At 46.7% G+C, this 72089-nt stretch overlaps 1 protein-coding gene and 1 pseudogene across 1 annotated transcript; one reads left to right on the top strand and one right to left on the bottom strand.

Moving 5' to 3' along the window:
• Positions 1-12305: 12305 nt before the first annotated feature.
• Positions 12306-30882, top strand: LOC146204775 (uncharacterized). The gene is made up of 4 exons (XM_084586559.1): positions 12306-12371; positions 19301-19468; positions 30109-30192; positions 30765-30882. The coding sequence occupies exons 1-4, from the start codon at positions 12306-12308 to the stop codon at positions 30828-30830; spliced, it is 384 nt and encodes a 127-aa protein (XP_084442685.1). The 3' UTR covers positions 30831-30882.
• A 1531-nt stretch (positions 30883-32413) lies between these two features.
• On the bottom strand, positions 32414-43053 carry LOC146204776 (uncharacterized; annotated as a pseudogene).
• Positions 43054-72089: the final 29036 nt, after the last annotated feature.

Raw genomic sequence — 72089 nt, forward strand, 5'->3', positions numbered from 1 at the left:
TCACCGACGGCTCGGTCCTGCCTTCCACGGGCCAGGCTGCAGCGGCTATGACGGCCCCACAGGTGGGGGTGTCCAGCTCCTGCAGGCTCTCCTTTCCAGGTAGCTCTACTGCAGACGAGCTGGCGGGATTCCATCTGGCGGCGGACTTCCTGGAGACTGGTCAGACCTCAGGCCTCTATGTCATCCTGTGTGACTCGAGGCCGGCACTGCAGCTCCTGCTCAAGCCGTCCTGCTCCCAGCTATCGGCTTGCCACCTACGAGCGCGCCTCCAGGCCCTGAAGGATGCCAGCTTCGTTCTTTCACTGCACTGGATCCCGGGCCGTGCGGGCATCCAGGGCAACGATGAGGCCAACACACTTGCCAAAGCGGTCCACTCCAATCAAGTAAGTATGACTAACCATGTATCTGTCTTTGACTTTTCCAGGCTCCCCCTCAATAAGACATTGAGGGCCCTGCACTCTGATCGGCGCATCGCCGAGGGGAGGACGTTCCACCGCCTGTCTGACAAGCTCGCCCGCAGGGATCGAGATCTTCTCCTACGCCTCCGCACCGGAGGCTTCTGGACGCTCTCTGAGCTGTACGTCCGTGGCCGGGTCCCTCCCCTGCATGCCCCTCCTGTAGCGACGCAGGAACGCTGGGGCATCTCCTCTGTGTGTGCCCAACACACGCCCACCACCTCGCAAGATGGAGGCAGGCTACCGGGCCCTCGGACTCCCTGCTGCCACGGAGGATCAGGTGCTCTTCCCGGCCAGGAGTCCCCTGGCAGCCCACCGGCTACCGCTGGCCTTCCTGGAGTAGTCCGGCCTGGCTGCCCATCTGTAGCCTTCCACCGGGCCTGCTGACCTGCTGACCACGGCGCTGGCGATGAAGCTGATGACGTAGAGAGCGGCTGCTAGACGATGACCCCCCTCCCCCTCCTAACATCCAATCTCCCCTTCCCCCGGACACCAAGAGTGCCGCCGCAACATAAGGCCGGCATAACTCGTGTCCGGTTTCCCCCCCCCCCCCCCAAGAATATCCCACAGAACTAGTAGTAGTAGTAGTATTCATGCCAAGAGATGACAGACAGCTTCTGTATCCAGCTGGAAACGAGAGCGGTCTTCTCCCGCGGCCTCTCCCGCGGCCTCTCCCGGCAAATGCTGGGGGATAGTGGGGACGGAGTACGCAGCGCACACGGGAGGACCTGTCGTGCACGACCACCCGTCTTCTGGTTCCCAACAGCGAAGCGACCGGTAAATATCGCACGCTCTTGCCGCCTTCCGCGGCAAACGCCGTGGATGGCTTTGTCCGAAGAATGCGGCGGGCGCGCGCGCAAGATCCCGGCCGCCATATTCACGGCGCGTGCAAATGTCCGCCGGCGAAATCGCACCCCCATTCCCCAGCCGGTGAGTCAAAAGTACTTCTTACGAAGCCTTGCCCTTCCAAGGAAAACCTTGTTGATGTATAGCTAGCCGGCATGCTCTATATTATTTGCAAGTGCAATGAATAGCATTGGAGTATTAACGATGTGTCTTCCCCGTCCTTTGTCCCTTTGTTCATCCCGCGGGTCGCTAGCGAGGACGCTGCATCCGCGGAGTGGCGACGGGGCGGAATACCGTCCCCCTCGCGTATACCCCCCCCAAGCCCGGGAAGTAACTGCTCTTGCAGGGTGTCAAATGTGAATGTTAATCTCAGTTTAAACATTCGACTGGCTCTCGCGGTTTCTACGAGGCTTCAAACCTCCAGCAGCGCGTGATAACACAAAACCGACCGAACAGCTTAAGGACGGCGTGTACTCGCTGATAGTTAATGCCACCCAAGCGTGAAAACCAAACACCTAAGGTCTTGTATTTCTGTGCTTCGTTTATAGCTTTTAGTATTTTAGGTTGTATTTTAAGACTTCTGTTATATGACGCATGACGCTTTCGAAAGACGATATCATCGACTTACTTATGATGTTTGGAGTTATATTTCTTACAATAAAAAAATGAAAAAGCGTATACGTACCTCCCTTCTGGTATAACACTGAATATAAAACTCAGAAATCAATTATTACACCTTTCAACTTGTGACTTAACATGATACAACAGAGAGCTAGAGTGGCCTACATCTTCTATATGTTTTCAGCTCTTAAAGCTTATCTAGGGCCTAGAGCACGTTACACGGGACTCATTTGAGTGATGTAAATAAGTATTCGGCTATATAAACCGTGTTCCTCTTCCACTTAAAATACGCATTCAAATGCAGCCAAGCGCTGAGAAGAAAGCTGCTGTTACAGCATCAACAAGGTTGTCACTTATGCTTCCTCACGTCGAAATATAGCTTTGGAAGAGGTCATGGCTGTAAAGAGACGCCCCATCAACAATAAAAAAAAGCTGTTTTAAGCAACCGAACGTAATAATATGCGTCGACCTCAAGCGCCTGTGTCAGGCGCGTCCATAGAGGCTCCACCAAAGCGAGTGATCAGGAATGTCCCCAATACCGGGGCTAGCCCTGGTGGCTGCTCCCTGTGTAACAGTAACAGTCACACTAAGTGGCCGCTCCTCGCAGTACCTTCGGTTCATCTCTCTTCCACCTTGCTTGTATCCATTACAACTCCGCAAATGCCCTACATCGCAGAACCCCATCAAGACTTGCTTACCTGCGCACGCGGACAGCGAGCACGTTCCTATTGGCCTCGAGATCGAGCAGAGTCGCCCCCTTGCGGCGCAGCGGTAAGCCCTACTCAGTGTGGATGCGTGTACACGTCGTGTGCCAGTCTGGAGCGTTTTACGTGCACGCATGCGGCGTGTGCATTCGTGTTTTTTTTTTGTTTCGCGGTTCCGGTGTGCTTTTTCTTACTTATTTGCCTCTTGCAAAAGAAATGTGAACAGGCTATCATCCCACGCCCCATTAAAAACATAATTGTCCATATCGAGTATGTCATGCTGATTATTTGCAGCACGGCGTCTCAAACGAAACGATGCTGTCGTTAGGCGCCATGCCAAAGCAAAACAAACAGGTCGCTGCCGCCAATACAATTTAATGCAAATGCTCAGAAATCGTATATTCTTGTTTTTGCTTGCAATGTCACAGCTACTGAAGCATGGGATCGCAGTCTGCTGCATAGCAGAATGCAATTTGATACCGGCCACTTCGCGCCTTCTGTATGCACGGTCGGGTTGTTTGAGTAGCTTATTTTTTCTTGTTGTTAAACTTCCTCAGCGGGGTCTCACTGGTAGTGCCCTCGACTGCTTAGTTCGTGAAGGGGTGTTCAATCGAGGCCCTTTCGGAAGGCGCTCCTGTGCTGTGGGATTTGACTGTCCCTTAAGCAACCCAAGTGTTCAACGAATCCGAAGCCCGTCACTACATCATCCGTCATAGCCGATGTCGCTTTGGTGCGTTAAACCCCCATATGCAATTATTTTTCTTTCTTCTTTTTGCTGCTGAAGGCTTCTGCGCATTGCTGACAGGAACAATGAGCAAATTTTGCTTTAGGGAAACATATGTTCCCAGAAACTGACTGTTGCATTAAATAGTACATAATGCACCTAGGGTAATGTACTGCAATAGTAGCCCATTGAAATCCCTTTTCGTCTGATTGCTACTGCTATCTCCCGAGCAAACTCGTTCTTCGTTTTGACAAGGGGAGTAAAATAGCTTCATATGGACTTAGCTGTTGGTGTTTAGTTCGGGAATAAATACATTCTTATAGTCGCATGATATTATGAACTCCATTTCTTTCGGGACAGTTTTATATCCGGCACCTGTTTTGCAAGTGATCCTAATATTTTGCTTTGTATAGCATTGAGTCACTGCTCAGTAATTACAATAATAAAGAAATCTTCAATCTCAAAATTCTTTGCGAGAACATGAGAGCGCCCATGCGCAGCTTATTTCCATGTCTTCGCAGCGACTGATTCGTATAACTTGCACTTAACGTTATTGAAAATTAATTGCTGGTAGTCCTAAATTTTTTCAAGTGTATAAAACTTCTCTTATATAGTGAAATTCATTGGCATTGTAAAAAATAATTACACTACTAACTTACCATTTATCAAATAACACACATCAGAAATCCCTTATACTTTCGTCGGTTTCAGGAAATCTCTTCGTCATTGGCGAAGTGCTACACTATCAGATTCTCTGACATTGGCCGCAAGAACCATTCGCCTCGTTGTGAGCTCGGCAGACTCAATCCACTCAGCTACATGCGAACAGTCAGCTTTATTGTGCGGCGAGGTTTCCTGTACAGTGTCAGCGTAATTTCATTTTTGGGGAAGTACTTGTGCCTTGTTGCCTAACCAGAGTTTACGTGCACTGAGTCTACGGCAACCCTCCAGGCAGTACGCTGTCAGAGCTACTTTGACCAGCTTAATCCTTGAGTCAAGTGCGGTATAATTAGTCAAGGTGTGTTTCGATTCATTCTAAACTACTCCAGGTCAGAGCACTGAACCTTGCTTCTGCGTGGGCGTGGAACTAAATTTGCCTGTCTGACACTAGTATAACGCATGCGCACACTGTTGAAAAGGCGATAAGAAACATAAAGTTGTTATTAGTGTGAGTGATAAACAACAAAAATAACAGGTTCATGAGAGTGGTACTATGCAAAACGCATGCAAAACGATGCCAGTAAATCTAAACGACGGGTGATTGCGCGTCTTGTTTTCCTTAAATCCGAACTTCTTTTCCGCACCATTGACCAAATCCACGATTTTTTTTTATTTTACAATACTGGAGTACTATAAACAGGAAATCGCTAATGCATTGCAGAGGGCACATTTTCTTCTCCAACAAACCCGCCGTAAACTTGGGAGCGGACCTACGCCGCATGCGCTTCAGCGAGCGCCGCCGTCTGCCGACTCACATTGTCGGAGCGACGGTGGCTTCATCTCTAGGTCGATGTCGCGGCAAATACTCTCGACACCATGATGCTATCCTCAGGCGCGTACGCACTCGCGGACTACTGGTCGTTCTATCGGCGCGCGTGCCATGTTCACTGTACCAGAGAACATTACAGTTCTTTGACACGCATTACTCCTGGTTGCCCGAGAGTAGTCGATCAGGCAGGCAGCGAAACGGAAATTGGCATTTATAAGCAGATTGATGCGTTGGCGTTTCGTTTGCTGCTACCCTTTACGCACGCTGCCGTCTATGATAGATATGCGTCTGGTTTCTTTTCACGTGTTGTCAGTTTTATGCACCAGAACGCAGATTTAATGATTTGAATGTAATGATGCTCAAGGGTTACCAGAATAGGCGAGCTGATGATCAAAGGTTGTTCAGGCGAAAAATTACGATTGCTGCCCATTTAAACTGCCAGTGATCTAGATCAGAGGGAAGGCGACGGGAAAATGGCTGACTGCGGTATTTTTCTGCTGCTGATACCTAGGTACCTGAGTCGCATCGAAATGCGCACTCACTATTCCCAGACACTGTCCCAAAAGGCTACGCGATACTCTAAAATGCGTCGAGAAGTTCCGAGAAAAAAAAATATATATACTCCTATTCTGGCCCCAAAAGTCTTGAAAGGTCGCTTCTTCGCTGTTTTTAATAATTTTTAAAAATATCTTCTTATGCGCCAGCTTGTATTATTTTGGTGCCCTTTTCTTTGTTAACGTATTTTAAGCATTTGAAAAGGTGCATAATATCTCATGGTAACATGCAAAGGCCGCAGATTCAGAGGCGCGACATTTCCCAAGCAGAAAAAGGGGGGATCTCCACGAAGCACAGTTTAAGTAAAATGCGCCAAAACATGCTTTCTGTTAGCTCTGCGGCTGAGCTGAGCTAAAAAAAAATAACTTGTTGAAGGGGCCGCCCCACCATCACGCAATCGACCAGACAGCCATTTTTAAAAAGTGATTTTTGGCTGGTAGGAAGCGAGCACACGGAACTGCATCCGAGCGGTACACCTAGTGGTTCTAATTTTCCAGAAAAAAGTCTTCACCGCAGTGACGTACAGGAAAAGCAACGTTAGCATGAGCTGAACGTCAGCATATGTAATTAACGCAAATGTGAAACGAGATCGCATGTCTGATTCATTTACCTCTATGACAACCCAAAAATCTTGCTGCAGTACAACCGTTCTGGGAAAACGTGCTCGACAATGTTTTCAAGCGCTCGAAAGACAGTAAATGGCGACTACCACACAGGCGCGCCGCCAAGAAACACGGCAACAAAAGTGAGTTTTAGCGAAGTGCCCTTTTAGCTCAGTGCCCAAGAAAACGCCCGCAAGGCGCGCGCCAGTCGATAGAAAATGGTCGCGCTCGAGAATGGCTGTGAATTTTATTCTATACATCAGCGCTGAAAACTCTATAAATAATCACAGTAATGGCTGATATTTTAACCTTTTTGCCTTCTGAAATCAGTTCGAACCTCTAAAAGCCTGAAGCGAGGTACACACTTTAAAAGGATTTGCCTTAGGATGACATCATTATGGATGTTCTTAATACTATCCTTAAAATTACATTAGTGCTTTTGATTGTTTATAACGACAGCGTACACGCTTTAAAGGTAAGGTGTCTCAAGTTTCTGACGTCCTTTTTTTTTCTCTCATGCACGAGTGTACTGCTAATGAATGCGTCTGAACTACCACGTGGATCAAAAGCTCCCAGTTTTAGGCATTTAAGCATTTGACTCAGTTGAAACCTCGGCGGTGATGCAGGCATTGCGAAATCAGGGGGTAGACGAGCCATACGTGAAAGTGCTGGAAGATATATATAGCTGCTGCACAGCAACCATAGTTCTGCATAAAGAAAGTAACAAAATTCCCATAAAGAAAGGTGTTAGGCAAGGAGACACAATCTCCCCAGTACTATTCACAGCTTGTTTAGAGGAAGTATTCAGAGACTTGGAATGGGAGCAGTTAGGGATAAGGGTAGATGGAGAATACCTCAGTAATCTGCGATTTGCTGATGACATTGCCTTGCTAAGCAACTCGGGGGATGAACTGCAAATAATGATTGATGACCTAGACAGGAAAAGTAGAAAGGTAGGCTTGAAAATCAATATGCAGAAGACTAAGGTAATGTTCAACAGCCTCGGAAAGGAACAGCAGTTTACATTACGTAGCGAAATACTGGAAGTAGTAGGCGAATATGTCTACTTAGGACAGGTAGTAACCGCAGATCCGGACCACGAAAAGGAAATAACAAGAAGAATACGATTGGGATGGAGCGCATTTGGCAAGCACTCGCAGATTATGACTAGCAGCTTACCGGTATCGCTCAAGAGGAAAGTATACAACAGTTGCATCTTGCCTGTACTCACCTATGGGGCTGAAACTTGGAGGCTAACCAAGAGAGTTCTACTTAGGTTGAGGACAACCCAGAGGGCTATGGAACGAAAAATGGTAGGGGTAACATTAAGAGATAGAAAGCGTGCAGAGTGGGTCAGAGAAATAACTCAAGTTACCGACATTCTAGTAGAAATTAAGAAGAAGAAATGGACATGGGCAGGACATGTAGTGCGAAGAGAGGATAACCGATGGTCGCTGAGGGTAACAAACTGGATTCCAAGGGAAGGAAAGCGTAGCAGGGGGCGGCAGAAAGTTAGGTGGGCAGATGAGATTAAGAAGTTCGCAGGGGTCAAGTGGATGCAGCTAGCACAGAACCGGGTTAAGTGGAGAAATATGGGAGAGGCCTTCGCCCTGCAGTGGGTATAATCAGGCTGATGATGATGATGATGATGATGATGATTTAAGCGTTCTTCTTAGCCGTGCCTCAAACGTTGGTATGGTAAATGTTATGGCATGTAAGGTTTAACATGTTTAAACTGCATGTGGGCTATGAAACTAGCCACGTTGGAGGACTGCAAGTTAATTCCGTCCACCTATAGAGTATTTTAACAGACACTGACATTGCACAGCCGGCGGGTGTAATACATTCACCCTCCGCAGAGATGCGACCGCGACCACCGCGGTCTGAATTCAGTCCAAAGCTCTTTAACCCAGCGTCCAGGTGCTACAACGGCTAATCCACTGCAGCTATTCCGTTGTCTGCTAGCACGCTCTGTACAAATGAAACCACGCTGTGGATCGGAGCGGTGACGCGCACATGACCCGCCGCGGTAATTCCTCGAGCACTGTTTATAGTGCGAGGTTTTGAGACCTAATCCCGGCTGCGGATGCCCCAGTCCTATGGTGGCAAAACGTAAGCCTCCATTTGCGCTGTGTGGTGCCAGTGCGCGTTAAAAGGCCCCAGTTGGTGTAAATGAATCCGCAGTCCTCCACTGCGACGCGCATTTTGCCCCCTTTCGTGCCTCCCGTTCTTCACAGTGTAGTTAAGGAATTCCTTGAGAGCGCTGTAATTGCAGTATGTTTCTTTTATAATCGCTGTTCGAAAGTCTCAGGTACTGACGCTAGAAAGTCGTTTTTTGCTTCAACGTCTAAACAGGCATTACTCCCGATTCAACTTGCGGCTTCGGGCAAGTGCATGAAAAAAAAAAAAAATCCTCACTAGTGGGATTAGCGTAACGTCTTAATTTTAAATGGCCACGGAAGTTTATACATTTGTTTTTTGGTCCATCCAGCCTCCCTACGGCAGCACCGTCGTTTCACGATTTAAGACTTTTCATACGCCTTAACGTTTTGAGAGAACTCTGAAAGGCTTATTTTGTATGAACCGTCGCGAAGTAGGCTCCCTCTTCAGGACACCAGCAGATGAATTGCACGTTATTAAACAAAATAAATAGAATGTGAACCCACTGTACAAGAGAGAAGACGACGCCGAAGCAAAGCAAGTGCACGTGAGAAATTTTTGCAAATTATTTCAACATTAATCCCAATTAACAAGTTATATATCATACAGTCTAAGTCAAAATCATGCATTGAATTCTTGCACATGCACTGAACGCTAGCCAATTCCCCACTGTGGGTATGCGCCATATCTACACAGGCGAGAAGAAGAAGACGGCAGCCCTAGACCACGCCGCTGTTTCCCATCAGGAGACGCTGTTAATCCGTGCTTGGTAAAAAACAGTCAGTCCCGCCGCGCAAGCCACGGAGGCCTCTCGGAAAGCTCACCGCCTGCCAAACCTTCGCCTCCTTCATCCGTGTGGCGGTCAAAATTTTCGTAAGTGCACCATTTTTTTTTCATAGCGAGTTTTTGACTGAATCGTTTCTGGCTGGCCATTTATTTCCTTTTTTATTTATGTTCTTAGACCTTACTCATGTACTGAGTGCACGGTGCGCAGTACTGTATGTCATCTTTCATTTTTCGAGCTATCTGGTAACAACTAGACCACAGACAAAAATAGGTGTTGCGCGCAGTATTCAGCAGTGAGGAAATGAAAGAAAATATTGAAGCTGCAAAAAAAAAAAAAAAAAAAAAGAGAGAAACCTCACAGGATTCCGCGTAACCCTAGAACGTCTGTAGATCGCGACAGCGTCGGCTGTAGAACGTGCGCTCTTGGAGCGTTTTCTAAGGAGCCAGGCTTCACATTTTCACTCTACTGCAAAAGAATTTGCGGTCTGTGTAGACGACACGTCGCGAGGCCTTCATTCTCCTCACAGCAACGTAGAGGTCAGAAACGGGCCAACATATGTTCTGGTGGATTCGTGGCGTGCCGTGCATATCATGTGCACATCTCGCGTTCGCCTCCGTGTTGCGGTATGAACGGCGTCGTCCCCTCGCGCATCGAGGTTATCTTGGTGCTCGAGTCGCGACAGGGGCCCTGGCGGTCTGCAGTCAGCTTCATTTGTATCTTGCTAACGTGTATGCTTGGGCGAGTTGGTGTTCCATAGTTCACGATACAGCGCAACGGATGCGGACGAGAAGAAAATATCTCGGGTTTACGCGTTCTGGGGAAGTTGGTTCACAGAGCCGTAAACAGTCGCTTAAATGATTTCGCGTGCTACGGCCATCCCTTTCATATCACACTCACAGCTTTTAGTGGCACTTCCGTAGTACGATCACCAGTGGCTTCCCGCACAATGACTCACCGGCACCCGTAGATTTCGTAGACAACCTGCAGCACAGCTCTCTATGGTAACAGAAGTGCCATAACGCATAGTTAACCGATAGGCTTCCATATTTATTTCTGAGAAAAATCGACAGATGCCTTTCCACACGTATTTCGTTTTGGAAGATCCGTTTACTTTCGCGGGGGGGGGGGGGGGGGGGGGTCAACTTGTTTAGCAAAAATTCTAACAGTAGTGATTATCGGCGAAACAAAATTGCCAGATGTTGTGGTGAAGCTCGCAGAGAAGGAACACTTTTTTTTGTCGTATTGATAGCTCTGGTAGGCACACTTGATTTCAGTATTTACTAATTGCTGGTCTTATCACTAGACTGTATGAGCAGGCCTCTGTTGACAGCGCGCGATTTCATAGATGCTCGTTAAGTATTTCCGCTTCAGCTCATAATGCGTTCGGGTCAAAAGGGGTTATTTGTACGCAAGAAGTTTTCTAAGCAATGGAACGATGATAATGCTGCCCTTAAACGGCGGAAAACTGGGTTCTCCTGCTGAAGCTTCTTCACGCTACAGTCATGCCAGTTTACGAATCTGTGGATCTGTTCGTAGTGTGCAAGTTACTTTGTAAACAATTTAGAAGTTTGTCAAGGCACCTGTGAACTGAACGTTGTATGGGGCGGAGTTCCGCTGCAACTTGTGGGAGCACCTTGTAGAACGATGCATTCCAGTTACACCCTTAGGTCGCCAACTGCCACGTTCAATACTTAGGCTGTCCACTACTCTTCAGTGTGTTGCTGCTAATGCCTTTGCTCATGTATTTTGCTGGGGTGACTGGTTTCCAACCAAGGAGAGGACACATCTCGTATGGGGGGGTTCTTCTCTGGCTGTCACTGAAGCGTCTTCACAAAGCCGAGTATTGAGGCAAATGTCTAGTACAGAGAGGGCATTCTGAAAAGTCAGTCAGAATATTATATAACGATTAGACAAATGCTTCAAGCTTTTCTCTCTGATGACGTCATTGTACTCAATAAAAGGTCAGTATATATATATATATATATATATATATATATATATATATATATATATATATATATATATATGTATATATATATAGGTTGCGAGAACATAACGTACTAGACTGCTAAAAGAGTATATAGCGAAGTATACGCTTCATTAAAGGAAACATTTTTTATTTTTCATTTCACTCGATGTTTCGATCGGAGACCGATCTTTCTCTCGGTCTCCGATCGAAACGTCGAGTGAAATGAAAAATAAAAAATGTTTCCTTTAATGAAGCGTATACTTCGCTATATATATATATATATATATTTATTTATTCATTTATTTATATATCGGGTGTCCCAGCTAACTTGAACCAAGGTGTAAAAAAATAATATATTTAAAGTATGCCAGGGAAACTAGTTGCATACAACCTTCAAGTCGTCTTGCGCACCACAGGCAATTGTTGTTTTGAAATTGCTTAATTGACTAATTAGGTTAAGTTTTCTAATTGAATAAATATTGACTTTAGACCAAAAATGTAAATTGTGAAATTCGGAGACCGCCTTCAGAAACCTCCATTCCAGTAATTGCGATAACGAAAGCATCACGTATATCTTTTTTTCTGGGCTCAGAAGTAAGCCAGCGAAATACAAATAAAACCACGTGACTAGCCCATTCGCGCGCCACTATTGTGGTGCTCTCATTCGTGGTTTGGGTGAACGAAATCAGCTGCGGCCGTGTCTCTTCGGCCTCGTTGTGATGCACCTGCATGATGATATGTTTTCAAGAAAAATAAACTTCCCATCCCCGCTTAGATTGCATTGATGTTTTTCGTCCTCGCTTTTATTTTTATTTATGTCAGTTAGACCGGCGAATGTCTAGCTATAGCGTACGATATATATATATATATATCAATTGGACCCTATTTAAATATGTAGATCAAGTCCGACGTTTTTGGGCATGACTTTTAAATGCAAGACATCTTCATAATATTGTAAAACATCGTTGTAAACATATTGATAGGGATTATCCAGCCTTGCGATGCGTAGCGAAAGCTTGCTTTAAAGCGCTCACCTAAGATCGTCATAAAGAAAAAGCAGTGGCGCGCGTTTTCGTCAATGAATAACAGAAAACCACGAGCGTCCCAAGAGTGAATCTGAGAGTTGATGACTATGATCACTGAATCTTACGATTTGCGAAAAACATTTGTTCATAAACAACCTCCCGTTGGAATAATGTCTGGACATGTTTGTACACTAGAAAAAAAAAAAGCGTTCTTCTAATCAAATATTTGAAAGACTACTGCGCCTTTCTGTATGTTCGGTAGATGTTAAGATAGTTACACTTGAAGACTTCGGTATATCGTTGGTACTAACAGCGGTGCTGTTCATTGCGTGCGCAGGATTTAGAAGCTCAACTGCGTTGACGTTACCATGGTGCGCCTCTACATCCGCGAGTACACCCTGACCACTGACGGATGGCTCAACGTTCTCGAGGTGGTGAGTTGTAACCAACATGGTTGATGACACCATGACTTCTGCCTGCAGATTCTCAGTAGTGATGTCCTCAGAACACTAGGCGCAATTATGTGGAATTGGTTGAAGCACTAGGTGAAGACGTCGTTGCATATGTGTGCCATATGCAACGCAGCGTGCACTCCTCACGCACCGGATAGATGGTTTCACGCCAACAAAAAACTGTTATGCACGACCGAAGCGCACACTGTCAGCAACTTTGTAGAGCAGATATAAATGCCTGCAATGGAAATCCGTTGGTTTCTAACGAGGGTGACACGTAATTTAACACATACCACATGACAACATGATCCCAGTAATTCCGATACGATTCAGCTACGCTGCACAAGCCATTTCAACATGCTGAGTTCGAAGCAGCCTGCTTCAAGTACTGTGAGAAAAACGGACTGGCATAAGCTACAACAACGCGACCAGGTGACGCAGTTCGACCAGGAGACAAGGCAAAACGCAAGTCAGAAGGCCAAGATATTGTGAAAGAATTGGCTAGGTTGAGACGACAAGGTCGTGATGGCAAGGCCAGCGATGCCTTGCCTAGCGTTTTAATCCGATCACGAACCCAGGCGTGCGCCGGAACCGGCACGCGGAACGATGATGTAGGTATGTACAAATGAAAGAAGGTCCACGGAAGGCTCACACAATCTGCCCGGGGGGTCGGAAGCAGCCAGCCTCGCCGCACCTAACTAACCGTTGCACCGCGGCGCACAAACGGTTTCAAGCGAGAAACATGAACAATTTCAGTTCCACGGTGGCGTCGATCGGCTGGAGGATCAACAGGCGTGACTTCGTAGTTAACTGGAGAAGTTTGGCTGATGACCTCGTAGGGACCATGGTAGCGGTGGTGGAATTTGTCACTAAGGCCAGGGGTGCGCAGCGGTGCATAAAGCAGTGCTCCGTCACCAGGATTAAAAGAGACCACGCGATGCGTAGAATCGTAGCAACTCTTGCGGTCTTCCTGGCACGCTGCTGTGTTGAGGCGGGCAAGATGACGGCATCTGGCCACACGAGATAAGAACTGGGTAGGTACTGATGTGGAGTAGTCGGGCGTAGAGAAGGAAGTGTCAAAAACTGTAGTGGGAGGACGGCCATAAACGAGGAAAAATGCAGAGTAACCGGTAGTCCGCTGTACTGCTGTATTATAGGCGAATGTGACGAATGATAGAATAGTGTCCCAATTTCGATGATCCGGTGTGATGTACATGGATATCATATCCGATAGGGTGCGATGAAATCGCTCAGTCAGACCGTTAGTCTGGGGAATGTAGCTTGAGGTTGTTTTACGAAGGGTGGATGACGCGTGAAGAACTTGGGCAACGACTGTCGATAAGAAGGCCGTCCCGCGATCACTTAGGAGGACCCGAGGAACGCCATGACGCAATATAATTGATCGCAAAAAGAAATATGCTACTTCTTGAGCGGAACCGGTCGGTACATGTGCTGTCTCAGCGTAGCGTGTAAGGTGGTCGACAGCTGTTACAATCCAATAGTTACCCCCATCGGAGAGAGGTAGGGGACCATATAAGTCGATGCCGGCTACGTAGAATGGCGTGGCAGGACAGGGAAGATGTTGTAGAAGGCCAGCGGGCGAAGAAGTCGGCCGTTTGCGACGTTGGCACACAGGGCAGGATGCAATGTATTTGGCAACGCTGGAAGATAGGCCAGGTCAAAAGAATCGTTTTTTTCACGCGGTCGTAGGTTTTGTCAAAACCAAGGTGACCTGCAGGAGCGTCATCGTGGAGAGCCGCCAGTATACGTTGGTGAAGCGCACGCGGCACGACTGGGATCCTGCGAGTTCCATCAGGGATACACGTAGCGGAGTTGGATGCCATCTTCGAGCTTGAAATTACGAAGCTGTTGGCGAGGCCGAGCATAGGGTGGGTCCGAAGCGCCGCTAAGGCGGTCAGTGATGGGACGGCAGTAGGCATCGGCTAATTGCTGTGAGCGGAGAGGGTGTTTGTTCTCAGAGTCGTAAAAAGAAACTGTTGTGGTATACGTCGGGGAAAGAGATGGTCGGCTGTGGTCATAGGTGGAAATGCATTGGGAAGAAAAACAGCAAGCTGATTCCGAATGTGGACAGCGAGAAAGAGCGTCGGCGTCTTGGTGTTGGCGACCCGATTTAAAAGTGACGTCGAAATGGTATTCTTGCAGACGTAGAATGCAACGGCCAAGTCGGCTTGTCAAAGTTTTGAGTGAAGACAACCAGCAAAGAGCATGGTGATCGGTCACAACTCCCAGTCCGTGCCAGTGGTGGGAAGTAGTATCAAAAATGGCTTGGTGGTGTCGAAGCAATGTCAGCAGTTCTTGGCGTTGGTTCGGCTTGAGGTTAGGATAAATAGTCTTTGTGAAAACAGAAAGAGGGACGTCTTACGAAACACGGTGCTGAGGCAGAGGGGCGGTGAGCCCCATCAGGAAAAAGGGTTGAACATCCACCATGCAAGGGAGAGAAGTTCCTTTTGGGAGCACGAGGGACTCACGTGAAGTGTTAGTGGCCGCTACTGTCGGTGAGCCTTTGCAGATCCAGACAAGACTAGACGGGAAGGCGATGCTGCGTGCAAGATGACGATAAGATGGTGCGATGAGGAGATGAGGATGTCCCCATCAGTGATGTGGTCAGGATTAATGGTAAGTAGTTTTTCGCACTGAGGAGGCAAAACAGTATCAGCGGCGGCAACGAGGGGATGATGTCGTTCAGAAACTTCTGATGAAAAATCGCTGTCTGTCATATGATAACATGGTCGCCACAAAAAATTAACGCGGAAGCGGTTGAGAAAAAATCCCATCAAAAAATCATCACATGCGCACAAGGTGAAAGCAGAGCAAACTGCACGTGATGGCGGACGCCGTCAATAACAGCTCGTACGGTGCACTTCGCCAAAGGGCGCAAAAGGACGTCATTAGCTCCACGGAGCTCAGGCCCATCATATGGTGTCGTAACTTTTCGCAAACGGTAGCACAAATCGGCGTGAATTACAGAAATTGCAGCCCCTGTATCAATCAATGCTTTGACCGGCAATCCTTTAGCGAAAACAGAAATCACATTATACGCGCGATCAGGAGGACATTTAGTAAGTTCGCAGAGTGCAGTTTGACCTCCGGAAACTGCAACGCTTAGTTTTCCGGATGGCGGATAGGGAGAGTTGTTGCGGGTCAGATAGGACAAACTGAGCGGCGGTATGGGGATGGGGACCGGCGTCGGGATACATGGGTCCCACGAGGCTCAGACGAGGATTCTGGAGGAGGGGAGGATCGTCGAGATGGGTTGGTATAAACCGGCGTTGATAATATGACGTTGAAGCTATGCCACATTCGAAGGTGTCGTAACCACTGCGCTCGTTCTGAAGGCGGCGACGACAGAAGCGGGATATATGTCCTCTAATGCCACGGTAATAGCAAACTGGTCGGGAGGGGTACCAAGGTGCGTAATAGGGTGGTGCAGGTTGAGCCGTCGCTATTGCATTGACGTGACTGTAGGTTGGTGCTGGTCGAGGCGGGGGAACCAAAGTAGGGGGGATGCAGCGACGTGCGCATAGGTAGGCGCTGGGCAGGAGGTTCGGATGTCACAGGGTGGGTGATGGTTTCTAACTCTTCTTTAATGATGGTGCGGAGAACGGCATCATTAGAAGGTGCGGAAGAATGATCGTACCCGTGTCAACAGAAAGGCTTGGAGCTCCTCGCGGATGATGGCTCGAATCAGTGTCCGCAGATCGAGGTCAGCAGAGGCCGGGCCAGTAGCGATGCCGGGCTGCAATTGGGAGGACTGCAGCTGGTTGAGGCGTTGGCAGGTCGTAATAACGGAATCAACAGTTGAAGAATTCTGGGCAACTAAGGTGGAATAAGCCATAGAATCGATTCCTTTCGAGACGTGGTGTACTCGTTCAGGTTCCGGCATGGTGGGACTAATGCGTCGGCAAAGTGCAAGTATGGCCTCTATGTAAGACGCATATGACTCATCGGGACCTTGAAGGCGGGAAGCGAGCTTTGTCTTCGCGATCTCAGTCCGAACTGCCGGGTTGGCGAAGTATTGGCGGAACTGCTGTTTGAATGTGGCCCAGTTAGTGGTGTGAGATTCGCGATTAATAAACAAGTTTTTGGCTACCTAAATGAGGTAGAAAGAAACATTGAAACATTTCAGAGCATCGTCACACCGGTTGTAGGCACTGCAGCGTTCATAGGTGTCGATCCAGTCATCGACGTCTTCATCACAACGACCAATGAACAGCGGCGGGTCGCGCTGTCGTGTGGGCACAGCCGGAGGGGGTGGTGCAGCCGAGGTATAGAGGGTCTGGCCGGTTCGTGGGTACTGTCGGTACACATAGCGATGGTGGCAGTTGCCAAACGGCGACCGGAACGTAGCTCCAGCGAGAGGCAGGGCCCAAGGCAGCAAGGGGATCGAATGTCACCTCCACCACTTGTAAAAGAAGGCTAGGTCGAGACGGCAAGGTCGTGACGGCACGGCCAGCGATGCCTTGTCTAGCGTTTTAATCCGATCACGAACCCAGGCGCGCGCCGGAGCCGTCGCGCGGTACGATGAGCATGGTATGTACAAATGAAAGAAGGTCCACGCAAGGCTCAAAATATTAACAGACGAGGAGCTGCTTCTGGCCTCAAAAACACATAAGCCAAGCCCCCTTCATATTGTGATTTCCTGCCACACTGGCTCAGTGATTAAGGGATCTTGACTACTGATCGGGGGTCCCGTGTTCGCTCCCGACCGCGACAGCCTCATTTCGATAGAGGCGAATGGAAATATGAGCGATGTTAGTGCGCCTTGAATAGTGCTAGGTGGTCGCAAATATCAGGAGCCCTTCACTACGCTGCCCCTCATAACCTGTGCTAATATGGGATGTTAAATCCCATGAAATTAAACCTGATAATTCACAAAAAGGCCGAGAGGAGCATCATCTTTCCCTTCGGAATGAAAGCTGTATTCATTAATTCATTGTTCCGCTGTTCAATAAGTTTGTGCACGTATACTAAAGGCTAATGATCAGTACGCAGAAAGAAGAAACAAAAGAATACAACAAAAAAAGTTTTGGGTTGATTAACGAGATAGCATTAAGGATCCTGCGTTAGAAAAGCCGGGTGTCGGCGTATACTTGGCGGTGAGCAAAACGTGCTTGTTTGTTTTGGTTTGGTTTATGGGATTTAACGTCGCAAAGCTACTTATAAGGCTATGAGAGACGTCGTAGTGGAAGGCTCCGGAAATTTTCACGACCTGGTGTTCTTCAACCTGCGCTTACATAGCACAGTACATGGGTGCCTTGCTTTTCACCTCCATCAAAAAGCGGCCGTCGCGGCCAGGATTTGATCCCGTATCTTTGGGGTAGAGCAGCCGAGTGCCCTAACCCCCGCGCCACTATACGATGAGGCCAAAACTGCAAACGTATGTACACGCATGTGGTAATGTTTCCATGGAGGTGTGCAGGCTCCTTTAATTTATCAAATTCAGGTTTAGGCGGCCGTGAACTAATGACGCCTAATAACATCGTGATTACGTTACACACTAGACTAACATATTATATAGCAATATGTAATCGTGGTTGTCTCGCCTTCGATGCGTGACTTGCATCCGTCAAGCTGTTTAAGTTGCATGTTACCCCGTTCGTAAGTTAAAAGTAAACCTTTTGTTATTTATGCATTGTTCAGGTTTCTCCAAACAATCAAGACTACTTCCTTCTGAGGTCACATGCCTTGTTTCTTACGGCAGCGCTTCAAATTAATGAGGTCCGTATTTCACCACCAGGCTAATTATGAATTCCCCTTTCCAAAACTATCATGCTGGATCTTCGGACTATTATAGTTTTTATCTTTTCATTTTTCTTATTTTCACATTCAATCCATCTAGCTAGCACCCGGAAAGCTTATATTATGTGGCAATGCTCAGCCAGACAGCAAACAATTGATGAAGGATTCATAGGAAACTTTGCTCCAGTATAAAATTAGTGATATATTATTATTCTAGACAGATCATTTCAATGGATGTTTCTTTATGCTCTCTTTTAGACTACCCGAAGAAATACTGACAGGAATTCAGCCAGCTAAAATACTGGACGAGCAAACTGTCGTTACTTTAGTACTGTCAGGAATACAGCAAAGCTGCTCTGCGTCGATGCACTTCTAACACGGTAGTAATTCGCCAATAAGAGGATGAAGAAGGTCCGAAAGCATAAATGAAAGGGGAGTTTCTTGGACGCGTCGATCCCGTTTGCCAGCACAAGATGGGATCTTCGTGGTACTGTGAAATTTCTCCATTCACTGCAATAAAAAATTTATCCAGCGACTCTAAAAAAAATTGTGCTGAACGCTTCAGGTACGATGCGCCGTAACAAATATTCCCTTTGCTGTGTGCGCGTTCACGTACGCGCACGAGAAGCTGTGAGCTTGCACTGCCTAGAAATCCGAAATCTAGAGCATGTCGATGCAGTGAGAATGTATTATGCACGGAAGCCTTTACCTTTGTTGTACGCACCCTCTATTCTGTAAACAGCGTTTTGCGAATACTGCCGACCACATTTCCGTGACAGAAAAAAAAAAAGAACAGGGTTTCGATGCCCATGCAGAGGTGCATCAGTGCATACACAACAATAGAGGCAATTTAATTAGAACGGAACAATCAACAGAGGAAGCAAAATAAGAGCACGGTAGTTCATTGTTGAATGAAGCGAGTAACGAAAGAGGACAATATTAGCAGGGAGGATGTGGGAAAAAATACCATTAATATTGTCAGGTAGTGCTTGCCGAAGCGTATAGACCTTCTGGGTTCTTACGAGCGCACACTGTTGACGGCTTGTGATCACTTTCAATTACCCACGTTAAACATGGTCGCAATAAAACCTTTGATTTATCGCTGCTTGTTTTTTCAATATGTCGTGTGAATGTAATGTGTTTGGACGCAGATTGTGGGCACCTTCCTGTGGGTGACGTACAGCACCTTAGGCGCGACGACGGCCAGCGAGCAGTTCCTGTACGGCTGCGCATGCGCGTTTACTACCAATGGATGCGTGTTCTTGTGTTCGTCTATGCTGAGCCTCCACACGGCGCTAATGCTGCCGAAGTTGTTTTACGTGAGTGCTTCCATCGCAATCTTTTTCCACAGCCTCTGCGTCTCTACTCGGAACCTGCTCGTTGTCTTACAGTTCCCATTAGTATACTGCACCGTAGGTTGCACCGACGCACATCCATAGGCAAAATTTAAAGTGAAGGGCTTTTGTTTTCTACTAATTGATGCGTTTATCTGTTACTCATTGTGGTCTGAGCAAATTGTGTGTGAAGTTCAGATAACCAGTTGAAATCGCTTCCCTCACAACTAGGGGGAGTTAAACTCTTGGCGCATTCGGTTGGGGGGAAGAGAGCAGAGGAGCCGAGCATTGCAGAGCAGTACAGGAGCACGCCGAGCGAGGGTGTAACTGCCCTCCAACGGGAACGCTCTGTCGAGAGCAGCACGCTACGACCACGTGACCGCAATTCTCTTCCCTGCATTCTCCGCCTGCCAGCAGTGGCGGCAGTTGCAACCCGAGGATAGGCCAACGCTCCATGAAGAACCGCTTGTTTTGTGTGCCTTTGTTCTGGCGATTTGCTTCCTTTGTCCCTTTCGATGCCAGTATATAGCGCCTCTCAAACATGCATACAGCACCTGAACAATGCTTTCCGCTTCTTGATTCCGAAGAGTTCGCCGAGCGCAGACGCTTTGCAGCCGCCCCTTTGAGCGTCGCCGGCTCAAGAGAGAGAGAAAAAAAAAGATGGCGCGGATATGACGCTTTATGCCATGTTGCTTCCTCTACACTCGCTTTAGACGAGATAGCAGCCGAGTGTACTCTCGGCTGCTCTCATTGGAGGAAAAGCCCTCCTCCTCTACCATTGAAAGCCAGTGATTCGACTCCTGCCATCCCACTGGAGGGCGCCCGCTTGTTTGAAAGCACTTTCGAAGTGCTCTCGAGTGCACTTGCTCTCCCACTCGAATTGGCCATAAGACAGAATTACAACTACGTGACTCGTTTGTGTCACGAATGTGCGCGTCCGCAAACTTTTGCCTGCGTTGCCTCATCTCATCTGCACTGAACTTCTAAAGAGTGCAGTTTCGCCTTCTACATACTTACAAAGCCCTTGATCTTGGGTGCACCATAGTCGAACCCGAATACCCATATTGAACTCGAAGGGGACCATGAAATTATTTATTATGTCCACAGTTCTATTCATAAAACATGGAAATAATCATGATCATTATCATCAGCCTGACTATACCCACTGCAGGGCGAAGGCCTCTCCCATATTTCTCCAATTATCCCGGTTCTGCGCTAGCGGCATCCACTTGACACCTGCGAACTTCTTAATCTCATCCGCCCACCTAACTTTCTGCCGCCCCTTGCTACGCTGTCCTTCCCCTGGAATCCAGTTTGTTACCCTAAGCGACCATCGGTTATCCTCTCTTCGCACTACATGTCCTGCCCATGCCCATTTCTTCTTTTTGATTTCCACTAGAATGTCAGTAACTTGAGTTATTTCTCTGACCCAATCGGCACGCTTTCTATCTCTTAATGTTACCCCTACCATTTTTCGTTCCATAGCCCTCTGGATTTTCCTCAACTTAAGTAGAACCCTCTTGGTTAGCCTCCACGTTTCAGCCCCATAGGTGAGTACAGGTAAGATGAAACTGTTGTATACTTTCCTCTTGAGCGATACCGGTAAGCTGCTAGTCATAATCCGCGAGTGCTTGCCAAATGTGTTCCATCCCAACCTTATTCTTCTTGTTATTTTCTTTTCATGGTCCGGATCTGCCGTTACTACCTGTCCTAAGTAGACATATTCGCCTACTACTTCCAGTGCTTCGCTACCTAACCTAAACTGCTGTTCCTTCCCGAGGCTGTTGAACAGTACCTTAGTCTTCTGCATATTGATTTTCAAGCCTACCTTTCTACTTTTCCTGTCTAGGTCATCAATCATTATTTGCAGTTCCTCCCCCTAGTTACTTAGCAAGGCAAGGTCATCAGCAAATCGCAGATTACTTAGGTATTCTTCATCTAACCTTATCCCTAACTGCTCCCATTCCAGGTCTCTGAATACTTCCTCTAAGCAAGTTGTGAATAGTACTGGGGAGATTGTGTCTCCTTGTCTAACACCTTTCTTTATGGGAATTTTGTTACTTTCTTGTGCAGCTGTGCAGCCACTATATATATCTTCCAGCACTTTCACGTACGGCTCGTCTACCCCCTGATTTCGCAATGCCTGCATCACCGCCGAGGTTTCAACTGAGTCAAATGCTTTTTCGTAATCAATGAATGCTATGTATAAGGGCTGGTTATATTTAGAGCATTTTTCTATTACCTGGTTGATGGCATGGATATGATCTATAGTAGAGTACCGTTTCAGAAAACCTGCTTGATCCTTTGCTTGATTGCAGTCTAAGGTTGTCCTGATTCTATTAGTGATTACCTTAATAAATACCTTATACGTAACAGACAGTAAGCTGATTGGTCTGTAATTTTTAGGATCCTTAGTGTCCCCTTTCTTATGCATGAGGATAATGTTCGCGTTCTTCCATAGTTCCGGTACCGTCGATGACACCAGGCACTGCGTATACAGGGCAGCCAGTTTTTCTAGCACGATATGTCCCCCGTCCTTCAACAAATCTATAGTTGATTGATCCTCTCCAGTTGCTTTCCCCCTTTTGATAGTTTCTATTGCTTTCTTAACCTCGTCCTCCGTCACTTGTGGAACGTCTGACTGTTTTTCCCTACTGCCAATCTCATTACAGTCCTGATTACTTTGGCTACTGTAGAGATCAGTGTAGAACTCTTCGACTACTTTGACTATCTTGTATATATTCGTGATGACGTTACCCGCCTTGTCCTTTAGCGCATACATCTGTTTTTTGCTTATGCCTAATTTCTTCTTCACCGCTTAAGGCTTCCCTCGTTCTTTACAGCAAGCTCTATTTTTTCCATCTTATAATTACTTATATCGGCCACTTTGCGCTTATTGATTAGCTTTGATATTTCAACCAATTCTATCTGGTCTTTTGGATTGGAAGCTCTTATACTCTGGCGTTTCTTAATCAAATCTTTTGTCTCCTTAGACAGCTTACCGGTATCCTCTCTAACTATCCTACCGCCTACTTATAAGCGCACTCAGTAATGATATCTCTGAAATTATTGTTTTTCGCTTCTAGGGTAATGTCGCCATCCTCGGTTAGAGCTGAATATCCATTCTGTAGCGAGATCCTGAACTCTTCTGCCCTCCCCCTCACCGCTAATTCGTTGATGGACTTCTTTCTTACTAACCTGTTGCATTCCTTCTTCAGATATAGGCTAATTCGGGGCCTCACCATCCTGTGGTCACTGCATCGCCCTTTCCCGATTACCTCTACATCTTGCACAATGGCGGGGGTTGAACACATTATGAAGTCAATTTCATTTTTAGTCTCCCCGTTAGGATTGTTCCATGTCAATTTCCGGTTCTTCCGTTTGCTGAAGAAGGTATTCATGATTCTTAAGTTATTGCGCTCTGCAAACTCAACTATAGTGACTCCCCCCTGCTATTCCTAGAACCAATGCCATAGTCACCTACTGCCTGGACCTTGGCATTAAAGTCACCCATTAGTACAGTATACTGCGTTTTTACTTTCCGCATTGCCGATTCTACATTTTCGTAGAAGCTTTCAGCTGCCTGGTCATGACAACTACATGTAGGTGCATAGGCCTGTACAAGCTTTAGTTTACATGGAAATACATAATACATCACTTTATCTGCATCTTAAAAGCAAGAACACAATGCACCCACTCGCTCGTTAGAATTAAGTTACAGTTGGTTTCCGCGACACCTTTGGCAGTGAAGCTATTCAAGAATGCCAGGTGAGGGTCGTTGCTGAACATTTTCTAGGATTGCTTCGCCGCATTACACTAATGTGGTGTGAAAACTGAATGCCGCGGACCGCAAGACTACCATCAATAACGCTAATAGAAGCTGCTAGCAGGTGCCCAAAGCACCGTGGCTGAGCTGCCGCCGGGCGCGAAAAACGATCGTACAGGGCCGTTAGGAGAAGCGCTACTTGCAGGTTTTGGTTTGGTTTGGGGGGTATACCGTCCCATAGCAAATCAGGCTATGAGAGACACCGTAGTGGAGCACTCCAGAAATTTCGACCACCTGGGATTCTTTAACGTGCACCGACATCGCACAGTGCAGGGGCGCCTTGCTTTTCGCCTCCATCTAAAAGCGGCTGCCGCGGCCGGGATTCGATCCCGAATCCTCAGGCATAGTAGAGAAGCGCCCTAACCACTGCACCACCACGGCGGGGCTCACATGCAAGAATTCGGTTTGTGGTTCGCTGTATCGAATAAAATTTTGTCGTGCGGATCAAGCTGAACGATAAGGAATACGCAATTCGAGACGATTTCAGTCCAGCTATCGGACATGCACGTTCAGAACTGGTTGAATATGCTCAGGCCACAAACCTCTCATTTAAACTACGTTTTGATGAACTGCACATGGGAAACAAAATCTTTGGCTATGACCACGGAAAAAATGTGGTAACCGAAGTAAAACGATAGCTAAAGGTCAAGCATTCTGCAGAACCTAAAACCTTGCGTACTGGCGCTAAAAATAACACTTCTTGTTACTGCCGAAGCATGAAAAACAAGGTCGACGAGTTTGCTGCTTCACTTTCCGCTTTCCAACCACACATAGTGATCGGAACTGAATTGTGACTTCTTTAAACCGTTGCCAATTCAGAAGTATTTCCGTGTGGTTATGATGTTTACCGGTGTGACAGAAATACACATGGTGGCGGCGTTTTTCTTCTCCATCAATGAATTCCTTCAAAGATGAACTACCTAATTCTTTAAATTATTCTGAATCCGTATGGTGCAGGGTTAGAACGAACAATGGCAATTACCTCGCTGTTGGGTCTTTTTACCGACCTCATAGTTCTGGTAATCCGGAAACATTTACCGAGCTATCAAGCTTTTTAACAACCGCAAATTGTGAGCATATACTTGGTGAAGGCTAACATGCCTGCTGTTGACTAGGATAATGGCAAACCTGTGTTCACAGATTCCACTGCCCTATCTCTAGCCTTTTCACAGTTGATTACAACTAATGACCTAACCTAATTCGTGTCTGAATGCACGCAACGAGATCATTCTTCTGCCAGCACTTCGGATTTATTTTTCGCTAGCTCTGAGTAGTTGTATAGTGCCTAGAATATACTGACTAGTGTGCTGAGCGCGGGCGGCGCGGTGGCACCAGAGTTGATGCCTGCCGGCGGCGGCCGCATAGCGGCGCTGTGGTGCGAGAGGGTGCGAGCCGGTTTCTCGCGCACATTGCGCCGCGCTGCTGAGAGTTGGAAAGGGAGCTGCGCGTTGCTTTGGCTCACGTTTAATACTTTGTTTTAGAGCTCTTTCAGGAGCTTAGGATTGATATAACGTTTTAACATGCTAATGATAATATCGAATTGCTTTGTGCAGATTGCTCGAACTTGAAAGCTCGATCGGTACGTGAGCCACACGCTAACCCGGTAAACGCACATGAGAGCTTTCTTGTTTGGAGGATTTCAAACTCAAAGAATGCAAGTCACGAAACACAGATTCGGTTTAATAGAACGAAGGCAGCATGTTTAATCAAAGGTGACAATGCGAGTGGAAGGCAATGCTTTTTGGCGAACAGAAGCTATGAAAAGTGCGTTCAATTGCAGTGGCGCAACTTCAACAGTTTCAGTCGCTCTCGCTGTCCGTCTCGTTCCTTGTTAGGTCCCTTGACAAAGAATCTAAATCTCAACAGAACATAAAACTTTAGCACAGCTGACAGTGTCTGCTTCTGATGCTCGGGGCACCCATGAGTTGGAAACGTTAGGGAATGTAAAAGGCTGGCCAACTCAAGTAAGCTTTCCATATGCAACTTGTTCTTGCTGAAAAATGATGTAAAGCTATCTTCCATGAGCTTTACAGCATTTGATAAGGCTTGACTTGGGTAAATGAGCCCGCCATTATCATTAGCAGCAAGAAAACAGTTCTTCACAGCCAGCTGCTGCTTGCGAGGGAGTGCCTGGATTCTTTTCTCAAATTCCTGTTCACTTAGTGCTTCGTTTCGTTCTTTCATTTGGGAAATTTGTGCCTGTGCACTGGTAAGCCTCCTTCTTGTTCTGGCCAAATTGCGAATGATGTTCTTAGACTTTTTCTTTTCATTGCACGCACTTTTTTTCTTTGTTCTGCGCATTTGGTTTTGGGCAAGCTTGCGTTGATATTTGCATCGCGCACAAGTTTCTCCTCTGGACTCAGTTGTGAGGAGGCACCTCTCGGCAAAATACATTTCCCGGTATGAAGCATACTTTGTTGAAGTAGGCTTCATACCGCAGCCGCCGCACAGGTATTTCATATTAACATCTCCAATCAAAGATTCCGCCTCATTCCGTGACCTGACAGCTTTCTTGCCATCCTCTCGGCCTCTAAAATAAACAGTGGCCACGACCGAGCCTTCATCAGCTGAAGGCTTTCCAAAGCTGACCACTCTTTCCATGAACAAATTTGAAAAATTATTTGCTCGTGCTTCGCAGCAAGCATAAGCTAGGCTGTCATCCACGGAAGGTATCCGCATCCATGTAACCGGAATGAGAATGTCCTCAAACGGATGACGGCCTCCGTGGAGGTTAGGTGTCTGCAGTGTAGCCTGGCTGCCACTCTGTTCACCCACAATGCCCGCTTCACTGGAGCCGGAGGAGTTGTTGCAGTCTTGAAAGCCAGCTTCGAGAAAACAGGAGCCCTCGTTGATTTCCGAGCCCGAATCGCCGGGTCCAGTCCCTGCGTCCCGCTTAAGGCGTTTACGAGCTGGTTGCTGCTCGCATATGTTTCTTTCCTTCCTTTTTGGTGCCGTCTTGGGCATAAGGTGTGGAGGGTAGTTCTCAAAAACAGTCGGGACAGCATCGGGCGTTAGACGGGGTTTCTCTCGGAGAAAATCATTAACAACGCCGTTGACTGTTACCTTGAACGAGCGCTCGATGCAGATGTCTTCAAAGTGTTTTTCGCACACCACAGCTGATGGCGTCAACTTTCTGTCCCCTCTCTTGATTTTCCTTTCCCAATCCGCGAGCCGCACAGGGTCGGTTGGAGCAGTAAACTTCGAGACACGCTATTTGCTAGACTTGTAACCACTCCGACAAAGCGGCACAAAACACTTCGTTTCCTTGCACTGCCGCTTTGCTTTTGACATCGTCCTGCGCCACTGGCATTTGTTTCGCGAACTTCCGAAACAATTCTCGAAACTTCACGCCCAATGACAGAGCAGCCACAAGACACGCACAAAAGTAGCAAAGCTACAAAACAGTCACTGAAGAAGCACGTGGAAAGCTGCAACACACGTCAAAACCGGCGGCGACCAGTCTGCGCAGCCAGCGCAGCTGCGACTGTGGCACCTTCCCGACGAGCAGCGCCCTCTATTGACAGTAGCGGGCAGGGATCACAGAAGGAGCCACCCTCTCGCATAGCGCGGGGCGCGCGCTCAGCACACTAGCCAGTATATTCTAGGCACTATAGTCATTGATCTAAACTGCAGGTGTCATCCCTGGTATCAGTGATGATGATTACGGTGTTGCCACGTGTTGTGCCGCTTCAGTTAGATCAACCCATAAGTACCGTTTTTTTCTACAACCATGGGAATTACACGTCTTTATCACAAGAACTTTCTTATCTTTTTCCTATTTCTGTTATGAGGTCAGCCACTCAGTGGACATAGATGAAGCTTGGATTCTTTTTAGAGATAATGTAAACTGAAAAACTGAAAACTACATACCTTTAACTGAAAAATACATACCTTCCAAAGTTTTGACAACTAGGCGCCGGAAGGATAAACCTTGGGTGGATAAAAAAAAATTGGCTCACTAATTTACAAGAAACGAAGCCTGTATGCTTCGTATTTAAAGACTCGAAATCAGTCTGTTTTCCAGGAAATGCGTTACGTGAACTACAAAAATAAAAATAAATATAAACAAACTTATATTTCGTCGCTTGGCGCAAAGTTGAGGGTTAATGCAAAAACATTTCGGAAATTTGTTAAAATCAATAGGAAAGAGGCCACCACCGTCCCTAGTTTATCCGTTGGCGAAAACACACTGTTGATGATTATGAGAAGGCTTGCTGCTTAAATTCCTATTTTAAAAGTGTCTTTTATGAGACATACTTTGGTGAACTGCCTGAAATACAAGAAATAGTCTACGAGAATATGCCTATGGTTACTGTCACATATAACGGTGTTCTCAAGCTACTTTCTAATCTGAACAACAAATCGGCTGGCGATCCTGATGGCCTTCCATTGCAGGTATTAAAATCCTACTCACAAGAAACTGCGCATTTTTAGTAGCTCTGTTTTATATATTATTAAGTATCATTTTATTACCTGCAGACTGGAAGGTAGTCCCCGTCGTTTCTATTCATAAAAACAGTCTCAGAAGTGTACTAGAAAACTACGGCCTATTTCTCCAACATGCGTATATTGGAAAACAATCGAACACATTATCTACAGTGCTGTGATGAAACACCTTCAAAGCAATAATTTCTTTTCGAATACTCAACATGGATTCAGGCCTGGCTTGTCATGTATGACTCAACTGGTAGAGTTCTCTAACGATCTCTTTTACTCTTTTGACCTTGGATTTCAGCTAGAATGCATATATCTGGATTGCCGGAAAGCTTTTGATACCGTTTCTCATGCATTGCTATTACATCAATTATCTTGTCTCAGTATATACCCTACAATAGTGGATTGAATTATAAATTGCTTGTCTGGGCGAACGAAGCATGTTTTAATAAACGGCACTAAATCAACACATGTCACCGTAACCTCTGGCCTTCCGGGTCGGTTCTTTTCTTATTTTTAGTCTCTATAAATGATATTGTGCAAAATATAGAATGTAAAGCGAGGTTATATGCTGATGATAGTGCCAATACAGAAATGTAGAGATTGATTATGATGTTAACAGCTTGTAGAATGATCTCAACAAAATTCATGCTTGGTGCACTAAGTGGCGAATGTCTTTGAACAGTGCTAAATGTCAACTTGTGTCGTTCACCCGTAAATGTTCTCCTTTGAGATCAGTCTATAATTTGGACGGACTACTTGAAAAGGTCTAACATTACAAATATCTCGGGGTCTTTGTTTCAGAAAATTTAACATGGAATAGACTTATTGAATACTTACCGTTGAAGTAATCTCGTATGCTAAACTTCGTTCGACCTAATTTATATAAAGCCCCCTTGAAGGTAGAAGAACTGCTTTACATAACAAGTGTTGGTCCGGTACTCGAATACGCTTGCGTGGTATGGGACCCCCAGAGCTCGAATCTTATAGAAAAGCGTGAAACCATCCAAAACCGTGCAGCAAGATTTGTTTCTGGTAATTATAACATCCTTAGCAGTACTACACTAATTAAAGAGAACCTTGGTTGGAAAAAACTAGTACACCGCCGATTAACTGCAAAATTAGAATTTGTTTCCCTAATTAGCTCTGGTCCCACAGGAATAAATATCAACTTGTATATTTCCCCTGCCCACTTCATCTCTAAACGATGTGATCACGAGCTGAAAGCTCTTGAAATGCGCTGTCGAACTGGTGTCTACCATAATTCGTTTTTCCGCATGCTTCTGCACACTGGAATAGGCTTCCCAAGAGCATTGGTGAAGGTAAAACGTGTTCAGAGTTTTAGCCTTTATTTTCACGCCGTCTGCCGTAGATGCATATCATCCCGTTTACTTCATATCTTTTGGCTCGCATCGCGCTTCATGTGATAGTGCAGTTTCCATTTACTGTGTTGTGAATTTTGCTCCATGGTGCCCTGAAGACCGTTTGCCGTCGAGATGACTTATCGATGTTGCGTATTTTGTTACTGTCTTGCTTTTCCCACTGTGCTTAGTTGCTTTTAAAGGTTTTGTCACATATTCATTTAGGACATATGATGTCTTCCAATCCCCCCCCCCCTCCGCAATAATGCCCTTGAGGTGCTGCAGGTACTTGTATAACTAACTAACTAACTAACTAACTAACTAACTAACTAACTAACTAACTAACTAACTAACTAACTAACTAACTAACTAACTAACTAACTAACTAACTAACTAACTAACTAACTAACTAACTAACTAACTAACTAACTAACTAACTAACTAACTAACTAACTAACTAACTAACTAACTAACTAACTAACTAACTAACTAACTAACTAACTAACTAACTAACTAACTAACTAACTAACTAACTAACTAACTAACTAACTAACTAACTAACTAACTAACTAACTAACTAACTAACTAACTAACTAACTAACTAACTAACTAACTAACTAACTAACTAACTAACTAACTAACTAACTAACTAACTAACTAAATAAATAAACGGTGAGATTATAGTTCAATATACTGCGTGATTCTTATACCTTTAGGCAGCTTTTTCTAGGGGCTAATTCTATGTGTTCGATGTAGCTTGTAATTCAAAACATCTGGGTGCGATATATCCGGGCCCTATTACATTGTTTATCTGCAACTTCTAGATACCACCTGATTAGGGAAAAATGTCGGAAGCTGAAATGCTGGTCCACTTTTTCATTGGCCACGAGTTTTGTTACTCGCTAGCGTTCAGCTTTTATAGTTTTGTTCAGTGGATAAAACACATTTGCTGTTCACATGTTAAGGCGCGAGTGTTTTTTTTTTTTTTTTTTTTTTTTTTTCAGTACAGCGTCTTCCAGCTTATAGCAGCCGCTTGTTATATTGCCGGTGGGATCGGAAGCGTCAACAACGCTTCGGTCATCGACGGGGTGAGTGGCAGTTCCTCGCGGTAAAGAGTATGAGTGTCCGATAATCATACGGTGACCGATAGTTGTGCAACTACTTTGTGCTAAGTTGAGTACTGCATAGGTATAGACAGGTTGCTTAATGTGCGGAAATCTAGTCATTTGAACTCTAGCTGCTTGTGGTGCATCGCGGTTTGTGGTGTGATGTGGCGTGGTGTGGCGATGTCAGGTGTAAGGTGTAGGATGTTGTGAGGTGTGTGGTGTGTCATGTGCTATATGTAGCGTGGAGTAATGAGGTAAGGTGTCGTGTACTGTGGTATGGCGTAGTGTATTGCCTACTACCTACAATGCTAAATTTGAGCAACATTTAGCTGCTTGCACATAAACATAAGGAAACACTTATTCAAGTGTTGTAGTTGGGCAGAAATTTGTTTTAAGAGGCAGATTCAGTGGTCACTTATCTTAAATGGTTTAGCACCTGCATTCCTGTGAAGGGCTATCAGCCGTTAATTTGGCTTGGCAAAGTTCAGCTTGCCTATATAATGTATACGTGTTCAAGATGCCCTCTTACGCCATTCTTTCCCTTTTCTATGCAGGTCACCGCTATTGTCTGCGGAGGGTTCCATTTTGTACATTTTGTGTACTCGCTCTTAAAGAACTGACAGCTGGCCACGATGACGACTGCTTGCCCACGGGTCTACTTTCTGCATTTTTTGTTTAATCTGGACGTCAATACACCAGAAATTACCTTCGTGCGCTCTACGCGCCCGAAGCACATTTTCAAGTGAAACGATCAAATGTCGCTGTCGTAATGACTTTAGCCGTAATAGTAGTAGTAGTAGTAGGATGGAATACGTCAACCTCTAAAAGAACTCTCACAGTCCACTGAAGTAAGCAGCAGCTTCAGCAACTATATCTGCAGATTTTCGAGAAGTAGTGCCATATGGTTCGAATGCTTATGCCCACTCTCAAAATGCTGCAAGGTGGCACTAAGAGCCCGCTCGATTTGAGTGTCTTTGTTCCGTACAACGTTCAATAAAAATTTCAACTGTATTGTGTAGTGTGGGCGTGTATCTATATATATATGCACTCATCTCGGGGGGTGGTCTGAGGTCTCGATTAAAGTGCTCGTATACGCTGCCCTTCGCAACGAGCAATTCTACCACTCAGACGTCTGAACTTATTTTGTGACCTCCAGTCTGTTTCTGCTTCAGCAGGTAATGCCGTGCTGCTTACGTGGCTATGTTCTGGTCCACACGCGTGCAACGTGATGTGTTGTGCAGATATTCAGCTCTTCTCCGTGCCCGAACTTCTGCTCCAAGTTATCGTCACTATGCGCAAGCGTAGGCACGATGGCCTTTGTAACCCAGGATCGTACAATGGGCTTTCATGTAAAATATTGTAATATAATATATATAGAAATTATCTTCGATTTCATTTCCAAAAAGTAGTACACAAGTTTAAGCTTGTCACCCGGTCGACCTGCGTACTGAATATTTTACTTTATTATAAATGGTCCGTTCATGCTCACACTAGCAACATAAAATGTGTACGACAAATATGAGTGTGTGACATGCAGGGTAATATTACAGAAATACAAGGGATTTGAAGACACTCACCAAAGGCTGCTTTAATAACCCGATAACTTTTCTAACGTTGTAACGGTGTCTTCGAGGGCGCTGAGTGGCCGTGCTGTATAGTAAATTTACACAAGTAATGTTTTTCTAGTGAAAACCTATCTGCTGCTACATGGCTCTAGCGTAGGCTCCGAAGCGCGGCCGGCTCCATCAGGGACGCAATAGGTTTTAATAATTCTTCTGCTTCTTATCTATTGGAGCAAGCTCTGCTGCTCCCCGCCCTACATTTTGAATATAGAGCAGCAGAATAGAATAGCTCTCGGCCTGACGTCACAGACGGCTGTTCCTATTAATAAAAGGGTGATTGCGGAAGAGGGCGGTAATATAATTACTTATTCAGAACTGTCCGGCTTCAGCAAACTCCTCTTTAAGTCAACCCGTAGACTGCCTTTGCACTCTACATACACTTTAAAGGGATACTGCATCAAAGTTTACGTGCCACACTTTTCAACTGCAATGAAACCCAGCGTTCCTAAGACGACTTAACTCACGTTGTGTCTTGCACAATGTCAATAGAAGGAGCTGCTTTTTTTTTTCGCATTTTTTTTTCTTGAGTTGGCGCACCTCGCGGCGGCGCCTGAAACTACTGCTCCTCGGTAGGTGCGACGTCACGCGCTCCCCTGCCTCCGCGCCCAGTCCGCGCCCTCGCCCTTCGGCCTGCTGCAGTGGGCGCCAGTTGAAGCCTGCGCACGCGGCACACGCTGCGTGGGGGACGTGATGAAGGTGCTCTCGCTTTTTGCAGTCATTTTTGAACACGAATCCGACCCACGCAACTAATGGACAAATGAAGGAGAGGGGGTGAAAAAGTACTGTTTTCTTCAAGGTTCTAACAATGGTTCAGTGCAGGGAAGGGATATATGTCGCATTTTCGATAGATGCCAGGCACCCAAAAATATCGAGCTGTGTGTCATGGTTTTACAGCAAATTCTTCTGATTCTGATTTTGTTCGGGGCCATTTCCTCCATAGCAACTGCATATATATATATATATATATATATATATATATATATAGGGGCTAATTCTATGTGTTCGATGTAGCTTGTAATTCAAAACATCTGGGTGCGATATATCCGGGCCCTATTACATTGTTTATCTGCAACTTCTAGATACCACCTGATTAGGGAAAAGTGTATATATATATATATATATATATATATATATACCAAGCCAACGTTTCGACACGAGACTATATCTCTTCGCCGTGACGCCCAGACGAAGACAAGTGCTCTTGTCGATTTTGGTCGCGGACTGAGACTCCTCCTCATACCTTGCCGAGTTTTCTTTGATATTGCGTAACCATCTCCTTCTCCTTGTTCTTCCGTAATCCTCAGCCACGGCCGGTCTCCAGGGAGAGCAGGCGCTCATTCTTACGGCCTTCTCAATCGCCGCGGGAGCAATGGGAACGTTTCTCCTTGAGTTACGTTTTCCGCCGCCGCAAGGGGCGCGATCTGCTCACTGTTCGTTCCGCGTCTGCTTCAGCGGCGGCGGGTGGATTTTGCCTGGTTTCGCACTGTCGCTCGCGGGTTTCATGGTGAGTGCAGCCCAGAAATGAAAGGAGGCGGAGGAAACAACTTTATTCAAAGCATTACGGTTGGTTGGTTTGTGGGGTTTAACGTCCCAAAGCGACTCAGACTATGAGAGACGCCGTAGTGGAGGACTCCGGAAATTTCGGCCACCTGGGGATCTTTAACGTGCACTGACATCGCACAGCACACGGACGCCTTGCTTTTCGCCTCCACCGAAAAGCGGACGCCGAGGCCGGGATTCGATCCCGCGTCCTTGGGCGCAGTAGTCGAGCGCCGTAACCACTGCGCCACCCCGGCGGGGTTATTCAAAGCATTACTAAGCGTCAATAATGTCCTGGGCCAGGGTCACCAAGGTCAACTGATCATTCAGCTCGTCAGATGCTAATCAAGCCCGCCACGTTGGAGGAGGAGGGTGTAGAAAGTGGGGTGATCGAAATGAAAGGACACAGAAGGTACCTACATGCTGCAGCGGCATGTCGTCAGCGTACTACAGACGTGAACGGATATAAAAAGACACCGTCGTTCAGCAAACGTTCGACAAGCTTGACATACATTGCGGCATGGTAGCTACTTTTGTCCTTTTTAATCCGAATTTTTCCCAAGCCTGTACAAGAATAGGAATTAAAAAAAAATCTGAATGAGGAGTGATCACATCAAAGCTTCTTCAAGGCTAACGTGACAGCAACTGTTCTGCAACAGCAAAACCGTCTTTCAGCGCTAGATGCGAAACCATTCATGTAGCACCGAAGATGAAAATTATTTCATAAAAATGTGATGTAAATTGCAAAATGCTTGCATGATATAAAGTATTAGTATAACAGTCAAAGTAAACGTTGTAGGGTTGAGTTTTAAATGTTATTACAATTAATATAATAGCTAATATGTTGTATTAAACATTATTTCAATTTTTCAAATAAACGTTGTTTTAATTAAATTTTTACATGATATGAAAACAATAAAAAATGGTTTGATATTTATGGCACCACTTGTGCTGGAAGTGGTAAAAAGAAGCCAATAAATGGTGAAGATGATACCAGATGCAGTGACTTACAAATGAGTTCACCTGCTATGTCGAAAGTATCTAAAGCGTAAAAGAAGGACACTCTCACTGAAGACACATTTCAAGCCCTATATAGCGGCCCATTGAGGTTCTCTTCTTCGGGAAAGTAAGGCTAATAACGACATGCTAGATGCGAGGGCCGAAACAGTTAGCGGCACTTGACTACATTGTCAAGACGGACATTTCATCTCAGAGCAAAATCAAGACACCTTGCGTCGATGCCGAAAAAAAAAAAAAGCTGTGCCGCAATCAGTAATCGAGGAACTGAATGAAGGGATGGCATCTCCTGCGATCCGATTACCCACTGTCACATATTTCGGTTTACCTTACGTCGCTGGATATATTGTAAAATTAATCAACTTCGGGTGTGACGCTTGCGCTATACTTCTTGAAACTAGCGAAAGAAGCAGCCCCATGTACTAGTGCCCACAAAACAAAGCGGAGCGCGATTTTGGGGAAAACGTGGTCTCCTTCGTCCGGGCTGCTGAGGGCGAACACCAAATGTGTTAAGCTGAACACCAGGGTGACCCACACGCATCCAAGCTATACACATGCACATCCGCTTGCAGGGCGCTCCTCGACATGAAATTTTGGTCGTATGTCTGCTCCGTTTTATTTTGGGGGTACTAGAACACTCTTCTACGAGGACAATATTCTAGTGGGCTGCATTATTCGAAACCAGAGCTTGTTGCCGTATTGGACAAGAGTAAAAAAAAAAAAAAAAGAAAAAAAAAATGCCGTACACCTACTACACACAAATGCTCTCGAAGTACTTAAGATCCTGATTCAATCAGCACATGAGAATTCAGCACTGAGTTGCCCGAAAGGAAGTGACAACAACCATGTTATTAGGTCCGCTTCTTTGAGATTTGAAAACTTTCTCAGAATTCTTCTTCTCTATTAATTATACCTGGAAAGTGACAGAGAAGAACGAGAGGCCAACTCCTTAATTATGTGCACAAGCCGTACAGGAAGATTTTGAGACTGAATTTTTTAGACGCAGGTCGCATTTTGATGCAATGTGTAACTTTGAAGGACAATTGTTTTGTTGTTTGCCCCTCTTTTCAATTCCGCCTAACTGTTTATGCCCATTTCCTTGATTGAAAGTAGTCGCGAAACTACATATACATCTTCTGTCTTTTAACATTTGTATTGAACAAAGCTAGAATAGCCCACTCCACTAGAGAAATGAAATTTTAACTATATGAGTAAAGTTTTGTTATTTACTCTGAATCTGAGACTCGCGATGACTTTTCGCCGGTGCCTTTTCTGATCTAAACTAAAACGGTAGCGGTTGACAGAATCTCCACCCAACATTTCACCATGAACTCACGTCAGGTCGCGCTACACCTGCTTACAACATTCACAGGCAAATCGCATAGCCTGGTACATTTATTTTCGTAAAAAACTTTGGGGCAAAAAATGTTGAAGTGTACCCGAAGCTTCATTTGACTGTGCACGGCCCCACTGACGAAGGCGCGCGCGTGCGTGAGCCGATTGTTGACTGGATTTTATTCCTTGTACACGATAAATGTTCGATGCTGATTACGGGCTTTGTAAAAACCATAAGGGGCGAAATGTCAGGATCTGCCGGTTGCAACTGACGCGGGCGGAGCTAAGAGTGAGCGCGCGTTTTCCTTGCGCGTGAACGGTTGTTGCGGAGCAGTGGGGCGGTGGCAACCCCACTGAGGTGCGGCGGGTGGTGGAAACAGATCCCATTGGAGAGGCCGTAGGAGCAGAAAAGCGCGCTCTCCTTCGAGACCGGCCGGGCCTCAGCATGGGATTAACAGCCGCTAGAACCTCATGTTAAGCCGTACGTAAACCCCAAAGAGTTCAAGAAGCATGACAGTCAAGGCTTCGAAATGACGAAACCTCAAATACACGAAAATTATATGTGACGTATAGAAACAACAGGGTACGTGAAAAAAAAAAGCGCTTTCTCTAGCATACGTTGTAATCATGTAGAAAGTAAGAGATGAATGTACAGGAACGCTTGTAATATCTGCATTCCCCCTATGAAATGATACTTCGGGAGCATTCTCACTATTTTGCGTGTCTGTATCCAAATTCACACAACCTAGGAGAAAAAATCGTCTTGAGATGTGACGCGGAACGAAACTGAATTGGGAACAGTGTCGTGTTCCTTATTTCGAATTTGAATGCTCAACCAAACATTCCGTAGGCAGAAGATATCCGTACTTAAACTGGCAAAAAGTAAATATGTTGTTTGCTAATGTTAGTGGGTTGTTTGCTAATGTTGTTTGCTAATTATTTCGAGCTGTCACTGTGCTGCTGGCACTGCTTACGCCATGCAAAAACCCTAGTTTAACCAGCCATGACCTCTATATTGACGCAGCGGCTGAATTCGTGGATGAAGGGATGAATGAATGTGTTTCCTTGATGTTCTGCACTTTAGAAAAGCTTGTCCGCTGCGCATAAATGCAGATTACAATACGCACAGCTATTTTCTCGGGGAGTGCGCACGGTTGGCCAAATGCATAACTCCCCCAGCTCATTTTACTCTTCGTCGCTTGATCGGACGGCAGGATCGCACCTGCATGATGTACAGTCCCTGATCGTCTGGCTATCTGAATAACCGCCGTTCGTAATGCCATTTCTGCGTTTTAACTGCCCGTTGATAGAGTATTTTAACGCCTTCAGCTAAGAAACTTCCGGCGCTACAGCTGAAGTGATGTCATACCTGTGCGGCGAGATCGCTGTGAATCATGTGACACCTCCCGCCTACGCAGGCAGCGTCTGGGGTGCGCTTATAAAACGCAGAAAATAATGCAATCAGCTTAAAAATACGTAATCACAGCTCATAAATGCATTTCCAGCGATTTCACAAAAGGTCAAAATACCTGTGCAGTACAACTTTAAAGGTAGCGCAGACACACGAAATCACTCAATTTGTAGCTCAAAATCCTAAACATTATTTACTGGTTTTCCCATAGCATGCCTATAAGTCCGAAAAGGTAGACAAAAGCAGCTAGTGCTAAACACTTCAATTATGTCGCAATAGTTACGGGAAACGTCTACCAGCGCTCAGTGTTTGATGGGAATGATATTCTTAATAATATTACTATAAAACATTTCTACAATAAAAACATTCTAAAGTTAACCCCGTTTTTGCCCGAACGGAAAAGTACAAGAGAGAGAGAGGGAGAGAGAGAGAAAACATTTATTGCTCTAAAAAGTTTGTGGTTTTAGCGGCGGGCCGATGTCTTCATATCTTCGGCCTCTTCACAAGGTCGGCGCCCCTATTCCAGGGCACCACTGAGTCTTGCTGCTTCGCAGGCGTGCCGCACCAGTGCCATTTGGGCCGTGAGCTCGCTGCTGGTCAGCAGACCCTCCCATTGTTCCGCACTCGGGTTATTTAGTTTGTGGAAGGCTCTGTTTCGTTCGCATTCCCATGTGATGTGGTATAGTGTGGGGGTTGCCCCGCACCACGGACATGTGTTCCTGTATTGTGTAGGGAACATCTTGTGTAGTATGTATAGATTGTGGAATGTCCCTGCTTGCAGTCTCCGCCAGCAGACCGCCTCGTGCTGTGGTAATGGTGTGTGGGGTGGTGGGTATTTGAATCTCCGCCCTCTGTGGCAGTTTAGTATTTCTGCATACGTTGGTTCCACCGTTATGGGGTCCTCCAGGGCTTCTGACTGCCCTGCTCGGTTCGTGATCTCGCGAACTAGGCTCTCTACCCTCGAGTTACCCTCTAACCCGGTGTGTGACGGTATCCAGAAAATCCTGTGCCTTAAGGAATTTATTTGGAAGCCTTGCTGTGTATTTGGAAGCCTTGCTTCGAGGAGGATGCTCAGCGCTTCCTTGCTTATTTTGCCCCGTGTGTAGTTCCTGTATGCTGCTTTGGAGTCTGTTAGTATTATGAGATACTTGTTCCTACGGTAACCTTCAGCCGCCGCTAGAGCTACGGCAGCCTCCTCCCCCTCCGTAACCGTACAGTTTCTTAACGTCGCACTGCTGATTGGTTCCCCCATGTTGTCTACCACTGCTGCCGTGACTCTGAACTTTCTGGTCCTGCGGTCCCATGGGTATAGGGCCGCGTCTGTGTATACTGTATTTTCCATTGTGGCTAGGTTCCGCAGCACATAGTCTGCCCTGGCCTGCCTTCTAGCGGCGTGGAGGTTGGGATCCATGTTTCTCGGCAGGGGGCTGACATCCAGTGTTTGACGGACCTCGTCTGGAATGGTGGCTGTTCTATCTACGATCCCTTCTACGTCGTGTCCTAATCTCTCTAGGAGCCTGCGGCCGGTGACTGTCTGTTGGAGCCTGACTATTTGCGCACTTAGCTGGGCGTCCGTCAGTTCTTCGAATGTGTTGTTTAGGCCCATTTGTAGCAGCTTTTCATTTGATGTGTTTTTTGGTAGGTGGAGTGCCGTCTTGTACGCTATTCTTAGCAGCGCCTCCGTCTGTTATTTGTCTTTCTTGGTCATGCGGTGGTATAGCAACGAGTACGTGACTCTTCTGACTATCAGGCTTTTGACGAGCTTGATCGTGTCGCTTTCCTTCATCCCGCTTCTGTTCTGCGATACCCTCTTTATCATGCGGCTTACTTGTTCTGTTGACGTCTTGAGTAGACTGATTGTGTGGGTACATCTTCTGCTTCCTTGGATCCACATGCCTAGGATGCGTATCATGTCCCTTTCCGGTATATTTTGGCCTTCTAACCTTACTGTCAGGTCCACCTTGGTGGGGTTGGACCCTACCCTAAGAAGTTCCGACTTCTCCGTGGCACAGGTTAGGCCCCTTTCTCTCACGTACGTACTCTTCTACACATGTTGCTGCTTCCTGCAGTCTCTCTTGCTTTTGTCCTAGCGAGCCTCGATTCGTCCAGACCGTAATGTCGTCGGCGTACATTGCGTACTGGATGCCATCGATCTTGCTGATTTTTCTGGCCAGTCCGATCATCGCAGTGTAGACGAGCACTGGTGAGATTACGGATCCTTGCGGCGTGCCCTTTCGTGGGGTGGTGAAGGTGTCGCTTCGCAGGTCTCCCAACCCCACTGTCGCTGCGCGTTCTGATAGGAAGGATCTTACGTAGTCGTGGGTCCTCCTTCCACAATTGGCGTTGTTTAGGCCTTCCATGATGACTTCGTGGCTAACATTGTCGAAGGCCCCTTTGATGTCCAGGGCCATGATAATGTTTTCGCCAGTTCTGGGTGCCGTGTCTATGATTTCTTCCTTTATCTGCAGTAGGACGTCTTGCGTTTACAGGTTCGCCCGGAAGCCGAACATGCTCTGCGGGTACTGCTCCTCGGCCTCTAGATATTGTTGGATTCGCCTGGTGAGGATTCTTTCGTACAATTTGCCAAGGCACGACGTGAGCGAAATGGGTCTCAGGTTCTCTATCTGAAGCGTCTTGCCGGGCTTGGGTATCATAACCACGACAGCGTGCTTCCACTCCTTCGGGACCATCCCCTCTGCCCACAGCATGTTGAGGTACACCGTGAGCTGGTCGATTGCCCCGTCGCTGAGGTTGCGAATCAAGGCGTTCTTGATCTTGTCTGCGCCGGCTGCTGTATTTCGTGTTGTCGCTCTTATCGCCGCCTGGACTTCCTCTCTCGTGATCGGCCTGTCCATTGCAGGATTGTCCGCCCCTTGGTACTCCCCGTCGTAGTCCTGGGGGTTGTCCTTTCCGTAGCATTTGATGCGGACTGCTTCTAGCAGTTCTTCGTCTGTTCCGTCGTACTGGTGGTCCAATTTCTGAATTGCCTTGCCACTTTCTGTTTTTGTCTTGGTTGGGTCCATGAGGGCCTTTAGTATGCGCCACGTGTTGGCCGTGCTGAGCGTGCCGTTCAGTGAGCTGCTGAACTGCTGCCATCCCTGCATGGCCATTTGTGTTGCGTACTCCTCTGCCTTTATCGTGATTTCCGCGATCCTCTTTTTGAGTTTTTATTTAGCTTTTGCTTTTTCCAGCGTTTGGTGAGCCCGCGTCTTGCCTCCCATAGCTCGAGCAGCCGCTTGTCCACCTCCGGTACTTGTTCTGTTCTATCTATTTCTTTCGTATAGAGTTCTTGTATTTGTTTCAGTTGTTGGCCCCACTCCTCCACGGAAGTGATTTCCCCTTTTAGTTGTTCGCAGTGTTTGCGGAAGGCGTCCCAGTTGGTAAGGTGGGCCGTTCCGATCTTCTTCTTTACGTTGGCTGCTTCAATTGTCGTTCTTAGTATGTAGTGGTCACTGCCTAGGTCTTCCAGCAGATTTTCCCACTCGGCCTGCTTTGTTCCCTTAATATAGGTGAGGTCAGGGCAGGTATCTGGACTCACACTGTTACCTCGCCTAGTCGGTTGATTTTCTTCCGTTAGGAGGTCACAGTTTATGCTTTCCGCCGCCACGCATATCTGTTTCCCCTTTCTCTCTGTTTTTTTTTTTTGGTATCCCCAGCTCGCGCTTCTTGCGTTGAAGTCACCCGCGATTACTAAGGTGTTCGTCTTGGCTAGTTTATTTGCTTCCGAAAAGAGCTTGCTGAAATCGCTACCCTTTTGTTTTGGGGGGCTGTAAAGGTCAACTACGAAGGTGCTCTTTGCCTTGTGCTTCTTTTCGGGTATAATTTCTGTTATAATATGTTCTATCTGTGTGCCCTCAATCTCTTTGTGTGCTATGGTGACCAGCTTATTGCTGATGAGGGTAGCGACGCGTCCGTTTTCCTGACATGTGTATCCCTTCAGGGTGGGTGTGGTGTTAGTCTCCGGTAGCATGATGATGTCTGGAGGTGTGTGTCTGGTATTGATGAACTGCTGGAGGAGTCCCTGCTTGCGCCGGTATCCCCTGCAGTTCCACTGCCATATATCTAATTGGTTCTGTCCTGCCATGTTGCGTCACTGCTTTTTCCACTTTGGTTTTCTGCCCCGAATCTTCTTTCATTAAAAAGCCTGTCTCTGGCGTCGTTTGTGGTTTTTTGTGTGCTTTGGCTTTTAACGTATGTTCGGAAATTTTGATCTTGTAGCGCTACTTTCTGTTGCAATCGCATCAGTTGGTTTTGCATCATACTCATAAAATTTTCCAATTTGCTCTCTAAGATTTGTGGTTGTTGTGTGTGCTGCTCCAAGGGCTGTTCCGGCGCTTGCGGGGCCGGGTTTATTATTCGCGGGGGCGAACCCTGTCTCTGGAGCTGCATTTCCTTTATGAGGTCATCTATTCTTTTTTTAAGTTTCCGCGTTTCCTCGCGGCAGAGTTCGAGCTCCTTTTTAAGTGCCCTATTCTCCTCAGCGAGTTTCATTTCATTGTTTGTTTGATTTTGTTGTCCCGAGTGCGGAAAAAGTGATTTGGGAGGGCCTGCTCCCCAGCTCACCTTCACTCCACCTTTCTTCTGTTGTTGCTTTTGTTGTCCCGGGTGTCCGCTTTGCTTTACCAGGGGTGGGTAGGACTCGTCTCTGGTCCGACTCTGTCCCCGGCTCTGGCTCCGCGACCGGCTTCTGGACGGGCTCGACTCATCCCGGGCCTGGCTCCCGGTCCGCTCCGAGCTGAACCACCTTGGTCCACGTCCTCCCTTTCGGTTCCGGCTCCGGCTTTGTCGCTGTGTGGGCCCACCTCGTGTGGGTCCTCCTCGAAGCTCTTCGGCCGTCTTGAGCCGGTGCTTGCACTCCCTCGTGCCGGCTGCGTGATCGCCTCCGCAGACCAGGCACTTGGTTGTGCACGAGTGTCCTTCCATTGGATTCTGCGTTCCGCAGAGTCTGCAGGCCTTGCTTCCCGGGTTGGGGCAGACGTCCGATCTGTGTCCTTGTTGACAGCAGATATAGCAAATCTGCCGCGTCGGGCGGTATGGGTAGCACCACATCTCTTCTCCGTAGTATAGTACTTGTCTTGGGGTAGTGGGTCCGTCAAACGTGGTGACGGCTGAACTTGACTTTCCAAGCATCCGGGCGCTGTGGATCTTGACTCCCTGCGTCCGCACCCTTAGGTTGGCTTTGAGTTCGGCAGATGATGTCCCCGGTTCTATACCGTGGATCACGCCTCTCTGAGTGCCTTCGGGGGCTGCTACGTAGGCGTTGACTTCATACGCTCTGTTGCCAAACGTAAGATGGGTAATACGTCTTACGTTCTGGGGCGTATCTTCATCGTCTGTGCTGACTATGATGATGTTCGAACCGTTTCATAGTCTTATAATTATGTCTTCGCTCTTGCACTTTGCACCGGTCGCTGCGACAACGGCTCGGGCGACTTGATGGGTTTGTAGCGATCGTATCACGAGGCCCCTCGGTCTCAGGATCACCTTGAAGTCGTCTTTTGGGAGCGGCGGCAATCTTGGGCCTGGCCGGCGCGCCGCTTCCTTCTTGTCTTGCTTCAGCGCAGCTGGCGTTCCAGCTGCCGTCGAGGCGCCCCCCGGGGTTTTCGCGCCTAATTCCGCTTGGGCGGGAGGCGGGAGATCTCCGGGGTTTTTCCCTTCCTTGCGGGGTTTCCTCTTGCGTTTCAATCTGGCTAATTCCCAATTTTGGTCGTATTCCTGCTCGATTTCGCTCTGCGAGCCCTGCGAGCCCAACATGGCGACATCGTTTGGCGCGAAAATCGCCGCGTTTCCCGCCTCAGCCGTTGGCCGAGTGCTGACGTGGCAATCTTCTATCTCCTGGGTTTCCATGAAATATTTTGGTGATGCTTCTGATGCCCTCTCAGTGTTGGGTCGGTTGTCGAGGTAGAGGGCCGTCTCCATCGCCGTCGTCGCTCGTGACGAGGCCGGAGAGTCCTCGAACGCCCGTTGTCGCGCTAGGCCTAACGAGGCTTAGCTCGCACCCCGCCGCTCGGCAAACGCAAAGTCCGGTATAAAACCCAAAAATGGGCCCACCTCTTCGAATTTGCTGTCCAAGTGGTCCGCTTGTGTTCCTCTTTAAGCTCCAACAAGAATTTTGGAGATCTGTTGAGATGATTGGGCCTGGCTGGTCGAAATGTGCGGAGCTCATGCGAAGCACGTCCGCTCCCTCGAGCTACCGCAGTCCCATCAAAAGTACAAACATTCACCATTGATCTTATCAATAAAAGAATGGAATGAACAGCCACCCAGAATCGCCACCATAACAGAATCATTTTTATTTTAGTCAGCATTGAAAACCTACCTTGAATCATTACACTTTCGGTAAATATATTGGACCACTATGCTGTCTCTTTTCCTACGACTTTTTTTCTTTCTTTTGTATGAATTTCTACCGCGATTGCATTATGCTCAATTTCTAGGATATAATGCTGTGTTATCTCTGGGTGTGTTCATGAGTGCTACTTCACAATCTCCATTTCTCTGTTTGTTCTATATTTTTGTTGTTGTTGTTTGTTTGATTGTTTCTTTAACAAAGAATTGTATACTGGCTTGTGTCCCCCCCTATGCAATGCCCCCAGCGGGCCTTTAGGGTATCTTAATAAATAAATAAATAAATAAATAAATAAATAAATAAATAAATAAATAAATAAATAAATAAATAAATAAATAAATAAATAAATAAATAAATAAATAAATAAATAAATAAATAAATAAATAAATAAATAAATAACAACGTTCTTGATGAACATGTGAAGTTATGGTGTAAATTTTGTGCCAAGATAAGTTGAAAGAGAACAGAAAAAGGTTTGTGGGTGGAGAGGGGGTTGCCTCACTTCTTCATCCAAGCCATGGTTTCGACAAGGGGACTTGCCTTCATGTGGGCCGGGACAAAGCAAGCCCCTTTGTCGAACGGTTGGCTTTGCATACGGATTAAGGTTCCCCCTCAACCCTTCTTTGGTTCTGTTTCATACTCTGTAGCCATCTTCTTCTTCTCGCTCGTTCTACCCTGGCAAATATAAGTCTATCGTGTGGGCTTTCTTTTGTTTTCCCTTAAAGAGGCGCGAACTTCTGAGCTTAATTTTATGAACTGAATGTGTTCGTCTTCGTGTGCTGCGATCATGTTCTATTGTATTGTTTCGTTTGGTTTGTGGGGTTTAACGTCCCAAAGCGACTCAGGCTATGAGAGACGCCGTAGTGGAGGACTCCGGAAATTTCGACCACCTGGGGTTCTTTAACGTACACTGACATCGCAAAGCACACGGGCGCCTTTTTTTTTTTCCCGCCTCCAATGAAAAGCGGCCTCCGAGGCCGGGATTCGATCCCTCATCCTTGGGCACAGTAGCCGAGCGCTGTAACCACTGCGCCACCCCGGCGGGATTTGTATTGCATTATGTATGGATCTGAAACTAGCCCTTGGCCATGGGTCCAATAGCATAGTGGATATTGCCCCGCCGGGGTGGCGCAGTGGTTACGGCGCTGGACTACTGGGATGCAGGATCGAATCCCGGCCTCGGCGGCCGCTTTTCGATGGAGACGAAAAGCAAGGCGCCCGTGTCCTGTGCGATGTCAGTGCACGTTAAAGAACCCCAGGTGGTCGAAATTTCCGGAGTCCTCCACTACGGCGTCTCTCATAGCCTGAGTCGCTTTGGGACGTTAAACCCCACAAACCAAACCAAACCAAGCATATTGGATATTGTGCTGCAATAAATTCTTTTTGAAAGAGGAAAGAAATAAAAAAAAAATGAAATTGTGCAGCAAATATTTAGAAAATACCGCTCAGGCAGTAAAACGAAAGTGATCACGGCAATTTATTTCAGAGTCTGCCCATCACTTCCCATTGCTTTTGATCGCCTAGCGCTCTCTCTGGCGGCCATAATAAGGCTCACTGGCACCGCACCATCTATGCAGTGATGCCGCCTGGTACAAAGCAATCATTTCCTATCACTACAATTCTTATGTCGTCGTCATTAAAAACAAGCTTTATTTCGCACAGGTGCCATCAAAGAAAGTACACGAGAACGCGCACATTTTATCACTGTGATTCAATTTCGTTAACGCAACTGAGTAGCAACAAAGAAACTGCTCAGTGAAGGTATCTTTTCTTTTATTCACGCTTTGTTTGTTTATGATGTTGTTGCAGGTTCTTCACCTTGGTGTTCTGGTAGTGTGTGTCGATCCGGTTATAGGACTTAACGGCGTGTAATATGTAATAAACAACTATTCGCCAAAGTGTCCGCTCCCTGCGGGATAACAGGATTGTTCGGCGAACTGTGAATGTTGTTGCGAACACTGCAACCCCTTTGTGCAACAACGACGTCAGTAGAAACTGGGCCTAAATCGCATTTCCCCCCTTTGTTCGGTGCGTAAATGAGGACAATAAGAAGCTGGAATAGCGATGCGGGCTCCAGATATAGCCCCCTTTGTGCGAATGGCGTAAGACAAATCGCAGGTCCCTATTTTGTTCTCTGAGCTCCGGAAAAGAGCCAATTGAATCGTACGCTTGAACTGTACCCGCACCTTGTGTCCCGAAGCAGCAAAACACGTGCTGCATCATAGGCCACCGGGAGCTCAAAGGGCTTGGAGGCTTGTTCGTTTCCTTCTATCAGCCAAACTTGACACAACCAAGACTGGTTCAGGCTGACTGAACCTGCCCATGAAAAGAGCAGTTTAAAACCGAATTTGCGCGTTCAATAAAAGTTTTACATGCGCATGTGTCCCTGTTTTTGTGACCCCATAAAAGTGGGCTTGGCGGCACCGGCGCGAACAGAATGAACAATTCACTTCTCACCCTTCTCCAGGTGGTGGATATGTTAAAACTTGGCACCGACTGGATGGTGCTGGTGCCTTGTTTGTCGTGTTTCGCCTTTGTAATCTGTACCCTGTATCGCTCCTATCTTGTTCCTGACCGGACTGATAGTATCTCTAATAAATAAATAAATAAATAAATAAATAAATAAATAAATAAATAAATAAATAAATAAATAAATAAATAAATAAATAAATAAATAAATAAATAAATAAATAAATAAATAAATAAATAAATAAATAAATAAATAAATAAATAAATAAATCTCGGCTACAAATTTTTAAGGGTCCTGTGTTCTCGAAAAAAAAAAAAAAGACGCATTGCCTCGTGGCCCAAGTTCCTAGTGATGTTACCAGCTGACAAGGCATGCCCCTTCCAATACACCTGCAGACATTTCAGACGTTTGGTTTGCGTCAATGCTTCGAAACACATTTTTGTTTTAGTACAGCCGCATTCTGTATACTTTTGTGGCCGACAGTATGTATGCCTACAGTGTTATTAAGCGTTCAGTAAGATATAATGAGGCGCCTTTTGCTGCTTAAGGCTCAAAGACTAGTAGGATATGACGTTACACTTTTATAAATTAAACGTTTCTAAAGAAGTGCACTGGTGCAACACAGAGCTTCAGAAAACATGCCATGGATGGATCAGCTAACGTTTTCAATTCTAGCCTATCGAAAGCCACGTTGTTTCTTGTCAACCTGCACTAAGTCTAGCAATATTTGAGAAAAAATTCTTCTAGTGAGTCTAGCTTAATATCACTCATACTAGCGTCAGCAACAGCCATCACAAAGCATTCCGTATATGAGACAGCATAGCTTTGTCTAATATTTTACCACTATAGCTGCATAGAGATTTTTAAATTTCATGTTCTCAACAGCCCAGCTTACCTGAATATGAAAAGTGGCTTACTGCAGCCACGTGAAGCAGAAAAGAAGCCATACCAGTTTTACTCAGTTAACTACCTGGCATTCCCCTGTTTGCTGCAGCTAAGAAACTCCTGCCCGAACTTTTGCACCTACTGTAAGTTACCCACCCTCGATAGGTTCGACATACCTAGATAATATCAAAATATCGAATAGGCCTTCAGCATGCGTAATCAGAAAGAATTGACGTACTATTGTAATAGTTCTCTTTTTAATACACGAGATAACAACGCCCCAATGTTTTATCCCTTTTCTCCCAACAAAGAAATGTGAGGTTACTTAGTTCAGGTGCAGCCTATTCGACTTACCGCTTGAAGTAATCGGTGCTCTTGAACTTATTTTGCACCGAATCTAGAGCGCAACAGTATTAAAATGCGCGAAATGACACGCCAGAAAAAAGTTTCGTCATAAAGAGCCCAGTCTTATCTGTGAATTAAGGTACAGTCGCAATGCTGAGACCTCGTTGTCTCTTGCCTGTCATGAACTTGTGCCGGTTCGTGTTCTCCCCAGTCCCCACTGCTCGTTAATCTTCGCTAGGGGTTACCATGAATAGAACTGTCTACTAACGACGCTTCTTTCGGTATAAGTGCAGCTGTGAATGAATGAAGCCTTTGTAGAAAATACTAAAGCCACCGGCATTTGACGCAGGCTGATGTAATGGACTTTTTGCTGAGCCCGTGGCACGCCTAACCACTTGAAATGCGAGCGCCAGGGCACCCTCTAGGGACTTGAAGTGCTTCCGACACACACAAAGAAAATAATATATGCTTCCCAACCGATAAGCACGTCTGTGACATTAAGCGAAGACTGTGAATATTAGGCGCAGCTGTATCCAAGCATTCGAAAAGAACGAAAGTGTATATAGTACAAGCGCGTGTTTAAACAAATTTTGTTGAACACTGCGGCAGCCGCTTCGCCTCTTCAGCGTGGTCGCACATCCGCCATGGCTCCGACTCCACTAATAACCTTGAGCCAAGAAGAAGAGGAAGAAGAGGAAGAAGTAGAAGAGGAAGGGGAGGAAGATAAAGAGGAGGAGTAGGATAAAGAGGAGGAAGACGAAGGGAAGAGGAAGAAGAGGAGGAAGGAGCGGAGGAAGAAAAAGAAGAAGAAATAGGAGGATGAGGAAAGAGAGGAGGAAGAAAAAGCTGCTGGTGATAACAACTCGGTAGCTGCCACTCTGGTAGAGACGAACGACAACAGCGAGTTGTCTGCACCGAAAGCTTTCGCTTCACATCCGGTTCAGCAGTGTTGAACCCCTCTGCTTTTTTTCAAGCTTGAGACATGTACCTTACGGATACGTTATTCAAACGATTTTCCCTGATATTGGTTCCTTTTTTTTTAGCCATAAGTACCTTTTCTGTTAATCGGAACACAAATTGTGACCTCGCGCTTATGACGCCAAGGAGGAGGAGGAAGATGAGGAGGAAAGGCAGTGAGGTTAACCAGTAAAAGCAACCGGTTTGCTACCCTGCACTGGGGGAAAGAATGAGTGGATATAAAGGTTGGGAGAGAGGGATGGGTTAAGTTAGTACAGTCACATCACAGACATGTCACATCACATCACGTCACAGTCATATCACGTAACATAACAGCAAAATCATAGTCTTTATGATTAGGCCTGTGCTTCTCATAAAGCGGAGCGGTGCCTTGGAGGCCTTCGCCGCAGACGATCGCCGTGGCCAGGGACCTAAAATCTTAATTTCAGTCAATGGGCGTCCATCTAGATGTTCCATGCGCACGGCATAGACACTGTCTTTCCTCACTGTATATGGGGCACTCACAAAGAATGTGGCCTATAGACTCGTCGTATCCACAGTTTGTACATCTGTTTGCCATGCCTATCATAAAAGAATACGAGTTTGTGAATGCTACACCAACCCACAGGCGGTACAGCAAAGTTTCTTCGCGTCGGGGTAGGCCAGATGAAGGCGGAGCTTCAGGTCAGGGTCCAGGGATTTTAAGCGGCAGTTCGAAAACGGGCCAGAATTCCACAATGAGAGTGCGTTCCCGCGCAAGTGCACGAAGCCTGCCCGCTGCGTCTGCCCTGGAAAAGGGAATGAACACACAATCGCCGTCTTGGTGGGCTGTTCGTGCGACTTCGTCCGCCCGAAGATTGCCCGCTATGCCGCTGTGTCCTGGAAGCCACTGGAAGATGATGTCATGTCCTCCATTAATTGCACAGTGATGAATTTGTCGCATTTCCGCAACGAGTTGTTCATGAGCTCCGGCGAAGAGCCGCTTTTAATGTTTGCAGGACTGCTTTTGAATCTGTGAAAATAGACCACCGCTGGGGGCTCTGCTGACTGATATGCCTAATTGCGACACGAAGAGCGGTTAGCTCTGCAGCTGTTGAAGAAGTCTGGTGAACTGTCCTAACTTTTATTTCTGTATTAATTGAGGGTATGCCCATGGAGCCTGAAGAACTCACGGCATTCACTGAACCATCGGTGTAGACGTGCAAACGATTTGCATGGTACTCACGGAAGTATTCAAGAGTGATTTGTTTCAGTTCTGTCGTCGATAGCTCGACCTTCTTCCTGATCCAGGGTATTGAAAGAAGCAAGTGTGGTTTATGCAGGCTCCATAGTGGAGAGGACGGTCTAGATGCGGGTGTAAACTGGGACGGCAGTATAGCGCGATGCGCATCAACGATCTTTGTAATCGATGTACGCGGCCTGGTAATGGGAAGACTGGCCAAATGGTGACAGGGAACCAGAGAGATGTGTCGGAAATGTGCCTTTAGGGAGTCAGCTGTTAGGTAGGTAGGTAGATATGGGATGCTCCTGTGCAATTAAAATGGTAGAAGCCGTAGAGGGACATTTCGGCAATCCCAGGCAGGTTCGCAGAGCTTGAGCTTGAACGCTCTGTAGAATTCCTAAGTTGGTTTTCTTGATATTTCCAAGTGTAGGTAAGCTGTACCGAAGAAATCCCATAAATAATGCACGGTATAGTTGGAGCATCGACCGCACGGACGCTCCCCATGACTTTTCCCCAATAAAGGCAAGTACGTGAGTAATTGCTGTCAGCCTCTTTTTCATGAGTGAAATATAGGGAGTCCACAAAAGATTTCGGTCGATGATAACTCCCAGAAAACGATGGCTGCTTTCGTAGGGTATTGTAGCGCAGTCACCGGGGCGCTCTGTGGTACAAAAGGTAACATTCGCAGCCACGAAAGCCGTGAAATTACTTTTAAGGTCGCAGAGTTTACGATGTGTCACTGACAAACCTACAGCCGCTCACGCGTTTCCTGCTAGAGCGAAGCCCGTTCCGTAGCGTCTGATCTCGTTGCTTCGGGCCACCGGCGCTTAATGGCGAACAGCAGGGAGAGCGGTGTTCCTTCCGGAAACGGGCGGAAACGGGGGCTGTGGAGATCTGGTGACCAGAGCTGGCGAGCAGCGCGTCAAATACGCGGTAAGCGGCGTCGTTATGAGAAAACTTGGCAAATGCTGCCTGCTTCTAAAAAGTCGTGCAGTGCTGGTGACGCTGCGCCTGGCGACAGTTGATCCGAGGGCCCCGGTTCATGAACACAATTGCTCCTCGAAACGCTTCAAGAATGTCCGGCAACTGCGCACTAGGCTACCACGATATTCATAGCGGAGTCCGATTGCCAGCCGTACCCCACGGGCCACCGGCTAGTGAAGCCAACCCCTGTCACTCGCCTTCCGCAAAACTGCACGGTGTCTCTCTTTTCCACGGGCACGCTTTACTGGCCGGAAACAGTGACCGGGGGAGGGACAAGCCGTCTTGTCACAAGATGACTTTTGATTACCACGTGTTGGACGACGTTACAGCAGGAAAGTTTCACTCGCTCATTCTTGCGCGCAAGGCAACCCTTGGAACATTAAGATAGCGTGAAGCTTTTGATTAGGGCAACTTTCGAACTAATAACTGCGCGCAAGCAAGGCGCCTGTCGGATCCTATTTCACAAGCATACCGCCGGCCTGCAGCAGTTTTCACTGTGGTTGTAGGCGAATGTATTGCTGCGAGGATGCAGGCATTGTCGGAGACAAGCGGAGATATTTTGTTTGCGTTGGCGCATTCGAGTGCAAGATGCAGCGCTATCTATACGTCCCTCGTGAGAGGAGCTGCTGAGGCAGTGATTTCCCAAATCATCCTCTCCCCTCTAGTTTTTCTGAAGACGCCACTTTAATTCGTAGCGAATTATTTCATACACTGGACTTCCACAAATGTCTACCGCTTCTCCTCTATCTGTACCTTTCTGCCCCTTATTTTTAACTCTTGGGAACACCCAAGCGCTGGGGTCACACATATCTAGCGTTTCAAAAACGTATACATCTCTTTGAATGCGCTCTGATCGCGCGGTGAAATGCACATCCGTGTGAGTTTATGGTCTTTGAGAAGATCGATTTTAATGGCTCAAGGGCATCTTAGGCAAAAGCGCCGAATACAAGTAGTTTGTAAACGTGTGCGTCTATGTGTGTGCGCGCGCCTGCCTCAGTGTATTTTTGTGCTTGATTGCGTGCGTGCTTGCGCTTAGGTGTATATGTGAGGGGAACGGGAGTATGACCGAAAAACAATTGACGTGTCAGAAATACGAAAGGAGGATGCCAGTTTGAACAAGCATAGATAATGAGAACTATAATTTTCAAATCTTTAGAGCAAGGCTTTGCATCCTCGGATGTTTATTACACTGGTATTTAACAGCAACAAAGGCGATACAAAATGCTTGAAGACTACAAGCAGATCAGCTTAATATCCTACTGCAAGACAGCGAGAAAACATTCTGAGAGCACTGTAGAATTCACACTGCAGAAATGCGAAAGTCTAAGCGTTGCTGGTGCACACGGTGCATCACGTCTGCGCTCAATATCATTATCAACTAAATGCACCGTCATTATCATTGCTAAGGTCATCATTTTCATTATCCCTAACTGCAGCGCCATTGTCATCGCTACTATCATCCTCACGGTAGACGATACAGCCACTATAGTTGATAAGAATTGTGATACGCGTGTCACGATCACGGGCGTGGCACCATAGCCCAAGTTAACTAAAACTGTGGCAAGGGAAGACAACACATCGAAGACGGGAGCCAGTCCGGTTGATAGCCACTATTTTCGTAAGTGACTCTGAGCTGGGACACCATCTGGCCGAAATAAGCACTTGGGGAAACGAGAAACTCAGAATTCCAGTCTAACATACGCGTTTTCCACAGGCTGTGCAGTCCAAGGAGGAAAATCATGTCAAAGGGTTCATGGTCATGTTCGGTGGTCATTAAGTAACGCACACTGTAGGAATTCAAAATAAAGTCTTTCTTCGGTGTTCTTTGCAGAACATCCGAAAATAATACCGCATCTTTGCAGGCAATAAAACAGTGTTCGATGGTTTCTAGTGTATCACATAACTGACAATTACACAAGAAACAGAAATGTTTTTTTTTTCTTTGTGAAGGCACACTTTAACATGTAGAACATCTGCATGAAGTTTAAAGAAAAACATTTTGGCACAAGGCGAGATCGGCATTTTACGTACTCTTCTCAGCACATCATGCTCCATACAATTAGAGTAGAGTGAGCGATATAATGGAGGCGAGAACAGCATAGATATGAATTCTTTGTATAAATTTTTTCGTGAACCAAAAGAATAAGTACTCATGAGAAAAACGAGTTGTCAGAAAATATACTGAATCGCAAACTCTTTCATAAAACCAAATAATAATGACCGATCGGTAAAACTGGAAGATACCACTAAGTTGGGAGGAAGGTTCACAAAGTTTTGCAGAGATGCCGTGATAATTCTATAAAGAAAAAAGACGAAACGAGCAACTAACTGTCTGACATAGAGATGCGTCGAATCTAGTGCTCCAGCAGGAACAGGTCTGAAGGGATTATCGCGCCGCATCCTCTCAAAACTGGAGGACCATATGAACGTCGCAAACGTTCGATGAAACATTTGGATGTAGTAATACATTTGTTGCCAGAAACATGTTGCAGGCCAGCGCGCTTGACCAAAAACTGACAGCTTGTGCGGAACAAAAGTCTGAGCATAGCTTTGAGGGGCTGGGACTCGAGAAGTGCCCATTAGACTTGAATACATGAAGGGGAACTCCAAAGTATTTAAGAGGGACACGAGACCATTTAATTCCAGAATAATGAGTCGGCATTAATCCCTATCAAACCGAAACATAGACCCGAACATTTAGACATATTCATTTGAGCGCCAGAGACAATATCATACAGCTCAATAGTGGTTATAATTTTGCCAATACTAGGTTTGTCAGTGCAGAAAAACGCCAAATCATTGGCGCACGCAAGCCATTTGACTTCATTACTAAAGGCAACATAACCACGGATATTGTTGTTTCGCAGTACACTCAAGCAAAGTGGCTTAAGTAGAGGGCAGAGTAGCGGTCACATAGGACAGCCTTGCTTCACGGAAGATCCAATTGGCACAGGCTCTGAGAGGTGACCATTAACAAACAAGCGAGTGGAAGTTGGGCTAACACGTGTGGTAGTTGTGTGGTGTTGTGTCGTATATTTCAATTTCACTTGTTCGGCTACAGGCTAATAACTTTGTGAATAATGTATATAGCTCTTTCCTGTATTTAAAGGCGTGTAATAAATACCATGCTGAAAAAAAAGGGAGGAAAAAAAAAAAAAAACTCCCGGGCGTGGCGCAGTTGGCTAAAGCGCTCGGATGGAGATCAAAGGGATGGAGGTTCGTTTCCCGGTGGAGATAGGATTAATTTAATTTTACCTATCTTCCTCAGGTCATCACGGGTTGTGTGAGGACGTCAAAATCTCGCGGTTTCCCGCGGAATCTCGCGAAGAATAACACTTCTCGTGGCCGGACGGACAGGGTCATGACCACGAGTATAAGCCATTAAACGCTTTCACCTTAGTATATATCTAATCAATTGTTTCACATCCACAGCAACGCTGCAATTCAACCAGCCTACGCAGTAGATTAGGTTTTAGCATGGTTGTTTAGTGCGTCTTTCACGTGGCATCACGGGCATCATGAAACGACAACCAAGTGGCATAAACGCACATTCTCTCCGTATTCCTGCTCCGCTAGAATGGCGGCCGCTGTGACTTCAGTAGTAAAGCCATCTATTGGCGATTTTCACGGAGTAGACGAGTTTCCTCAAATTATGCAATATGGCGGAGCTAGTGAAGACTCCCTAGATTGAATCGCATCTATATTTTAAGACTTCGTGATAAATTCGCTCATGCTCGTAGATGGACAGAAATAAACGCGAGGCAAGGAAAAGATCATTCATTTGGAGACTATTAACGTGTGACGTAGAAACGGAACAATAGGCGGTCCACATACCTTCGGATATAATTTAATATTATGACAACAGCGACAAAAGCATGTGACGAACAGGCAACTATCAAGACTGAAAACACAATTTTTCGCATTTAGCCCCAGGGAACTAAAAACCAGTGGTTCTGACGCTTCTTGCACAGAAGACAAGCTAAACAATTTTGCACACTGTATCTTGAGGTAGAACTGATTAAGCGGCACCCTTTTACCTTTCCTATGCTGAGTTATTTTATTAAGTACATGTTTCTTTAAATATGTATGAGTTTAAATATATAATCCGATTTCAAAGTGAAAAGAGATAACAGCGAGGTCGACTTTCTCAACTTTTTCAGGCTGTTTTCTTGGGAAACTAAGCAGCTCTTATGCTCTCAGTTTCTCGTAAACAGTGGACGGTATGGTAGACAGTTAAGATAAAGATATATAAATGTTTCCTAAATGCCATTTAATTCTTACGATTCTCCCTTCTTACAAATTCCAATGGCAGTGGGGGAATCAGGGAATCAGGAATAATAATGACCGAAACTTCGAATGAAATCCTTATATTTCTCTGTCTCCGTCACCATACGGGATCGGGTAAAAACGACCCCGGAAAAAGAGTCTCCAGAGTAAATGTCCCCGGAAAAAATGTTCCCGGTAGAAACGTCCCCCCCCCCCCCCCCCAAAAAAAAAATCCCTATTTGCGAAGTAGGAAAAAATGTCCCCGAACGGGGACATTTTTGCGCTATTGGATGTAGACTGCGTTTCCCGGCGGCGAGCTGCAATGATGAATTATATATGTTAACTTTATTACATCAGTTTCACCTGTCGGCTTGGAATTGACTGTGAACATCGAACAGATGCGGGCATTGATAACAAAAAAAAAATGACGGCAGCGGTAATACAGTGACAGCGCCGTGTCTTCTTTTTGCTGGCAAAGGGCGAGCTGACCACCGGCTTTACCGGACCAGAAGCTTGAAGCGATGCTTTGGTGTGGCTACGGTGGACGACCGGTGAAGCCTCGTTCTGCTTACATCGTCATCACCCTTATCATCATTCTACACCATTATCAGAAGAACGGTTGAACCTTGCCACTAGAAGGTCTACGTGAAGTCTACTGTTTTGGGTGGTTCCCCGAGACTGCCCCGCACCGATTCGCTTGTACCTTTCTCAGTGGGCGGTATTACCAAGGTGATTAGACCTGACTTATATAACTTAACTAGCTGCGGAGCTCTGAACCATGCAACGTGTAAACAGCCAGGTAGCTCTTTCACCAAGCTTTTACGCAGTTCTTGTAAACATCTTGGGCGCCCAGAGGACGCAGGTTCTAAATGATGATTATATTTAACTCAAATACAAGAAAGAATGGCATAAAAAGTGTATATATTTTTTTTTTCGTGTGAGTTCCGGAAGAAATCATTTTTAGGGCCAGTTTTGCCTTGGGGACATTTTTTCCTAGTTGCCGTTTCTTCAGGGGCCGTTTCTTCCGGGGACATCGTTTCTGGGGTCGTATATTTCAGGGACCTTTTCTCCGAGGACGTTTCTACCTATACACCCATCACCATACACGTATCCCGTAATAGGATGTGGCATTACACAAGCAACCATGCTGAAAACTCTTTACGCTTGTAATGCGCCATTTGGTATTTGTGCAATGATGCTTAGTGGGTCTTCAATCTAGTCATCGCTCCTAAAATATTCTTTACAACAACACTATAACGAAAATGTCGAAATATGCCTGCGAACCACCAGAGCAACGGAGCAAATGACGTGTTTCCGCGCGGATTGCTCCTTCGTTGACTAGTTTGCGCTGCCGCTGCAGCGGGCCGTCAATTTAAAGGAAATCGGCAATTGATTGTGGTGATGTCATCATTCAAAACTGAAAAAAAAAAAAAATTCCACGGAATACAATGAATCTCTATGTGCGATATTATTGAACATTACAAGCAATTTTATTCAGTGAAAACAGCAGTGGTAATGAATGCATTTTGCAACCAAAGAACCGGAAATCCAAGCAAAAATTGCACAAAACGCAAGTAGTGCAGTGACCCTAGTATAGCATAACATGAGAGAGGATAAGTTAATAACAACGTGCGCCAGGCACGGTGCCACAATACTTTAGTTTATCACCCTGATCATCGAGAGAGGTTTGTAAGGTGGACTAATGGAAGGATCAGTAGGAAAGTACTTGCAACTTTCAATATTGTCGAGCGCATTGATTGTTCACGTAAGCAACTCGAACAGAGTAGGGATTTGTTGAGGACCTGGAACCGTAAACTGGAATGGTGTGCCTAAAAATGTCATGGACAAAGCCAAAACAGTGTAATATGTGTTCACACACACACACACACACACACACACACACACACACACACACACACACACACACACACACACACACACACACACACACACACACACACACACACACACACACACACACACACACACACACACACACACACACACACACACACACACACACACACACACACACACACACACACACACACACACACACACACACACACACACACACACACACACACACACACACACACACACACACACACACACACACACACACACACACACACACACACACACACACACACACACACACACACACACACACACACACACACACACACACACACACACACACACACACACACACACACACACACACACACACACACACACACACACACACACACACACACACACACACACACACACACACACACACACACACACACACACACACACACACACACACACACACACACACACACACACACACACACACACACACACACACACACACACACACACACACACACACACACACACACACACACACACACACACACACACACACACACACACACACACACACACACACACACACACACACACACACACACACACACACACACACACACACACACACACACACACACACACACACACACACACACACACACACACACACACACACACACACACACACACACACACACACACACACACACACACACACACACACACACACACACACACACACACACACACACACACACACACACACACACACACACACACACACACACACACACACACACACACACACACACACACACACACACACACACACACACACACACACACACACACACACACACACACACACACACACACACACACACACACACACACACACACACACACACACACACACACACACACACACACACACACACACACACACACACACACACACACACACACACACACACACACACACACACACACACACACACACACACACACACACACACACACACACACACACACACACACACACACACACACACACACACACACACACACACACACACACACACACACACACACACACACACACACACACACACACACACACACACACACACACACACACACACACACACACACACACACACACACACACACACACACACACACACACACACACACACACACACACACACACACACACACACACACACACACACACACACACACACACACACACACACACACACACACACACACACACACACACACACACACACACACACACACACACACACACACACACACACACACACACACACACACACACACACACACACACACACACACACACACACACACACACACACACACACACACACACACACACACACACACACACACACACACACACACACACACACACACACACACACACACACACACACACACACACACACACACACACACACACACACACACACACACACACACACACACACACACACACACACACACACACACACACACACACACACACACACACACACACACACACACACACACACACACACACACACACACACACACACACACACACACACACACACACACACACACACACACACACGCACACGCACACGCACACGCACACGCACACACACACACACACGCACACGAAAGCAACAGGGTAACTGCAGCGAATTCGAGTAAACACGGCCGATTGATATCGTGAGAGCGGAATTTTCAGATAGATGTGCATTCGGGGAGTGCATTCGGCTGTCAACAACTATTCTGTACGGCTTCAACCCTTATCACTGAAAACCAGACCATGTAGCCGTTCACCTTGTAAACAGGCTAGCAAAACGGCTGGACAGGAAGCCATGAACACCCACTTGGCAAAAGATAAAAAAGGAAAAAGAAAGCTGCACACGTCAAAGTAGTTGCAGAAAAAAGAAAACCTATTTGATGTTTTCGCACCCATACGGGTGGCTTGGTAATAATGAAGCGAAGGACGAGGAGGCTGACTATATATAGGGGAGATTTCTCTAAAGGCGTGGGTGTATATCTCAGGGAGGTTGCTTCGGGTCCGGTTAATCGTATGTGGCGTTGACTGAATGTACAGTGATTGTATAGCAGCCCCCTCGCGGCTATCAGTCAGAGCTGTCACTTATACCTCGAGTGGGCCGTCTACATGAAGATAGCATGTTTTATTCGGTTTACTTCTGCCTGCAGTTGTAAGCCGTTGGTCATTAACATTAGAGGTTAAAAAGCGAGTCATTCGCCTGGCGTTTCTCTTCTCTTAATATTTTGTTTAAGTTTAAAGGAACTCTTGCATAATAAATCACTTCAATTACTTTATCGCTGCATTTTAGGTCACTATGCCGCGTGGCTTCCTCGAAAGACAGAGCTTGTCTGGAGCAGTTTCCGAATTCCTGTCACCTTCTATAAAGCCTAATTGCCCATTTTCCGAGCCGAAATCCAAACTCTCATTTGATCTGATAAATCAGTAGCGAGGCTATACAGTCTATTGACATGCACAGTCTGCGGCAAAAGTCTACGGGATGTCAGTGTGCAGATAAAAAGAAATAAATACTTGTGAAATGGCGCGCCAGCCGATCGCTTGAATCACATGCGAATATAAGGAAACATACATGCCTCAGACGCGCTAGTAAATTACTTTTTGAAGATCGCTGACCCGTACCGAATTGCAGGCAGGAGCGACGGCTACGATTCAAGCTTCTGCTCACACAGCTTGCCTCTCCGACGGGTCTTTCAAGTTCGCCAACCAACCCAGAAAGTGACGGATCATGATCTCTTGTGACGCTTTCGGAGTGGATTCGAACAGGTCGAGTTCGAACCCGATTACCCTTTTCAGTAGCAGAGTCTTGACCGCTGAGCCCGCGCGTCTTTTTTTTTCTTCTTTATTTCCTGTTCACAATGAAGTTATAGTGTTGTAAAAGTAAGGCTGCACTGTGTTTCAGAAACGTTATAGGTTAGCCAGATCGGTCAAAACTGGCATCCATTCAGGTTTATGACTTTGGGCATTATACCTTGCTTTAAGGTAAGTAACACTTTCTGTGAAATACTCCCTCGCTGAGTGAGCATCCTGATGAGCGTGTCTCACAGCCATTCTCGTGTTCCATACACCGTGGAAGCAAAGCAAAATGATTAAGCCGTATGGCGCACCCCCTTGATTATGGACAGGCAAGAACCGTATACAATACGGCGTGAATGACTGGTCTTTTTCTAAAGTCTTCTGTATGATGTCCCAGAGAAACACTGCATTCTAGCAATCAAAGAAAATAAAATATGATCAACAGTTCCCGGTTTATGGCAAATAAAGCAGTCCATCAAGCTCGGGACAAAAAAGCTCTTTTTTTTTCCCTCAACCATGGCTTAAAAGATATTGTTCGACAGTAAAAAAAGAACCAGCATTTTTCTGACGATCGCATTGGCATCTTTTTAACTCTTTTAAGACATTCTTTCCCTCGTCGCTGCATTCCCCTCCAGATCGTAATGAACGATACACAGGCACTGGCAACATTACGTCAATGAAGACCTTGTATAGGTGCTTCTGTGTTACAGCGCTTAGCTAATCCAGTGTGAGAATCTCACTTTTAAAATGTTAAATTAAGCCACAACCTCTCGAAAAAAAAAATTGGCAGAGGCTTAGCTTGGTTAAGCCCGGTAGATTGCGAAAGCAATACCCATGGCTACGCCCAGGTTCAGCTAATGTTCGGCTGGTGCTGGTGCTTATGGATATGCTTGTTATGGTTAGACTGTGGTGGTTATACAATGATTCACACTGGATACGATATGGCGTCACTTTATGTTTCAATTTTATTTAAGTCAATAAAGACGCTTTGGTGGTCTGTAAAGAAGTGGCTCTTTGTTTGCATTTCTCTTATTGCATATCGATCCGCGTTTCTGTACATCTGTTCCTCCGTCTCTGTAGCTCGCTGCTGTCTCTTACATTCATTGCGACGAGCTTCCCTAGCGGTAGGTGGCATCGTCGAAGCAGATGTTAAACCGCCGGCGGAGGCACCGCCACTACTCGCAGACGGCGCGAGATGGTCGCCCAGCTCTTCGGCGTGACGTCACAACACCTGTGGCGCTCCTGATGGACAGCGTGGGAGTTAGGTCGCCGGTGGTGGCACCGCCACAACTCGCAGACGACGCGAGATGGTCGCCCAGCTCTTCGGCGTGACGTCACAACACCTGTTGCGCTCCTGGCGGACAGCGCGGGAGTTAGGCCGCCGGTGGTGGCACCGCCACTACTCGCAGACGTCGCGAGACGGCCCAGCTCTTCGGCGTGACGTCACACAAAGGTCACGCGAAAGGTCAATGGTGGCACCGCCACGGTACGGCAAAGGCTTGAAAGTGCAAGTAGTATTGCTGTCGCAATAAAAAAAGCACAGCCTTCTGTGTTTGATGCTACTAAACGACACCAAAAATTTGGATAAGTCATGACACAGTTTAACTTGAAAAACGGTGCGCAGAAAAGGATCGCTTTGATTACGTAAGAACATAAACCCAGACGTTACTTGTCGTAAAGATAATTGGGTCAAACCAAGTCCTCCACTTTTCACTGAGCGAAATAGATTTGCACTTATTCTCTCCCTAACCGAACCCCAGACAAAAACCGCTAGCAATCTGCGAATTTTCTTCACGCTTACACTTGATATGGGTAGCGCTTGAAATGCATACCAGAATTTTACAGAAATGAACAAATTGCTCGCACTTGACCTCGCAAACATCAATAAATCAAAACCACCCAACTTCGTTGTTTTCGCCAGCACACGTTCACATTCATCGCTCCAGTATTCTTTTGTATCCCATAGTGTTCAAGCGGTACTCCGAATTACCTAGCAGATGTAAAAGACCATGAAATATTTTCTAACAGGAAATGTGCGTTGACCCAGACCCCATGCTAGAGCCCCAAACATTTGTCCCAGTTGACTTTGCGGCCAGTTTGCTAAAAAAAGCAGGCAACATCTTTGATTACCTCTTGAACGCTTTCTTTATGATGGCAGAAATCGACTATGTCTCTAACCTAGAATCATATCTTTACTTCGCTTCCCATAGGTTTGTGTCTGTTATGTCTAATCGTTTCGTTAATACTTTGTCTTTAGGAAGAAAAGCAAACGAATGAACAAACAACGACTGAATTTACTGGGTAGTAGAAAAGGGAGCTCTTTCAAATGCGCCCGTTTCGCACCAAGTTCGTTTAGCGACTACTCGACACTGTGTCCAACTCCCGCCTTCTTCATTGTCCCCGATCCCCCCGTCCTCGCCCCGAAGACCCCTCTTTTCTCCCTACTCGAGGCTTCGGCGTTCCTTCGGCGAGGCTTCGGCCTTCCAGGAACAGCGAGTGCCTGGCGCGACCCAGGGGGTCGAATGGCGTCCTCCTCAAAGGGGCCAGGAGGTCATAAATTAGACCGCCTGAGTGTCCGAAAGAGCGTAGGTGGTAGTTCAGGTATTCCCCGCGCGGACGACCGTTCTTCCGCGAACAACGTTCACGGCACATTCCCGTCCGAAATGACACACAGGGGGTTTACATGAGACCGACAAAGTCGGGTCGGGGAGGCCTGTCGGGCTGAAAACCGGCTATCGGGCTCATGTATACGCTAGGGGGTCGAGCTAAACGACCGTCGGGAAGGGTCCCGCCAGCCCGACTGCAGGGGGTGGGTTGGCTCGACCCTACCCGATGGGCGAGGGGCATGTATACGCTGACGCGTCGGGCAGGCGCCTCCTCTCTTGCCTCCTTGCTGGTCGGGGACGCTGCCCTTGGTTCACTTGCTCGACGCATGGTGTAGCAGCCATCTTTGCCCCACAGAAACGAGCTCATGTAAACCCGGACGGGTCGGGCTGGCTCAGCTGGCTCGACAACCGGCTCCCCACTACCCGACCCGCTTGCGTCGGGCTCATGTATACAAGGCTACAGGCATTTCACACAGGTGGTTTACATGAGACCGACAAAGTCGGGTCGGGGAGGCCTGTCGGGCTGAAAACCGGCTATCGGGCTCATGTATACGCTAGGGGGTCGAGCTAAACGACCGTCGGGAAGGGTCCCGCCAGCCCGACTGCAGGGGGTGGGTTGGCTCGACCCTACCCGATGGGCGAGGGGCATATATACGCTGACGCGTCGGACAGGCGCCTCCTCTCTTGCCTCCTTGCTGGTCGGGGACGGGACCGTGAGCTGTTCGTCTGAGCATTCCTCCTCTTCCTCCTCTCCCGCCTGCGCCTGGTTCATTTGCTCGACGCACGGTGTAGCAGCGATCTTTGCCCGACAGAATCGAGCTCATGTAAACCCGGACGGGTCGGGCTGGCTAAGCTCGACAACCGGCTCCCCCTACCCGACCCGCTTGCGTCGGGCTCATGTATACAAGGCTACAGGCATTTCACACAGGTGGTTTACATGAGACCGACAAAGTCGGGTCGGGGAGACCTGTCGGCCTGAAAACCGGCTATCGGGCTCATGTATACGCTCGGGGGTCGAGCTAAATGACCGTCGGGTCGGGTCCCGCCAGCCCGACTGCAGGGGGTGGGTTGGCTCGACCCTACCCGATGAGCGAGGGGCATGTATTTCGCTGACGCGTCGGGCAGGCGCCTCCTCTCTTGCCTCCTTTCTGGTCGGGGACGGGACCGTGAGCTGTTCGTCTGAGCATTCCTCCTCTTCATCCTCTCCTGCCTGCGCCTGGTTCACTTGCTCGACGCACGGTGTAGCAGCGATCTTTGCCCGACAGAATCGAGCTCATGCAAACCCGGACGGGTCGGGCTGGCTAAGCTCGACAACCGGCTCCCCCTACCCGACCCGCTTGCGTCGGGCTCATGTATACAAGCTTATTGGGCTGCTCATGGAGACTCTACAGGCCAGACAGCTCTGGAAGATGGCGATAGTCGACACGACCTTCTCCGGACGCGACGGGCGAATTCGATCCTGTACCGTAAGGCTTCCTGGAGGAACCACCCTACGTCGTCCACTGCAAGTGCTGTACCCAGTGGAGCTTGTGCAGTGCGTGCGTGTCTGTAGCCTTTTATACATGAGCCCGACGCAAGCGAGTCGGGTAGGGGGGAGCCGGTTGTCGAGCTTAGCCAGCCCGACCCGTCCGGGTTTGCATGAGCTCGATGCTGTCGGGCAAAGATCGCTGCTACACCGTACGTCGAGTAAGTGAACCAGGCGCAGGCGGGAGAGGGGGAAGAGAGGAATGCCCAGCCGAACAGCTCATGGTCCCGTCCCCGACCAGAAAGGAGGCAAGAGAGGAGGCGCCTGCCCGACGCGTCAGCGAAATACATGCCCCTCGCTCATCGGGTAGGGTCGAGCCAACCCACCCCCTGCAGTCGGGCTGGCGGGACCCGACCCGACGGTCGTTTAGCTCGACCTCCTAGCGTATCGCCTTCTGGTGCCAAACCTCCTCCCATCTGACAACGGCACATGAGCCCGATAGCCGGTTTTCAGCCCGACAGGCCTCCCCGACCCGACTTTGTCGGTCTCATGTACTCCCCCTGAGAGTCGCCTGCCTGTAGACTCCGGGTTGGGTTCTTTTGGTGCAGCTGCGTGTTTTGCAATTCTTTCAAATATTAGTTAATCCATTACCGCCAGAATCCCCGCAGTAGTCGTGCTCTGTTCGTGAACATTTACCGTAGGGTCGCTCCAGTAATGGCATTCAGTTCGGCAAGCGGAACATCTGGCAGTGCGGTGAGTCTCCTGCCGATAAGAAACAAGGCCGGGCAAAGAGCATGAGGCTCGTGCGCTTCGGTGTGCAGGTGCGTTAGTGGACGCGAATTGAGGATGACTTTCACTTCCGCTAACAGCGTGGTCGTTGTTCCAATGAGCCCAATGCAATGGGTTGGAAGATCTCCCACCTGGAATGTTCACGCTTGACAGAAACAAAAAGAAAAAACGTCAGCGCCTTGCAAAACTTATTAAAGAGCTATCAACAGACCCATGAAGTGTGGTCGGATGACCTAAAAAGTAGGCAGTTTTTTCACAATTTCCAGTTCACTGGCTCAGAAACCTAGTAGGCGAGGTATAGTTCCAATCAGTCTAGTGCACTGGGTTGGAAAGTCTTTTCAAAGGGAACTTAAAACCATGATTAGAAAAGTGTCATCAAGGTTTTGCAAAATATATCTGTTTACAAGGGAGTCCCACGAAGAGAATCGGGTGTCCTATGATGCAGAAAGTTCTTAAACTGTGCCGGCTCTTAAACTGGGGAGGTCGGTTTTTCAACTGTGCTCAGCCCAATGGTTCAGAGACTGTAGGTGAGGCGGTGAGGTGGTTGTTGCAGAGAGCAAAATACAATAATTTTGAAGCATCCCCACCAGGAGCTATCCAGCTGAAAAAACACATGAAGCCATTCGATCCTTTCGCATTTGTCCATGTTGATAGATAACACAATAAGCGTAGCTACGCTATCACGTCGGCAACTTTCAGATAGCGCAATATGGTAAGCCAGCAGTCCGTGTCGATCATGTCGAGCTGAGTGCAGCCGTCATCTACAGGGTGGCACACAAGCGACCTCTTCACAATTCCCGTTATCACAAGGAAGCTTTCCCTCAAGAATGTTTTCGCTGAGGCTACCGACTTCAGCGCATCGCCTTCCGCTTGACCTGAAGTCCATCAGACGAGACAGGAAGCAGCGCTTCCCGCAGAAAAGCTCAAAAGCTCTGCGCACTTTTTTTCCATGGTTCGCAGGACCACAAAATCGACTGCGCGGTTCAGGATTGCCTGGTTTCGCCGTATAATTTCATCAGCATGATGATTTATGCTGTCGTAGTTCCTCGCTGGTTCCATTTCAAGGTGTACGACGACCGGATTCATTGACAGACCTTCGCATACTGTTTCTACGAACTCACTGTAACGCGCTCCTGTGAAGGACAATCGGAATTTAGTGACACTCCTGTTGCGTGCGAAATACTGTGAGAGCATTATAGCTGTTTCAGTTTGGAATCTGACGCTTGTTAGTTTCAATTCACAAACGCTCTCGTTCGTTTCAAGGGCCTGCAGGATTTCACGAATGAAATCCCCTATGTATCTGTGCATAGCGATCTCGAGGAAATCGATGGACTGGTTCACATTAAGCATTTGGCTAAGCATTTTTGTTTTTCCTAATGGATCTTCAGCTATGGCAAAGCTACACGTATGAATGTAACTGCATGAGGCGACAGCTTCGCAAAAACGCTTGAAATTCACGTCTGAGAAATGTGTGACGGTAATGTTCTCGAGTACTGTAGGGCTGGTTGTAGGAGAAGCCAGAAGAGGCAACAGTGCCGGCAAGTCGACGTTTGTCAGAACAAGCTGCGTGCGGCTGTAGCCGTCCCCCTGAGCCAAAGAACGTGCCAGCGCAGCCCTGAAAGACAGAAACAGAAATGAGGAATGTGCGTTATTCAGAAGGGAATAGGCATATTTAGCTTTTATTTTGCTGATTATGTAGAGCGCATATTTCTGGTGAAATTTACACGGAAAAGCTCTGTCTGGGGCAGGACACATGGTTGATCGGACAGTTACTCGAAATGCGACAATTTGAAAAAATTCCCGACTTTATGTGATATCTGTAATAAGCGTTGAAAATAGTTAGTCGTGTACACGACAGTATTGCACACGAATGACTTCCTGGTGATCGCGTCCCGCTCGCATGATGTTATTCTTGGATAAGACATTGTGCCCGAGCACTCTCCATTCCTCCACTGTGCCTGAGCTGAAGTTACTCGCTCTGTCCTTCCGACGTTCTCTTGGCCGAATCTTCTGCCGAGCACCCTGAAAAACTAGCTTCACACTATTTCGAGCTTCCAGCTGACCTGTCCGGCCTCTGCCTGCCTGCAGAGTGCTTCGCGTTGCGACTCCCCAAATAAACGTGCTATTTATTCCATCGGAGTCTTTTGTTTACCGCAAAAACATTTCCACATCCCTTCACTCTCCTCGGGGTGACCTCCAACTATGCGGCAATGCTTTTCATTATCCCACTGCTGTCCCCTGACTCTGCTTCATGGTTTGTCGAACCGACCGAGCTCCTCTCAGTGATTGATGAACTCATCGCCGCTTTTCCTCCGTCGTTTGACGCTCTTACGATAGTGCCGCAGTCAGCCCGACCACCATCTGATTTTTATTTATTTATTTATTTATATACCCTAAAGGCCCTTTCAGGCATTACATAGGGGGGGGAGGAGTCACATGAACAAAGTTGGTTATAACAGGCACATAAGTAACAATTGCACTTAAGGATCAGAGAGGAGAGAAAAAAAAAAAGTCATTCAGGTCGCTATTTTTCCCTTTTTTTTTTATACAGTAGTTATATGACCTAAGCAATTTTACATGCACTGAAGAAACGAGGTATGCGCGCGCTTAATACCAAGCAGTAGGCTGAAATGAGCAACAAATAACACAGCACTACACATCAAGGAAAAAAGTAATGAGCATTGCAAAATATTTTCAAGAAAGTTAAGTCAGTTTAACATTCAATTCCCTCCAAAGCCTTGAGGAATGAACTATGGTCAGGTAGGGTAGCGACACCTGCTGGCAAACTGTTCCATTGTGAAATAGCAAGTAGCAGTGGTGAATATTTAAACAGATTTGTGCGCGCATGTACGGGGTTGATTTTAAATGGATGGTCTACGCGAGCAGATATGTGGGGGGCAGGGCGAAGGAACGTTTTTCGAAAGTCTGATGAACCATGGTATAGTTTGTGCATGAAAGATAGGCGGGCATTTTGTCGCCTAGTCCCAAGGGGCAATAAATTAAATCGTTGCTTGATACTGTTTACGCTAGTTGGGTAGGAATAATCGTGGGCAATAAACCTGGCTGCTTTACTCTGTAGAGATTCAATGGAGTTTGCTAAGTAAGCTTGATGAGGGTGCCAAATGATAGATGCATATTAAAGCTGAGACCTGACAAGTGTTGTATAGGCTAGGAGTTTCGTTTTTTCATTAGCTTGATAGAGAGTGCGTTTTAGGAAACCTAATGTTCTAGCGGCCTTGTTGATAATGTGTTCAATGTGAGTACACCAAGTAAGGTCAGAAGATAAATGTACTCCTAGGTATTTAATGGATGACACATGTTCAATGGCATCGTTACCAATGAAATAGGTATGAAGGACAACGCGTCGCCTTTTAGTAAACGTTTGAGCTTTAGTTTTGTCAGTATTTATTTGCATTAGCCACGTTGTACACCAGTCAGAAATAACGTTTAAGTCATCCTGTAAGATAATGTGGTCACGAGGGCTTTTAATTGGACGGTTAATGACACAATCGTCTGCAAACAAACGAATACTAGAGGCAATGTTAAAATGTAGGTCATTTATGTACATGAGAAAAAGAATCGGTCCTAAGACAGAACCCTGAGGTACACCCGATTTCACTGAGACAGGAGTAGAGGCATTTTTGTTAATGATGACAGATTGAGAGCGATCACTTAAAAATTCCTTGATCCAGTCAATGACGCCAGGGATAAATTCATTGCATTAAGTTCATGGATTAGGCGGAAGTGAGGAACGCGATCGAAGGCTTTAGCGAAATCAATAAAGATGGTGTCAATGGGATGAGTCGAATGAACAGAATGGTGAAGATCAGTGACCAACTCAAACAGCTGCGATTCGCAGGAACGTCCACGTTGAAACCCGTGCTGATTAGAAAAGATGAGCTTAGAATTTACAAGGTACTGCATGATTTGAGATGCTATAATGTGCTCAAGGAGTTTACATGAAACGCAAGTGGGCGAAATAGGCCTGTAATTGTGAAGTGAATTTTTGTTTCCAGACTTAAAGACAGGAATGACATGAGCAATTTTCCAATCCTTAGGCAATTTGCCTGTGTCAAGGGAGTACTGGAACCGCCTGCACAGCAGTGGTCCGGAGATATGTTTGGTTAGTTTTAACAGTTTTGTGGAAATTCCATCGGGTCCGGGACTAGAGTTCGAAGGCAAACGGTCAATGGCACACTCTACCCCATGACAGGAAACAGTGATATCCTTCATGGAGTGACCAACAGATTCCAGAATGCCCGTGTCGGAAAAAGACTCTTCGTCAGTAAAAACAGTACTAAAATACACATTGAATTGATTCGCCAAAAGAGTTTCGTCGATAGGCATGCCATCTATATCTAAACTCGGGAGAGCGTTAGAAGAATTGGGTTTTACGACCTTCCAAAATTTCTTCGGATCATTCCGCATCATGTTAGCAATTTCAGTATTAAAGAAGGCATCTTTAGCTTCTTTTATCTGTCTTTTCACGAGAACAGACTGCGCATGATAAGCCTCCCAGCGCTGCTCCGAGTCCGAGACAGCTGCATGCCTGTATAGGCGTTTCTTTTTGCGTATACTGCGCCTAATTGTTGTCGTGAACCATGGGTTACGATGACAAGGGGCTATTTCTAACACAGGTACACATGCGTTCTGACATTCAAGAAGTTTATCACGAAGCAATACCCAGCTGTCGTTGATCGACCGATTCTCGAATCCATCGAGATAAAAAGACGAGAAATCGACCAGCATTGTCGTCATATTTTCAACGTCTGCCCGTCTGTAATCATATATTTTTTTCTTTGCACGGTCGCATTTCTCGACTTCGAGGGAGAGATTAACATGAACGTCAAAATGATCACTTATTTTATCAGTAACCATTGTTGTCGAATGCGCAGGGTGGGTCGTGAAAAACGGGTCTAAAACAGCAGTGTCACGAGTTGGCGAAGTCACAAGTTGTTGTAAGCAAAAAAAGTGAGCTATATCAAGCATTTTTATACATTCACTTTTGTTTGTACACTCACTGAGGCAGTGTTTGAAGTCCAGTTGATGCCGGGATAATTAAAATCGCCTGCCTGAACTAACACAGCATTTGGGAACAACGACTGAACTTTAGCGATAATATCATGAAGACTATCCGTGAAGTAAGAACTGGAGTTAGGCGGCCTGTAGCAGACGCCAACTAAGATTTTCTTAAAGCCCAGACCGATATTCACCCATAAAATTTCCAGCTCTGAATCAACATCGACCATAGTAGATGGTACCGAATGTGACACTGCGATCATAACACCGCCTCCTTTGGCGCCAATGCGATCTTTTCTATAAATTGTGAATGCATTTGAAAAAGAAAGTTCCGAGTCTGAGATGCTTGGGTTAAGCCATGTTTCTGTCCCCAAAATAACATTTGCATCGCACGTGTCAATTAGAGACAGCAAGTCATCCTGTTTTGGTAGAAGGCTGCGGAAATTGGCAAGAAGGAATGATAACGGACCGAGTTTGCTAACCGAGTTGGTTCTGAAATGACTTTTCTTGATGAACATTAGGACAGCGTTGGCTTTGCTTATGTTCTACGACACGGTCACAGGACGCGTCATATCTGTAGATGCTGCCGTTTAGTTTTAGTTTGTTATAAGAAAAACTGTACTTTCCTTCATCTTTATTTGCCTTCGCGAAATCTCTCAACTTTTTCCGTGCGAGTTGAACTTTCGGTGAAAAATCTTCCTCTATCCACACTTTTGGCGCAGATACATCTTTCAGTTTGTAGGCATGTCCTAAAATAGCATTCCTGCTTTTGTAGTTCAGAAACTTAACAATGATAGGGCGACGAGATACAGAATTATACTTCCCGATACGATGGGCCCGTTCAATTTCGCCAGCATCCACCTTCAAGTGGGTACGAAAAAACGTTCTAATAATATTTTCTGCCTCATCCCAGGTTTCTGATGCAGACTCAGGTAAACCTTTAATTATTAAGTTGTTCCTGCGAATTCGGTTGTTCAGATCATCAACCACACCAGCCAAACCTTCACTAGCTTGTTTTACGTCCATGTCTGATCTAAGGACACTTATATCACATTTGACCGCATTCACTTCCTTCGTCAATCCAGTAAATTCACTCATTTTCACTTCAAGTCTTGATACTCGGTTGGTTATGTCAAGCATCCCCGAAGAGATTGTTTCAAGTTGCAAATCAATTTTTTTCTGGTGCTCAACGTTAGAACTGATAGCCTTCTCAAGGTTGCTGATTGTTTCCAGGATTAGTTCTAGTTGGTCAGGACCGGGGTTCAGTTCTACATCACCGGAGCATAGCAATAATTTCGCGATGCATAGTGCAAGCAGAAGTGTTCTCATGCTGGGGAGCCAACACCCAGCCTTCAGCCACATCAAGCCACAACTCTTCTGGGCATGTTTTCTGCAGTGTTGAAGGAAACAGCCAATGCGAACGCGGTACGTGTTCAAATCAACACCCATAACGGCAATGCACGACAGCAAGTTTCACTGGGATCTGCGGCCAATTACAGCAAAGTTCAAGCTTGTATCAGGATAAAAGTTACTCACCTAGAAGAGAGCGCAATCAAAACTTAGTGCATGAAACACTTGGCCGCAGAATCCCGCATCCGTTAATTTCGGCAGCCTTTAAGTAGACGAGTGCGGTGTTGCCACCCGGAGCCACAGGAACAGGTGTCGCTGTGAATCCTCGGAGATGAAACGTCGGTAGGTGGTAGATCCGATATCAATAACGCATCGGTGATATAATGGCCGCGTCACCAAGCTTGCAGGAAGAGCACGCGGCAACGGGCACTAGAAGAGAGCACAATCAAAACTTAGTTCATGAAACACTTGGCCGCAGAATCGTGTCTATCGTGTCATCGCCTATATCTCAACGCGCCGTGACCAGTTCTTCGACCTTTTACACTCATTCGCTTCATTTTTTTCATGCCTGAAGGTCAACGCGAGGTTATAATTTAGCTACCAGTCATAATCGATACTAGCATATCGCATGTCAGCAAAATATTATAGACACTTAAGCTCCGCTTTAAAAAATAATGGACACTTAAGCGTAGGCGGTCACCCAACATATAATTCCCCACTTTAAACAAGACATGTGAACGTGCCTGCGTGGCCTAGAGTAATGTGAATGCAAGGGTCCTGGCAGGATGATTCTGATACCATCCTCCCATGTGTAAAGGGAGACCCGAGTTGGCAGCTCCTGCCAAACGTAATCTCAGGCAATGCTAGGTCCAGTTAGTGCTTGGCCTTGTCGGCTGCCAGCTACCGCCTGCCAGGGCCATGATCGTGATTGTTGCACACTCGACGATACCCGGCTTTAGCTAGCAAAGTGAAGCCATCGCTGCAAAATCCATGCACGGGTGTTTGTACGGTCGAAATTGTCTCGTTCTTGGCAGCCATCCGCCATAGCTACGGGGGCACGGCGGCGGGTTTCTCTAAGCATAGCTACAATGTTCTCGTTCCTCCATTCCATCTCTGCCCCCGCCAATAATATGCCGCAATTTAGACGCGGCTGAGACTCCGGAGGGGACACATCCCAGATGGTCTGGCGGTGGTTCCGCGTTCCTGTGGCAGTGCGTCACTTCGCTACAGAACGACGAGCCTCAGTGTGTACGTCGTGTGGGCGGGTTTGGTGTTCCCTTTGTTTTGGACAGTAACCTGCCGGGCACCCCGACCAGCCTGCCACTGCACAGTATACCAAACGTGTGGCACAAAGCGGCATGCACACCACTGGGATATAAAGTATATAAAGTGCGCCGCGCACGTGTGTACGATATATAGCTACAGCGACCAATCGCATGTGGTTCAGACGCCTAGCCACCAATATGCGAGCGGTATTACTTTTAGGCGAAGCGTA

This window comes from Amblyomma maculatum, chromosome 1, assembly GCF_055883805.1.
Source record: "Amblyomma maculatum isolate TAMU_Amacu chromosome 1, ASM5588380v1, whole genome shotgun sequence".
NCBI classification, from domain to species: domain Eukaryota; kingdom Metazoa; phylum Arthropoda; class Arachnida; order Ixodida; family Ixodidae; genus Amblyomma; species Amblyomma maculatum.

What these genes read in the sequence shown, in the direction of transcription:
- LOC146204775 (XM_084586559.1), top strand. Translation starts at nt 12,306, where the DNA reads ATGGTGCGCCTCTACATCCGCGAGTACACCCTGACCACTGACGGATGG. An exon ending in GGCTCAACGTTCTCGAGGTG is followed by an intron (nt 12,372 to 19,300) that starts GTGAGTTGTAAC and finishes GTTTGGACGCAG; the next exon opens with ATTGTGGGCACCTTCCTGTG. An exon ending in ACGCTTCGGTCATCGACGGG is followed by an intron (nt 30,193 to 30,764) that starts GTGAGTGGCAGT and finishes TTTTCTATGCAG; the next exon opens with GTCACCGCTATTGTCTGCGG.